This window comes from Rutidosis leptorrhynchoides, chromosome 1 (genome assembly GCF_046630445.1).
Source record: "Rutidosis leptorrhynchoides isolate AG116_Rl617_1_P2 chromosome 1, CSIRO_AGI_Rlap_v1, whole genome shotgun sequence".
NCBI classification, from domain to species: Eukaryota; Viridiplantae; Streptophyta; class Magnoliopsida; order Asterales; family Asteraceae; genus Rutidosis; species Rutidosis leptorrhynchoides.
In genome coordinates this window covers 376,796,979-376,869,067 of record NC_092333.1, presented here as the reverse complement: position 1 = coordinate 376,869,067, position 72,089 = coordinate 376,796,979, and the positions used below count along the sequence as shown (strand labels likewise).

The following is a 72,089-nucleotide window of genomic DNA, read 5'->3' as shown; positions in this document are numbered from 1 at the left end:
GAATACAACTAATAGAATCCAAAATTTGTTTCATATCACTATCCCACTGTTGTTGATTTTTGGTTCTGACTATAGAATTCGTTACCCATCCATTTCAGAAGTACCAATCTAATTAAAAGCTGTTTTATTTTTTTTATATATTTTAATTGATTAATTGTCGACATCCATTGTGTATTAAACGATCCAACTGGTTGTTAAACAACTAAATTGATTTCCTTTCTTCTGTACTAATAACAAAATTGAGTTTCTTTTCTACTTCTTCTTTCTCAAATACAACGACAAACACACATCACCTTCGAACCACCACTAACCATCATCCATCGTGAATCACCCAAGATGATCATTGTAAGTGTGCCCCTTCTCATTTATATGTATGTCATCCGAATATATACATCAACTCAATCACCTATCCAAGATAACAATATAACTTCTCTTACGATGATTATCATCAACAAACATAATCAAAACCCATTGTGATCCATAATGGTTACTACTGCCATTTAAAATCTGTTTGTATGCAAACCAACACCGAACCCAACTCACACTCCTCTTTCCTTCACTGTTTTTGCAGCCACCACTGCCGTCTCCTTTCCGTTTATGCAAACCACCGAAGCAACCCATAAAAACTACTGTCATCTATTTTCTCTGTTCGTTCAGACCCAAACCCAACACCAACAACCATTAAACCCCTCGAAACTGCAACTGCAGCTGCAGTTGTTTCTGTTTCAATTTGCGAGAAAAACCACCATACTAGACCAATACTTCTGCAGCTATATATACGCAAGGAAAGATGCTAATTATGATACATGATGCATAATTTTATGTGTTGATTGAAGTGGCCAAGAAAAGAGAAAATGATGGTGATTGATTCAATAATGGCACGTTACTTTCTTTTCCTTTTGGTCAACACCCATTAACCAATACCCCACTTATTATTTTATATCGCTGGTGGGTTTCAAAGAGAATAATAATGCAATAAAGGAAGGTGACACTTTTGATCATACTTATATTTTTTTTATCTAATTATACAAGGTATTATAAATGATTTCGGGTAAACTGTCGTTATGATTATGATATTGGAAAAATCGATTGTTCCACAAATTCTTGATATTGACGATATGATTTTATGTTGGTTAGAGTGATTTAAGAATGATACGTACGAAGATGATTATGAAAATGATAATGATGATGAAGGGAATACATGAAATATCGATTAGGATTATGATTGTATGATAAATAAATTATGATGATGGGTGATGCTACATGGCATGATAAAGATGATAATAATTATGAGATTAAGGATGTTGATCATGCTAGATTAAAACCGATGCTGTTATAAAGATGATGATATAAAGATAACTTTGGGTTTAAGGAAGAAGATGAATACAAAATTAATGTTAAATAGATTTAAGGTGATGGGGAACGAGAGGTTGTAGGTTTGGAGGGTTTGGTCTAAGCGAGAGGTGATGGGGAACGAGAGGTTGTAGGTTCGAAACCATGCCATGGCAATTTTATTTTTAATTAAACAAAACGGGCTTGTATCTTGGACTTGTCAATGATTGGGCTACGGTTTTCCTTGTGGGCCGAGATTAGAGTGTCTGTTGGGATGTAAATATAGTTGGGCTGCAAAATATAGCCGGGCCGAAAAGAAAAGGTTATACATTAAATTTCGGGGTATTGAAAACAGAAAATAGATACAGAGAGATGGTTAGGAGAATGTTTGGGTATTCGAGGGGTCGTGGGTTCGAGTCCCGTCTCGGACAGTTTAATTCTTTTTAAGGCTACAAAGGTATAACTTAATATTGTTATTATTCCTATTATTATTATTATTATTATTATTATTATTATTATTATTATTATTATTATTATTATTATTATTATTATTATTATTATTATTATTATTATTATTATTATTATTATTATTATTATTATTATTATTGTTGTTGTTATTGTTATTGTTATTGTTATTGTTATTATTATTATTATTATTAGTATTAAGTATCATAACTATTATTATTATTTATACAAGTATTAAGTATTATTTATTATTATTATTATGATTAGGGTTACAATTACTAATATTATTATTATTTATATTAATATTAATGTTATTATTAAGTATTATTATGAATATTATCATTATTAGTATTAAAATGATTATCATATTCATTATTACAAATATTAATTGAGTATTATTATAATAATTATCTTAATAAACAAATGATATATATATATATATATATATATATATATATATATATATATATATATATATATATATATATGTATATATATATATATGTATGTATATATATATATATGTATATATATATATATATATAAGGATATGTATATATATATAAAGATATATTTAATACTTATAACATAATAAAAATTAATATTTTTATATACAAAATGAATATATGAGACGTATATATATTATTAATATAAAAATGATATAATTAGTAAATTATATATATATACAAACTTATTCGATTACGATATGAATATTAATAAATATACAAATGATATAGGTTCGTGAATCCAAGGCCAACCCTGCATTTATTCAATATCGTCATATGTATTTTTACTACAAAATACATTAGGTGAGTTTCATTATTCCCTTTTTATATACATTTTGGGGCTGAGAATACATGCAAAATGCTTTATCAATTGTTTTACAATACTTATATGCGTGAGTTTCATCACTCCCTTTTTAAATGATTTTGCAATATATATTTTTGGGACTGAGAATACATGCGCTACTTTTATAACTGTTTTACGAAATAGACACAAGTAATCGAAACTACGTTATATGGTTGATTTATCGAAATCGAATATGCCCCTTTTTATTAAGTCTGGTAATCTAAGAATTAGAGAACAGACACCCTAATTGACGCGAATCCTAAAGATAGATCTATCGGGCCCAACAAGCCCCATCCAAAGTACCGGATGCTTTAGTACTTCGAAATTTATATCATGTCCGAAGGAGGATCCCAGAATGATGGGGATATTCTTATATACATATTGTGAATGTCAGTTACCAGGTGTTCAATCCATATGAATGATATTTTTGTCTCTATGCATGGGACGTTTATTTATGAGAATTGGAAATATGAAATCTTGTGGTCTATTAAAATTATGAAATGATTGTTTATGATAAACTAATGAACTCACCAACCCTTTTGGTTGACACTTTAAAGAATGTTCATTCTCAGGTATGAAAGAAATCTTCCGCTGTGCATTTGCTCATCTTAGAGATATTATTTGGAGTCATTCATGACATATTTCAAAAGACGTTGCATTCGAGTCTTTGAGTTCTTCAAGATTATTATTAAGTCAAAAATAGTTGGATGTATTATGAAATGGTATGCATAATGTCAACTTTCGATGAAAAGAAAGTTTGTCTTTTAAAAACGAATGCAATGTTTGTAAAATGTATCATATAGAGGTCAAATACCTCGCGATGAAATCAACTATGGTGAATCGTTTATAATCGATATGGACTTCGTCCGGATAGATTAGGACGGGTCGCTTCAGTTGGTATCAGAGCGGTGGTCTTAGCGAACCAGGTCTTGCATTAGAGTGTCTAACTAGTAGTTGTTTAGATGCATTAGTGAGTCTAGATTTCGACCGTGTCTGCATGTCAAAAGTTTTGCTTATCATTCCTAGTCTAGACACATCTTACTGCATTGATTGCATGAATAGTGTATAGACAAAATCCATATCTTAGTGTATCTGATAATTCATATCTAAGCGTATCTGTTATTGTTACCTTTGCCTGACAGATTCCGTAGATTCCTCCGTAACTTATGGGATTTTAGTATTATATATGCATCTGTAAATCATGTATTGCAGGGTACTAATCTACATCCTATATTCTATTTCATATCGAAAATCTTTCATCTGATTGTACGAGATTGAAAGGACCCGTTCATATACATTATAAACGATTCACAATAGTTGATTACATCGCGAGGTATTTGACCTCTATATGATACGTTTTACAAACATTGCATTAGTTTTTAAAAGACAAACTTTCTTTACATCAAAAATTGACGGCATGCATACCATTTCATATTACATCCAACTATAATTGACTTAATATTAATCTTGATGAACTCAACGACTCGAATGCAACGTCTTTCAAAGTATGTCTTGAATGACTCCAAGTAATATCCTTAAAATGAGCTAATGCACAGCGGAAGAATTCTTTAATACCTGAGAATAAACATGCTTTAAAGTGTCAACCAAAAGGTTGGTGAGTTCATTAGTTTATCATAATCCATCATTTCCGTAATAGTAATAGACCACAAGATTTCAGTTTCTATAAATATCCGTACACTCGCAAGTGTATAAAAGTATTCTATAAGTTGTAGGTACCCGGTAACAAGCCTTAACGTTCATGTTTTACCCTCTGAAGTACACCAGATCAGGTGTGTTTAAAATAACCTCGAAGTACTAAAGCATCCCATAGTCAGGATGGGGTTTGTCAGACCCAATAGATCTATCTTTAGGATTCGCGCCTACCGTACATAGACAAGTAGTTTAATGTTACCAAGCTAAGGGTATATTTCTGGTTTAAACCCACATAGAATTAGTTTTAGTACTTGTGCCTATTTCGTAAAACATTTAAAAAAAACAGCGCATGTATTCTCAGCCCAAAAATATATATAAAAAGGGAGTAATGAAACTCACAATACTGTATTTCGTAGCAATTATGTATATGACGGCACTGACCAAGTGCAGTGTTTGTCTCGGATTCACGAACCTATATTAAGTATATATATTTATATGTTGGTCAATATCTGTCTAACAATTTAGGTCAAGTCGTAGTGTATCACAATCCTAATGCTCGAGACCGACATGCAAAAGTCAACAAAAGTCAACTTGACCCAAAATGACTTCCAAAATCTATACATGTTTATTATATAACTTATATATAGTAGTTTTATATATTTAAATATATTTATCAGATCTTATTATACTAAATAATACAAGTCATTTATTAATAAATAAAAATTTATATTAAAATTCATATATGATAAAAATATACTTTTATATATTTCAAATAATAAAATTTATAAAATTCACTTAATATTATAAAAATATAGTGGTATGTATTATTAATGTAATTACATTACGTGTGGTAAAAATATCTTTGTACGCATATTTATTTGATAAAATAATATTGATAATAATAATAATGATAAAAATAATAAAATGATAGTTTCAATAAAAATATTAATTTTTAGTAATAAAGATAATTTTAGTAATAACATCAACTGATAACAGTTATAATAATCGTTTTAATAATAATATTAAAATTAATGATAATTCAGTTGACCATATCTTTTAATCCGTTCATCGAAACCACACGATTTCTAAATGAAAAGTTATTAATTTTTTATTCAAATTTTCAACGACATGCATATCATATAACTTATCTCAGTAGCATATATATCAAATTCGTGATTTATCATAAACTATTTAACGACGAAACTAAGCATACAAACATGCATAATCATATATACTCGAGCACTAGTCAGGGATACACTATTAATATATAAAAGATAAGATATGAATGCTCACGTATCAATATTGTGATTCAATATTGTAGGAAAGTACGTAGACGCAACGAAAATGATAAACGTTAGGTTGACCTCACGAGCAATACCCTCGATCAATACCCATAACCTTCATAGCTAAAACCCATAATTTCCTTAGCTCTATCCCATTTGAAAACTTATTTTGAAATCGTCTGAATATAACTCCGTCGTAGTATTTTATGTATACTAATAATATCTTGTAATAATACTAAGTAAATATATATATATATGTAATTCGATTGAGAGCGTTTAGAGAAATATATTTTCAAGTTTCTATGAAATAATGAAACCTATTGAATTCTATTTATAATAGATTTTTGAATTATTAAAGTGAATTATTAAAGTATGAATTATTAAAGTATGAATTATTAAAGTGAATTATTAAAGTATGAATTATTAAAGTTAAAGTAAAGTAAAAGTAAAGTAAATGTAAAGTTAAAGTATGGTAAAAGTATAAAACTATGTACGTATAATACGCGTATAAAAATATATATAATATTAATTTAAATTGTTATATATATATATATATATATTTAATAAAATAAAATATAAATATCGTTATCTTTATCATACTGGTTAAGTAATGAGTTGTCAAAAAAAATAGATTTCTTAAATCACAGTGGACCTCATAACATAGGCCCGTAATCATATCATAATGTATCTGATAATTCAATCATTTGATATTATCTCTTAATTCTGTCGATAAATATATCGAAACAAATATGTTTATGTAAAGTATCATATATCTAATACTTTGTTAATGTTTTCAGTTAATATTATATATTATATATACATATCTATATACACATAATTGTTCGTGAATCGTTGAACACGGTCAAAGGGTAATTGATTACATGAATGTAGTTCCAAACTTTTTGAGATTCAACATTACAAATTCTGCTTATCGTGTCAGAAACATATAAAGGTTAAGTTTAAATTTGGTCGGAAATTTCTGGGTCGTCACAGAGATGGATCCCTCAACCAGTTTGAATTCCTTGAATTCCGACATGGAGTCCCACTCCAGCTCCAAAAGCAGCGGCACCAAAATGAATCAATCAATCAGCCATCCACAATTCATCCGATGGGTTCGTAGCCTCCTCAAACATTGGAGACAAGAAGAAGGTGATCCCTTCCATCCACCACATTGCCCTCTTGGCGATGAACCTGAAGCACTTACCGGCGAACCTGTTCAAGACACCATTTTCAGCCTCATTTCCAGAATAGCTCGACACGATTATATTCTATCCACAATTCTAAACCTTATTCATCCACTCGTTCTGACCAACAATCATCCCAGAGTAATAAAAGTCAACGAGTTTCGCACCCGAGTTGTAGCCTTGTAAAATATGGTGCAAAACGTACCAGCTTCAGCAACATCAACAGCATCAACAGTACCACCAGCAACAACATAAACCACAACAACACACACCTCAACATCGCAATCTATACCTCAAGCATAATCATCGTTCTACGAATCGTTCTACATAAACTATCTTCGTCCTTCATGGCGATTGGGTAATCTCTAATGTTTTAGATATTATGTACTCTAGTTCTAGCCGTAAACCTAATGAGTTTAATATCGCATTGACTCATTAAATCCATGATTACGTCTGAAGAAAATATATATGTATATATATTGTTTCATAAAGATTGTAATTAAAAATTCTTTCGTACAAACTGTTAATGGTGAAAATATTTTAACGGGTAGGTAATACCCGACGAATATTTAGATTTCACATTAATAAGTTATACTGTACATTCTTCGAATCTGATTCAACAGTCAGTTACTATCTTACTTACAACCACCGATATACGTATCCGTTCACCGTAGAATAACCATTTTTATTCAATTTCATATTCGGATTTTGACCTATCAGAATCCAACAAGTGGCATAATGAAGAAAACAAACATATGACAAAATAAAATTTGTTAGAAACAGATTAATTAACTATGAGAAATTATGTTAAGAATCCACGCTTACTGTTCCTAGCTAATTGTTCCTAGATAACTGATTACATTTTAATTATCGCAATTTATTTATCGCAATTTAATTATCGCAATTTATTTTGTTGCAATTTTAATTCTCGCAATTTTATTTATCGTCATTTAATTTCTGTATTTATTTTACGCACTTTAAATATCGGGACACATATACAAGGTTTTGACATATCATATCGACGCATATATATATATATATATATATATATATATATATATATATATATATATATATATATATATATATATATATATATATATATATATTATTTGAAATAACCATAGACACTCTATATGCAGTAATGATCGAGTTCTCTATACAGGGTTGAGGTTGATTCTATAATAATATATATACTTTGAGTTGTGATCGAGTCTGAGATGAATACGGGTCACGATACGTATTAATTAATTCGAATATTATATATTAAATTATATATGAATTATTGGACTGTCAACTGTGGACTATCGACTTTGGACTAATAACATTGGACAATTAAAATGAATTAAAATATTAATTATAATATATGAAACTAAATAATTCTTCAAGTTTGCCACTTGATTTCATCTTAAACTTCATTTGTATCTTGACGATTACAATCCGCGTTCAAAATATTTCATAATTCTTGAAAACACCTCAATCGAAAGGATGAACCAACTGTACTTCATCCACCGAAGAAAAGATTTATGCATATAGTTATGCACCTGAGAAATACTCGGAACCTGAGTAAACGCTTAAAACGTATCTGTGCTAGCTCTTTTGGCGTTGTTATTACCGAAAATAACTTTGCTATTCATTTTCAAAGTAGCAAATTTTGTCACAGCTCCAGCAAGTCAACATCGACTTTTCGTTCGAAACAACCTTATTATAACCTTGATATATATGCGTGCTCTTTTATTGTTACCAGTTAATCTTTTATATTCTACCATATTACCAGCAGACATACCAGTAATCTCGTTGCTCCTTGGTTTAAATCCCTCCGACAAATCACTACATTTATCTATTGAAGTCTCATCATATTCTCATCCGCATCTGGTAACGAGAATTGTCATACCAATTACCAGGAATCAACAAATCTGTATTGTGAGCCTCGTAACATTTCCACATCAATAGTTATATGTAAACATATAACATTTATCTCTTAGAATTATGATCTTTCATCTGAAATTCTGAAAAGCCCTCAGTCTACTAATCAAATACTCTGAATGTTGAAAAAAAAAACTGAATGAAGCAATAGAAACCGTAGACAACCGTAAATGACCTTAATCGTCGGAAGTTGATAATAAAGAATTATAGGTTGGCAAAGCTCAGAAAAAGTTTGAAACTGAAAAACTGATTGAGCAAACTATGAAGGAAGCCGTGGACAAATCACAAAGAATAAGTTTGACTTCAAAGAATCTAAATGATTCAGTACCTGCTGAAGTCATTAACGAATACCTTGCTTTTGACTCCAAACTCTTGCGAACAAATTTTCTTCACCATCCTTTGATATTAGAAATTCCAAGATATCATCGTATCTTTCATTATAAATATCCTCCATATTTCTGAAGATATTTTCATAACTATTCTTATCTGAAATCATTAATCTATTCGTACTATCAGTGTTACATTGTAGTGACCCGAACTTTTCCATGTTTATATATATTAATTGAGATTGATATTTACATGATTAAATGTTTCCAACATGTTAAGCAATCAAACTTGTTAAGACTTGATTAATTGAAATATGTTTCATATAGACAATTGACCACCCAAGTTGACCGCGATTCACGAACGTTAAAACTTGTAAAAATGACATGACGATATATATATGGATATACATATGGTTAACATGAGATTATGATAAGTAAGTATCTCCATAATTATATTAACAATGAGTTATATACATATAAACAAGACTACTAACTTAAGGATTTCGAAACGAGACATATATGTAACGATTATCATTGTAACGACATTTAAATGTATATATATCATATTAAGATATATTAATATATCATAATATCATGATAATATAATAATTTAACATCTCATTAGATATAATAAACAATGGGTTAACAACATTAATTGAGATCGTTAACTTAAAGGTTTCAAAACAACACTTACATGTAACGACTAACGATGACTTAACGACTCAGTTAAAATGTATATACATGTAGTGTATTTAGATGTATTAAAATACTTTTGGAAGACTTCAAGACATATATCAAAACACTCATACTTAACGAAAATGGTTACAGTTACTTTTCCATTCTTTTCTTTCATCAAGAATTCTAGTGGTATTCTTACCCGTATTATACACAGCTTCAAAACGTACTTACTATGAGTATATACCAATAGGAACTAGCATGGGATTCCACTCTTGATTATGTCATGTATGACTAATCAATTTTAACTTCTACCATGAGCTATTCAACTAACTAGAACTTTTTTTAACCCCACTCACCACTCACCAATTACCACTCATCATTCACTCCATTTCACTTCCAATTCTCTTTCTAATTCTCTCTCAACATACACACACTATTATGAACGTATTTTTCCAGTAGTTAATCATCATCTTCATCAAAAATCACTTCAAGAATCAAGCTATAATCATCATAGGAAGAACACTTCAAGAACACTTCAAAAATCCCTTTAAGTTTACTAATTTACTTCCAAGCTTTCTAATCCATTCCAAGTAATCATCTAAGATCAAGAAACCTTTGTTATATATAGTAGGTTATCTTTCTTATTCAAGGTAATATTCATATTCGAACTTTGATTCAATTTCTATAACTATAAACTATCTTAATTCGAGTAAAAATCTTACTTGAACTTGTTTTTGTGTCATGATCCTACTTCAAGAACTTTCAAGCCATCCAAGATCCTTTGAAGCTAGATCATTTCTTTTCACTTCCAGTAGGTTTACCTACTAAACTTGAGGTAGTAATGATGTTCATAACATTATTCGATTCATATATATAAAACTATCTTATTCGAAGGTTTAAACTCGTAATCACTAGAACATAGTTTAGTTAATTCTAAACTTGTTCGCAAACAAAAGTTAATCCTTCTAACTTGACTTTTAAAATAAACTACACACATGTTCTATATCTATATGATATGCTAACTTAATGATTTAAAACCTGGAAACACGAAAAACACCGTAAAACCGGATTTACGCCGTCGTAGTAACACCGCGGGCTGTTTTGGGTTAGTTAATTAAAAACTATGATAAACTTTGATTTAAAAGTTGTTATTCTGAGAAAATGATTTTTACTATGAACATGAAACTATATCCAAAAATTATGGTTAAACTCAAAGTGGAAGTATGTTTTCTAAAATGGTCATCTAGACGTCGTTCTTTCGACTGAAATGACTACCTTTACAAAAATGACTTGTAACTTATTTTTCCGACTATAAACCTATACTTTTTCTGTTTAGATTCATAAAATAGAGTTCAATATGAAACCATAGCAATTTTATTCACTCAAAACGGATTTAAAATGAAGAAGTTATGGGTAAAACAAGATTGGATAATTTTTCTCATTTTAGCTACGTGAAAATTGGTAACAAATCAATTCCAACCATAACTTAATCAACTTGTATTGTATATTATGTAATCTTGAGATACCATAGACACGTATACAATGTTTCGACCTATCATGTCAACACATCTATATATATTTCGGAACAACCATAGACACTCTATATGTGAATATTGGAGTTAGCTATACAGGGTTGAGGTTGATTCCAAAATATATATAGTTTGAGTTGTGATCAATACTGAGATACGTATACACTGGGTCGTGGATTGATTCAAGATAATATTTATCAATTTATTTCTGTACATCTAACTGTGGACAACTAGTTGTAGGTTACTAACGAGGACAGCTGACTTAATAAACTTAAAACATCAAAATATATTAAAAGTGTTGTAAATATATTTTGAACATACTTTGATATATATGTATATATTGTTATAGGTTCGTGAATCAACCAGTGGCCAAGTCTTACTTCCCGACGAAGTAAAAATCTGTGAAAGTGAGTTATAGTCCCACTTTTAAAATCTAATATTTTTGGGATGAGAATACATGCAGGTTTTATAAATGATTTACAAAATAGACACAAGTACGTAAAACTACATTCTATGGTTGAATTATCAAAATCGAATATGCCCCTTTTTATTAAGTCTGGTAATCTAAGAATTAGGAAACAGACACCCTAATTGACGCGAATCCTAAAGATAGATCTATTGGGCCTAACAAACCCCATCCAAAGTACCGGATGCTTTAGTACTTCGAAATTTATATCATATCCGAAGGGTGTCCCGGAATGATGGGGATATTCTTATATATGCATCTTGTTAATGTCGGTTACCAGGTGTTCACCATATGAATGATTTTTATCTCTATGTATGGGATGTGTATTGAAATATGAAATCTTGTGGTCTATTATTATGATTTGATATATATAGGTTAAACCTATAACTCACCAACATTTTTGTTGACGTTTTAAGCATGTTTATTCTTAGGTGATTATTAAGAGCTTCCGCTGTCGCATACTTAAATAAGGACGAGATTTGGAGTCCATGCTTGTATGATATTGTGTAAAAACTGCATTCAAGAAACTGATTTCGTTGTAACATATTTGTATTGTAAACCATTATGTAATGGTCGTGTGTAAACAGGATATTTTAGATTATCATTATTTGATAATCTACGTAAAGCTTTTAAACCTTTATTTATGAAATAATGGTTATGGTTTGTTTTAAAAATGAATGCAGTCTTTGAAAAACGTCTCATATAGAGGTCAAAACCTCGCAACGAAATCAATTAATATGGAACGTTTTTAATCAATAAGAACGGGACATTTCAGTTGGTATCAGAGCGTTGGTCTTAGAGAACCAGAAATTTTCATTAGTGTGTCTTATCGAGTTTGTTAGGATGCATTAGTGAGTCTGGACTTCGACTGTATTTTCTTTAAAAATGATTGCTTAACATTTTTGTTGGAAACTATATATTTTTAACATATGAATATTATGTGATATATTAATCTCTTAACGTGTTTGATATTATGTGATAGATGTCTACCTCTAGAACAAGTCCCATTGACTCACCTAATAATAATGAAGAGTCAAATGTAAATTGGAATGATTCGTGGACTGATTCACAAGTTCCCGAAGAGGAACCGGAAGAAGAGTCGGAACCGGAAGAAGAATCGGAACCGGAAGAAGAATCGGAACCGGAAGAAGAAATAGAACCGGTGGGGGAAATAATAAAACGGTTAAGTAAAAGAGAATTCTCAACCAACCGACCAAGGTTAATTATGGTAAATGGTGTTTCCGCCAAGGAAGCAAAATATTGGGAGGATTACCAATTCTCCGATGAATCGGATTCCGACGAGAATTCCGATGATGTTATAGAAATTACCCCAACTGAATTTAAAAAGGGAAAAGAAAATAATAAGGGAAAGGGCATAAAAATAGAGAAATCTAATTCCAACCCTGATGAACTTTATACGTATCGTCAACCCCCGAAGTTCTTAAGTTGTAACAATGACCCGGGAACCTCTAAACCACCAGGTTTTTCTAAACCAATGTGGACAACGACGGCTCGTATTAGGGGAACATCATATATCCCTAGAAACTTGGCAAAACGAACCAAAACCGAACAAGAAGAAACGAGCGAGTCGGAATAAGATAGTTGTATTCGTGTGGTGTAATATATGTAATATAGTGTGCTTATGCTTTATGATATATGTAAAAATTGCTTGTATTAATAAGTATTTTTTTATGAATCTAACTCTTGTCTATTTTACAGTATAAAAACACAAAATGGATAGACAACCCAATATTTTAAGACACCTACCCGGAGACATGATTGATGAAATATTGTCTAGAGTCGGTCAGAATTCCTCGGCACAACTATTTAAGGCGAGATCAGTTTGTAAGACATTCGAAGAACGTTCCAAGAATACCTTGGTTTATAAAAGGCTTTCGTTCGAAAGATGGGGGATATCACATTGGGAAATCCATAAGTTACGATGTGTTTACTTTGACGCATATATTGCGGGGAACCCAAATGCTATTTTACGCAACGGGTTAAGAAATTATTTTGACTCAGTATATCCGAATATAGGACTTCGTGATTTAGAAAAAGCGGCTAACATGCAACATAAAGAGGCATGTTATGCTTACGGGTTATTAATGTTCGCTTCTCACCAAAGTGAGAACAAGAACATCGGGCTACAACTATTAAACAAAACGTTCCCACAAGTGACGGAGTCGGTAATTGGGGTAAGAAATGAGGTTTTTAGGTTATTACGAGACTGTTGGTCATTACATAACCCTCGTCCCTTTGACGATGTTACAACACACTGTCTTATCAATGGTCATAACGGTTATGTTCCACAAGACCAAGGATGGGAAGTAGTCCTAGTAAAACCAGAATGCATGACTTGTTTCTGGACGTATGAATTACGTGTCTTTATTGTCCTTGCTGAATGACTTGTGTACTAGCTAGAATTATCTTCACAACTATCTTGTATCAAAGTTATTGTGTGCTATATTTCATGCTTTATGTAAAATAAGCGGTATTGTAAGTTTGTAAAATATTGTATAAAAGTTTGAACGCGAAATATTATTACAATCAGTTTTTCATATAGAATTGTAGTAGTTGAATTGTATATTAGCTACTAAGTATGAACTTAACGGGTATGTACTACCCGAATTTAAACTTATAAAACGCTAATATGAAGAAAAAGCTTTTATAAATGAGTTCATATTATGCTACGAAATACTATTAACTACTCTTAATATTCTGTATGATTAACTTGTTCCATTTGACTATTTTGAAGGAAATGGCACCGACTACTCGACACACCGTGAATATGAATGAAGAGGAATTCCGTACTTTTCTAGCTTCAAACATAGCCGCAGTACAGGCTGCGCTACATACCAACAATAACCTTGGATCTGGCAGTACAGGAAATCGTGTAGGATGCACCTACAAAGAATTCACTGCCTGCAAACCTTTGGAATTTGATGGAACCGAAGGACCGATCGGATTGAAACGGTGGACCGAGAAGGTCGAATCAGTGTTTGCCATAAGTAAGTGTACTGAAGAGGACAAAGTGAAGTACGCTACGCATACCTTCACAGGTTCTGTGTTAACATGGTGGAATACCTATCTAGAGCAAGTGGGACAAGATGATGCGTACACACTACCGTGGTCAGCATTCAAGCACTTGATGAACGAGAAGTACCGTCCCAGAACCGAGGTCAATAAGCTCAAGACAGAACTTAGAGGGTTACGAACCCAAGGATTTGATATTACCACGTACGAAAGACGATTCACAGAATTGTGCCTATTGTGTCCGGGAGCATTCGAAGATGAGGAAGAGAAGATCGACGCATTTGTGAAAGGATTACCGGAAAGAATCCAAGAAGATATAAGTTCACACGAGCCCGCCTCCATACAACAGGCATGTAGAATGGCTCACAAACTAGTGAACCGGATTGAAGAAAGAATTAAAGAACAGACTGCTGAAGAGGCCAATGTGAAGCAAGTCAAAAGAAAGTGGGAGGAAAACGGTGATAAGAATCACCAATACAACAACAACAGCAATTACAACAATAATCGCAACAATTATCCCAACAATCGCAACATCAATCGCAACTACAACAAACGGCCCAACAACAACAACAACAACAATAACAGCAACTACAATAATCATCCCAACAACAATAATAACCGCAACAACAACAACAACAATCAGAAGCAGCTATGCCAAAGGTGTGAAAAGTATCACTCGGGGTTCTGCACCAAATTTTGCAACAAGTGTAAAAGAAATGGTCATAGCGCGGCGAAGTGTGAGGTCTACGGACCAGGGGTTAATAGAACGAAAGGAACAAATGGTGTCGGAACGAGTAATGGCGGAGCAAGTAGTGTCGGAGCAAGTTATGCCAATGTAGTTTGTTATAAATGTGAAAAACCGGGCCACATTATTAGAAATTGCCCGAACCAGGAGAACACGAATGGACAAGGCTGCGGAAGAGTTTTCAATATTAATGCGGCAGAGGCACAGGAAGACCCGGAGCTTGTTACGGGTACATTTCTTATTGACAATAAATCTGCTTACGTTTTATTTGATTCGGGTGCGGATAGAAGCTATATGAGTAGAGATTTTTGTGCTAAATTAAGTTGTCCATTGACGCCTTTGGATAGTAAATTTTTACTCGAATTAGCAAATGGTAAATTAATTTCTACCAGATAATATATGTCGGAATCGAGAAATTAAACTGGTTAGCGAAACATTTAAGATTGATTTGATACCAGTAGAGTTAGGTAGTTTTGATGTGATAATCGGTATGGACTGGTTGAAAGAAGTGAAAGCAGAGATAATTTGTTACAAAAATGCAATTCGCATTATACGAGAAAAAGGAAAACCCTTAATGGTGTACGGAGAAAAGGGTAACACGAAGCTACATCTTATTAGTAATTTGAAGGCACAAAAACTAATAAGAAAAGGTTGCTATGCTGTTCTAGCACACGTCGAGAAAGTACAAACTGAAGAAAAGTGCATCAATGATGTTCCCATTGCAAAAGAATTTCCCGATGTATTTCTGAAAGAATTACCGGGATTACCCCCACATCGATCCGTTGAATTTCAAATAGATCTTGTGCCAGGAGCTGCACCAATAGCTCGTGCTCCTTACAGACTCGCACCCAGCGAGATGAAAGAACTGCAAAGCCAATTACAAGAACTTTTAGAGCGTGGTTTCATTCGACCAAGCACATCACCGTGGGGAGCTCCTGTTTTGTTTGTCAAGAAGAAAGATGGTACATTCAGGTTGTGTATCGACTACCGAGAGTTGAACAAACTTACCATCAAGAACCGCTACCCACTACTGAGAATCGACGACTTATTTGATCAACTACAAGGCTCGTCTGTTTATTCAAAGATTGACTTACGTTCCGGGTATCATCAAATGCGGGTGAAAGAAGATGATATTCCAAAGACTGCTTTCAGAACACGTTACGGTCATTACGAGTTTATGGTTATGCCGTTTGGTTTAACTAATGCACCAGCTGTGTTCATGGACCTTATGAACCGAGTGTGTGGACCATACCTTGACAAGTTTGTCATTGTTTTCATTGATGACATACTTATTTACTTAAAGAATGACCAAGAACACGGTGAACATTTGAGAAAGATGTTAGAAGTATTGAGGAAGGAAGAATTGTACGCTAAGTTTTCAAAGTGTGCATTTTGGTTGGAAGAAGTTCAATTCCTCGGTCACATAGTGAACAAAGAAGGTATTAAGGTGGATCCGGCAAAGATAGAGACTGTTGAAAAGTGGGAAACCCCGAAAACTTCGAAACACATACGCCAGTTTTTAGGACTAGCTGGTTACTACAGAAGGTTCATCCAAGACTTTTCCAGAATAGCAAAACCCTTGACTGCATTAACGCATAAAGGGAAGAAATTTGAATGGAATGATGAACAAGAGAAAGCGTTTCAGTTATTGAAGAAAAAGCTAACTACGGCACCTATATTGTCATTGCCTGAAGGGAATGATGATTTTGTGATTTATTGTGACGCATCAAAGCAAGGTCTCGGTTGTGTATTAATGCAACGAATGAAGGTGATTGCTTATGCGTCTAGACAATTGAAGATTCACGAACAAAATTATACGACGCATGATTTGGAATTAGGCGCGGTTGTTTTTGCATTAAAGACTTGGAGGCACTACTTATATGGGGTCAAAAGTATTATATATACCGACCACAAAAGTCTTCAACACATATTTAATCAGAAACAACTGAATATGAGGCAGCGTAGGTGGATTGAATTATTGAATGATTACGACTTTGACATTCGTTACCACCCGGGGAAGGCAAATGTGGTAGCCGATGCCTTGAGCAGGAAGGACAGAGAACCCATTCGAGTAAAATCTATGAACATAATGATTCATAATAACCTTACTACTCAAATAAAGGAGGCGCAACAAGGAGTTTTAAAAGAGGGAAATTTAAAGGATGAAATACCCAAAGGATCAGAGAAACATCTTAATATTTGGGAAGACGGAACCCGGTATAGGGCTGAAAGGATTTGGGTACCAAAATTTAGAGATATGAGAGAAATGGTACTTAGAGAAGCTCATAAAACCAGATACTCAATACATCCTGGAACGGGGAAGATGTACAAGGATCTCAAGAAACATTTTTGGTGGCCGGGTATGAAAGCCGATGTTGCTAAATACGTAGGAGAATGTTTGACGTGTTCTAAGGTCAAAGCTGAGCATCAGAAACCATCAGGTCTACTTCAACAACCCGAAATCCCGGAATGGAAATGGGAAAACATTACCATGGATTTCATCACTAAGTTGCCAAGGACTGCAAGTGGTTTTGATACTATTTGGGTAATAGTTGATCGTCTCACCAAATCAGCACATTTCCTGCCAATAAGAGAAGATGACAAGATGGAGAAGTTAGCACGACTGTATTTGAAGGAAGTCGTCTCCAAACATGGAATACCAATCTCTATTATCTCTGATAGGGATGGAAGATTTATTTCAAGATTCTGGCAGACATTACAGCAAGCATTAGGAACTCGTCTAGACCTGAGTACTGCCTATCATCCACAAACTGATGGGCAGAGCGAAAGGACAATACAAACGCTTGAAGACATGCTACGAGCATGTGTTATTGATTTCGGAAACAGTTGGGATCGACATCTACCATTAGTAGAATTTTCCTACAACAACAGCTACCATTCAAGCATTGAGATGGCGCCGTTTGAAACACTTTATGGTAGAAAGTGCAGGTCTCCAATTTATTGGAGTGAAGTGGGGGATAGACAGATTACGGGTCCGGAGATTATACAAGAAACTACCGAGAAGATCATCCAAATTCAACAACGGTTGAAAACCGCCCAAAGTCGACAAAAGAGCTACGCTGACATTAAAAGAAAAGATATAGAATTTGAAATTGGAGAGATGGTCATGCTTAAAGTTGCACCTTGGAAAGGCGTTGTTCGATTTGGTAAACGAGGGAAATTAAATCCAAGGTATATTGGACCATTCAAGATTATTGATCATGTCGGACCAGTAGCTTACCGACTTGAGTTACCTCAACAACTCGCGGCTGTACATAACACTTTCCACGTCTCAAATTTGAAGAAATGTTTTGCTAAAGAAGATCTCACTATTCCGTTAGATGAAATCCAAATCAACGAAAAACTTCAATTCATCGAAGAACCCGTCGAAATAATGGATCGTGAGGTTAAAAGACTTAAGCAAAACAAGATACAAATTGTTAAGGTTCGATGGAATGCTCGTAGAGGACCCGAGTTCACCTGGGAACGTGAAGATCAGATGAAGAAGAAATACCCGCATCTATTTCCAGAAGATTCGACAACACCTTCAACAGCTTAAAATTTCGGGATGAAATTTCTTTAACGGGTAGGTACTGTAGTGACCCGAACTTTTCCATGTTTATATATATTAATTGAGATTGATATTTACATGATTAAATGTTTCCAACATGTTAAGCAATCAAACTTGTTAAGACTTGATTAATTGAAATATGTTTCATATAGACAATTGACCACCCAAGTTGACCGGCGATTCACGAACGTTAAAACTTGTAAGTATCTCCATAAGTATATTAACAATGAGTTATATACATATAAACAAGACTACTAACTTAAGGATTTCGAAACGAGACATATATGTAACGATTATCGTTGTAACGACATTTAAATGTATATATATCATATTAAGATATATTAATATATCATAATATCATGATAATATAATAATTTAACATCTCATTAGATATAATAAACAATGGGTTAACAACATTAATTGAGATCGTTAACTTAAAGGTTTCAAAACAACACTTACATGTAACGACTAACGATGACTTAACGACTCAGTTAAAATGTATATACATGTAGTGTATTTAGATGTATTAAAATACTTTTGGAAGACTTCAAGACATATATCAAAACACTCATACTTAATGAAAATGGTTACAGTTACTTTTCCATTCTTTTCTTTCATCAAGAATTCTAGTCGTATTCTTACCCGTATTATACACAGCTTCAAAATGTACTTACTATGAGTATATACCAATAGGAACTAGCATGGGATTCCACTCTTGATTATGTCATGTATGACTAATCAATTTTAACTTCTACCATGAGCTAGTCAACTAACTAGAACTTCTTTTAACCCCACTCACCACTCACCAATTACCACTCATCATTCACTCCATTTCACTTCCAATTCTCTTTCTAATTCTCTCTCAACATACACACACTATTATGAACGTATTTTTCCAGTAGTTAATCATCATCTTCATCAAAAATCACTTCAAGAATCAAGCTATAATCATCATAGGAAGAACACTTCAAGAACACTTCAAAAATCCGTTCAAGTTTACTAATTTACTTCCAAGCTTTCTAATCCATTCCAAGTAATCATCTAAGATCAAGAAACCTTTGTTATATACAGTAGGTTATCTTTCTTATTCAAGGTAATATTCATATTCAAACTTTGATTCAATTTCTATAACTATAAACTATCTTAATTCGAGTAAAAATCTTACTTGAACTTGTTTTTGTGTCATGATCCTACTTCAAGAACTTTCAAGCCATCCAAGATCCTTTGAAGCTAGATCATTTCTTGTCACTTCCAGTAGGTTTACCTACTAAACTTGAGGTAGTAATGATGTTCATAACATTATTCGATTCATATATATAAAACTATCTTATTCGAAGGTTTAAACTCGTAATCACTAGAACATAGTTTAGTTAATTCTAAACTTGTTCGCAAACAAAAGTTAATCCTTCTAACTTGACTTTTAAAATTAACTACACACATGTTCTATATCTATATGATATGCTAACTTAATGATTTAAAACCTGGAAACACGAAAAACACCGTAAAACCGGATTTACGCCGTCGTAGTAACACCGCGGGCTGTTTTGGGTTAGTTAATTAAAAACTATGATAAACTTTGATTTAAAAGTTGTTATTCTGAGAAAATGATTTTTATTATGAACATGAAACTATATCCAAAAATTATGGTTAAACTCAAAGTGGAAGTATGTTTTCTAAAATGGTCATCTAGACGTCGTTCTTTCGACTGAAATGAATACCTTTACAAAAACGACTTGTAACTTATTTTTCCGACTATAAACCTATACTTTTTCTGTTTAGATTCATAAAATAGAGTTCAATATGAAACCATAGCAATTTGATTCACTCAAAACGGATTTAAAATGAAGAAGTTATGGGTAAAACAAGATTGGATAATTTTTCTCATTTTAGCTACGTGAAAATTGGTAACAAATCTATTCCAACCATAACTTAATCAACTTGTATTGTATATTATGTAATCTTGAGATACCATAGACACGTATACAATGTTTCGACCTATCATGTCGACACATCTATATATATTTCGGAACAACCATAGACACTCTATATGTGAATGTTGGAGTTAGCTATACAGGGTTGAGGTTGATTCCAAAATATATATAGTTTGAGTTGTGATCAATACTGAGATACGTATACACTGGGTCGTGGATTGATTCAAGATAATATTTATCAATTTATTTCTGTACATCTAACTGTGGACAACTAGTTGTAGGTTACTAACGAGGACAGCTGACTTAATAAACTTAAAACATCAAAATATATTAAAAGTGTTGTAAATATATTTTGAACATACTTTGATATATATGTATATATTGTTATAGGTTCGTGAATCAACCAGTGGCCAAGTCTTACTTCCCGACGAAGTAAAAATCTGTGAAAGTGAGTTATAGTCCCACTTTTAAAATCTAATATTTTTGGGATGAGAATACATGCAGGTTTTATAAATGATTTACAAAATAGACACAAGTACGTAAAACTACATTCTATGGTTGAATTATCAAAATCGAATATGCCCCTTTTTATTAAGTCTGGTAATCTAAGAATTAGGGAACAGACACCCTAATTGACGCGAATCCTAAAGATAGATCTATTGGGCCTAACAAACCCCATCCAAAGTACCGGATGCTTTAGTACTTTGAAATTTATATCATATCCGAAGGGTGTCCCAGAATGATGGGGATATTCTTATATATGCATCTTGTTAATGTCGGTTACCAGGTGTTCACCATATGAATGATTTTTATCTCTATGTATGGGATGTGTATTGAAATATGAAATCTTGTGGTCTATTATTATGATTTGATATATATAGGTTAAACCTATAACTCACCAACATTTTTGTTGACGTTTTAAGCATGTTTATTCTCAGGTGATTATTAAGAGCTTCCGCTATCGCATACTTAAATAAGGACGAGATTTGGAGTCCATGCTTTTATGATATTGTGTAAAAACTGCATTCAAGAAACTGATTTCGATGTAACATATTTGTATTGTAAACCATTTTGTAACGGTCGTGTGTAAACAGGATATTTTAGATTATCATTATTTGATAATCTACGTAAAGCTTTTAAACCTTTATTTATGAAATAAAGGTTATGGTTTGTTTTAAAAATGAATGCAGTCTTTGAAAAACGTCTCATATAGAGGTCAAAACCTCGCAACGAAATCAATTAATATGGAACGTTTTTAATCAATAAGAACGGGACATTTCATACATCATATAGAAACTGTTAGTTTCTATATTCTGTAAACTTTCGAGCTTAAAATATGAATGTTATTGAAGTAATGTTGGGAATTGATGCATGAGTTAGTATAATATAATGACACTTGATCAACGTGATTATATTACAGTAAGTCATGCTGAGTTTCTAATGGGACGTGATGATTCACAGATTATAACGTCATCATGTGCCATGTTACATAACTCTTTCATTCTGCTTAACTTCTGAACATATCAAGAAAATATATTCTTGATAGTTCTATACTCAGTGATTCAGGTAATTTGACAAAACAAATCGTGCTACTACCTTTCCTTTCTACATTGTATATTATGATAATTTGAAACTCCATACCTATGAATTCTGGACCGTTACTTGCGAAAAGTAAACAAAAGCATGAAGCTCCAAAATAGAAAGGGGGTATAAATCGCAGCAAATAAGAGAGCGCATTAACTGTGGATGACAATAATTATAGGAGACAGAAGTAGGGACATTGAAATATAAGGGAAGACATAAAATCCAACAGCAACGCATAAATTACAAACCATGGATATTAATACGAATAGCAATATAAAGACGCGGCATAATTAAGAATAGTATCACCCCAAGGTTATATTAAAAGTAAGCAAAATTTCTCTGGTGGAAGATTGAAAGGAAGAATGACAGAAATAATAATTAGGGAAATATCAAGAATTAGAACTGGATTAAGTATTTTTACAATCTTTTGGATGTATGGACTAAGAAAGAAAGTATAGGAATGGTAAGAATAATGGAACGAAAGAGTTTGATTTATAATGGAAATATCAGACAGAGTAATCGAGACAGATCACCATATTTAATTATAGAGATCTTAATTTTCTTATTCGCCGAAGAATCAAATCTTATAGATTTTAAAGATTTTCTTTAATCCCTTGAATTCCGAAATTCAACCAAGACAACGTCAAAAGCTAAGACGCACCTTATTTTCTAAATTCAACCCTAACTCTGCCAAAAGTGAAGACGAATCTTTACTTTTCCTATTTCAATCTTTTGTGATAGCTTCATTCATACTCTTCGAATAATCAAATTGTTTTATCCACATTACTCAATGATGATAAAAATCTATTTATCAACTCATATTCGTCATGAAAACATTTTTATTGTTAGCCATGACGACCTCACTCAAATTTCGGGACGAAATTTCTTTAACGGGTAGGTACTGTGATGACCCGGGAATTTCCGACTAAATTTAAACTTAATCTTTATATGATTTCGACACGATAAGCAAAGTCTGTTAGGTTGAGTCTCAAAAAGTTTGAACTATTTCATATATTCAATTGATCTTCGACCATTCTCGACGATTCACGAACAATTGTGTGTAAATAAATATGTAAATATATATAGATATAATTATAAAAAAATAAATGTATATATAATTTGATTTAATAAAATATAATATAATCATTAGAATTATAAACATTACAACAACAACAACATGTAATATTAATATATTAAAAATTAACAAGTTAAAATATAATTGTTATAGTAATATTATTACTTCATTGTTATTAATAATAATATTAATGTTAATAACTAATATCAATATCAGTTATATTATTGTAGATAAAATATAAATATGAGATTTTACGCATTTAATTTGTTATCTTTACTAATATTAATATTATTAATTTTATTATTAATATTAATATCAGTATTATTAATATTCTTAAAATATCAATACATAGATATAAAATCTAATACATGAAACTTGTTACATTATTTTTATTATTATCATCCTTATATAGCTATTATTATCAGTATTATTATTTATTCATTATTATTATTACTATTATTATTATTAATACTAATAGTATTGTTATTATTAATGTAATTATAATAATTATTATTATTATTAATAAATAGAATATAAATGTAATGGGATTGAGTTAATATTACAAGCGCATATTTTCCTGTCTTCTTGTTTCCAGTTGAATACAACTAATAGAATCCAAAATTTGTTTCATATCACTATCCCACTGTTGTTGATTTTTGATTCTGACTATAGAATTCGTTACCCATCAATTTCAGTAGTACCAATCTAATTAAAAGCTGTTTTATTTTTTTATATATTTTAATTGATTAATTGTCGACTTCCATTGCGTATTAAACGATCCAACTAGTTGTTAAACAACTAAATTGATTTCCTTTCTTCTGTACTAATAACACAATTGAGTTTCTTTTCTACTTCTTCTTTCTCAAATACAACGACAAACACACATCACCTTCGAACCACCACTAACCATCATCCATCGTGAATCACCCAAGATGATCGTTGTAAGTGTGCCCCTTCTCATTTATATGCATGTCATCCGAATATATACATCAACTCAATCACCTATCCAAGATAACAATATAACTTCTCTTACGATGATTATCATCAACAAACATAATCAAAACCCATTGTGATCCATAATGGTTACTACTGCCATTTAAAATCTGTTTGGATGCAAACCAACACCGAACCCAACTCACTCTCCTCTTTCCTTCACTGTTTTTGCAGCCACCACTGCTGTCTCCTTTCTGTTTATGCAAACCACCGAAGCAACCCATAAAAACTGCTATCATCTGTTTTCTCTATTCGTTCAGACCCAAACCCAACACCAATAACCATTAAACCCCTCGAAACTGCAACTGCAGCTGCAGTTGTTTCTGTTTCCTATTTGCGAGAAAAACCATCATACTAGACCAATACTTCTGCAGCTATATATACGCAAGGAAAGATGCTAATTATGATACATGATGCATAATTTTATGTGTTGATTGAAGTGGCCAAGAAAAGAGAAAATGATTGTGATTGATTCAATAATGGCACGTTAATTTCTTTTCCTTTTGGTCGACACCCATTAACCAATGCCCCACTTATTATTTTATATTGCTAGTGGGTTTCAAAGAGAATAATAATGCAATAAAGGAAGGTGACACTTTTGATCATACTTATATTTTTTTTATCTAATTATACAAGGTATTATAAATGATTTCGGGTAAACTGTCGTTATGATTATGATATTGGAAAAATTGATTGTTGCACAAATTCATGATATTGACGATATGATTTTATGTTGGTTAGAGTTATTTAAGAATGATACGTACGAAGATGATTATGAAAATGATAATGATGATGAAGGGAATACATGAAATATCAATTAGGATTAGGATTGTATGATAAATAAATTATGATGATGGGTAATGCTACATGGCATGATAAAGATGATAATAATTATGAGATTAAGGATGTTGATAATGCTAGATTAAAACCGATGCTGTTATAAAGATGATGATATAAAGATAACTTTGGGTTTAAGGAAGAAGATGAATACAAAATTAATGTTAAATAGCTTTAAGGTACAGAATACAAACATAAAGAATTCGATAGAGATATGGTTTGGAGGGTTTGGTCTAAGCGAGAGGTGATGGGGAACGAGAGGTTGTAGGTTCGAAACCATGCCATAGCACTTTTATTTTTAATTAAACAGAGCGGGCTTGTATCTTGGACCTGTCAATGATTGGGCTACGGTTTTCCTTGTGGGCCGAGATTAGAGTGTCTGTTGGGATGTAAATATAGTTGGGCTGTAAAATATAGCCGGGCCGAAAAGAAAAGGTTATACATTAAATTTTGGGGTATTGAAAACAGAAAAGAGATACAGAGAGACGGTTATGAGAATGTTTGGGTATTCGAGGGGTCGTGGGTTCGAGTCCCGTCTCGGACAGTTTAATTCTTTTTAAGGCTACAAAGGTATAACTTAATATTGTTATTATTCCTATTATTATTATTATTATTATTATTATTATTATTATTATTATTATTATTATTATTATTATTATTATTATTATTATTATTATTATTATTATTATTATTATTATTATTTTTATTATTATTATTGTTATGGTTATTGTTATTGTTATTGTTATTATTATTATTATTAGTATTAAGTATCATAACTATTATTATTATTATTATTATTTATACAAGTATTATGTATTATTTATTATTATTATTATGATTAGGGTTACAATTACTAATATTATTATTATTTATATTAATATTAATGTTATTATTAAGTATTATTATGAATATTATCATTATTAGTATTAAAATGATTATCATATTCATTATTACAAATATTAATTGAGTATTATTATAATAATTATCTTAATAAACAAATGATATATATATATATATATATATATATATATATATATATATATATATATATATATATATATATATATATATATATATATATATATATATATATATATATATATTTAATACTTATAACATAACAAAAATTAATATTTTTATATACAAAATGAATATATGAGACGTATATATATTATTAATATAAAAATGATATAATTAGTAAATTATATATATATACAAACTTATTCGATTACGATATGAATATTAATAAATATACAAATGATATAGGTTCGTGAATCCAAGGCCAACTCTGCATTTATTCAATATCGTCATATGTATTTTTACTATAAAATACATTAGGTGAGTTTCATTATTCCCTTTTTATATACATTTTGGGGCTGAGAATACATGTAAAATGCTTTATCAATTATTTTACAATATTTATATGCGTGAGTTTCATTACTCCTTTTTTAAATGCTTTTGCAATATATATTTTTGGGACTGAGAATACATGCGCTACTTTTATAACTGTTTTACGAAATAGACACAAGTAATCGAAACTATGTTATATGGTTGAATTATCGAAATCGAATATGCCCCTTTTTATTAAGTCTTGTAATCTAAGAATTAGGGAACAGACACCCTAATTGACGCGAATCCTAAAGATAGATCTATCGGGCCCAACAAGCCCCATCCAAAGTACCGGATGCTTTAGTACTTTGAAATTTATATCATGTCCGAAGGAGGATCCCGGAATGATGGGGATATTCTTATATACATATTGTGAATGTCGCTTACCAGGTGTTCAATCCATATGAATGATATTTTTGTCTCTATGCATGGGACGTTTATTTATGAGAATTGGAAATATGAAATCTTGTGGTCTATTAAAATTATGAAATGATTGTTTATGATAAACTAATGAACTCACCAACCCTTTTGGTTGACACTTTAAAGAATGTTCATTCTCAGGTATGAAAGAAATCTTCCGCTGTGCATTTGCTCATCTTAGAGATATTACTTGGAGTCATTCATGACATATTTCAAAAGACGTTGCATTCGAGTCGTTGAGTTCTTCAAGATTATTATTAAGTCAAAAATAGTTGGATGTATTATGAAATGGTATGCATAATGTCAACTTTCGATGAAAAGAAAGTTTGTCTTTTAAAAACGAATGCAATGTTTGTAAAATGTATCATATAGAGGTCAAATACCTCGCAATGAAAACAACTATGGTGAATCATTTATAATCGATATGGACTTCGTTCGGATAAATTAGGACGGGTCACTTCACTATGATCTCACCTCGAGTGCACGAGTATAAATGTACTTCACAAAGTAAATGTGTGCATGATAGTTTCTTAGCCTTGACCTAAACAAGTAAGTTGTATTAATTAACCGATTATGACACAAGGTCAGGCGAAATGTGTTCAATTAGTCCTATATTACTACTCGATTAGTATAGCATGTGAATCACGTTGTCAAGTTTCATGCAAGAATCAAGTATAAAATACGATTAAAACGATTGCATAAGTGTTTGGTTAAGTTTGACTAAAAGTCAAACTTGGTCAAATTCAAAGTCAAAGTTAACGGGGTCGGGTCGGGTATCCGACAATTTTCCCATGATGAGAAAGTATATATAAACATGTTTGCCAAGTTTCATGTTAATCGGAGTTACTAGTAAGCGGGGGTGAAAGTGTGAAAAACAAAAAGAAATTGGGTCAGGCCCAAATGGCGCGCCGCTCCAATTTTGCTGATCTGCAAGTCTGGCAGTTTTCACACTCAAGCACGAATCCAACTTCAAATACACATAAATCATAAACCGTAAACATCCAAAACAAGTATCTTATATCGTTGGAAAGGTATTTTGATAAGGAATACAACTAACCACTTTTCATCAAGCAAAAACATCATTTACAATAGCCGAAAATCTCGTCAAGTGATCATTAAATGTTCAAAATCATCGTTTCAAGTTTACAAAATGTATTTTAAGATTTGGGAATCCAATTCACACATGTGATATGCCGTTTTGAAGGTAATGAAACATACATTACAACTAAACACTTATCAATAACATTAACAAGCATTCGATGCATCAAAAGTTCATTTTAAAGCTTTCAAACCCTAACTAAACTTCACAAACTCATTAATCATGTTCTTGAAGTTTTATTACTCAACCTACGCATCAAAACGAAGCTAGTGATACTAGTAACACAATTAAAACATGAACTTTAACAATTTAACAACATTAACTCATCCAAAATCAAAGATTAAGCACACCCATTTCAAATGTTCAAACTAGTTACTCAAAATAACAAATCGAGCAAACAAAACATATATTCATGTTATACACGAGCCATAGACACTAACTAACATCATTTCAAGTCAAAAACATGAATTTAGAGAAATCTAGAGTTTTTAGGAAGTTACCCAAACGAGATGAAATTGGTACCAAAATGTAGAGGATGAAGAGAGGATCACGAATATGTAATTTGTTTTGATGTTTGCCTCTTGATTCGGATTTAGATGATGATTTTTGTGAGTTGGGTGTTTAAGTTCAAAAATGGAAGATGAGAAAGGAGAGAAAAGAGATGAGGAGGTGAGTGGAAGTGAATGGGTGGATGAGGTGGGTTGACTAGTTGACCTAGTCAACTAGTTTGCCCACTTGGCAACCTCGGTCCCTCAAGTTTCAAAGCGGGTGCGGAAATTATCCAAAGTAATATTTTAAAAACGCTCGAGTAAACGAGTGATGTTATAATTAAATAACGAGAATATTATGAACGTTTGTCAACGGAATCTACGAATTTAAATAACGAAATATATTATTTAAAAAAAAAGATAGTGTTAAAAATAAATTTAACGGTAAAACGTGGGATGTTACAAGTAGAGTTAGGGAGTTTCGATGTGATAATTGGCATGGATTGATTGAAAAAGGAGAGAGCAGAGGTTGTATGTTACAAAAATGCGATTCGCATTGTAAGTGAAAAAGGAAAACCCTTAATGGTGTACGGAGAAAAGAGCAACGCGAAGTTAAATCTTATTAGTAGTTTGACGGCGCAAAAACTAATAAGAAAAGGTTTCTATGTCATTCTAGCACACATCGAGGAAGTCAAACCCGAAGAAAAGACTATCAGTGATGTTCCCTTCACAAAAGAATTTCCCGATGTATTTCCGAAAGAATTACAGAGACTACCTCCACATCGATCTGTTGAATTTCAAATAGATCTTGTACCCGGAGCTGCACCGATAGCTCGTGGCCCATACAGACTCGCACCCAGCGAAATGAAAGAGTTACAAAGTCAATTACAAGAACTTTTAGAGCGTGGTTTCATTCGACCAAGCACATCACCGTGGGGAGCTCCTGTTTTGTTTGTCAAAAAGAAGGATGGTACATTCAGGCTGTGTATCGACTATTGAACAAACTTACCATCAAGAACCGTTATCCACTATCGAGAATCGACGACTTATTCGATCAACTACAAGGTTTGTCGGTTTATTCAAAGATCGATTTACGTTCCGGTTATCATCAAATGCCAGTGAAGGAGGCTGATATTCCGAAGACTGCTTTCAGAACGCGTTACGGTCATTATGAGTTTATGGTTATGCCGTTTGGCTTAACTAACGCACCAACCGCATTCATGGACCTCATGAACCGAGTGTGTGGACCATATCTTGACAAGTTTGTCATTGTCTTTGACATACTTATTTACTCTAAAAATGATCAAGAGCACGAAGAACATTTGAGAAAAGTGCTAGAATTGTTAAGAAAAGAAAAACTGTATGCCAAGTTTTCAAAGTGTGCATTTTGGTTGAAAGAAGTTCAATTCCTCGGTCACATAGTGAGCAAAGAAGGTATTCAGGTTGATTCGGCAAAGATTGAAACCGTTGAGAAATGGGAAACCCCGAAAACTCCGACGCAGATACGCCAATTTTTAGGACTGGCTGGTTACTACAGAAGGTTCATCCAAGATATTTCAAAAATAGCAAAACCCTTGACTGCATTAACACATAAAGGGAAGAAATTTGATTGGAAGGATGAGCAGGAGAAAGTGTTTCAATTGTTGAAGAAAAAGTTAACTACGACACCTATATTGTCATTGCCTGAAGAGAATGATGATTTTGTGATATATTGTGACGCCTCAAAGCAAGCCCTCGGTTGTGTCTTAATGCAACGAACAAAGGTAATTTCCTATGCGTCCAGATAATTGAAGATTCACGAGCAAAATTATACAACTCACGATTTGGAATTGGGCGCTGTTGTTTTTGCATTAAAAACTTGGAGGCACTACTTATATGGGGTCAAAAGTATCATATATACCGACCACAAAAGTCTCTAACATATATTTGATCAGAAACAACTGAACATGAGGCAGCGTAGGTGGATTGAATTGTTAAATAATTACGATTTTGAGATTCGTTACCACCAGGGGAAGGCGAATGTGGTAGCCGACGCTTTGAGTAGAAAGGACAGAGAACCTATACGGGTAAAAGCTATGAATATAATTATTCGTACTAACCTTACTACTCAAATAAAGGAGGCGCAACAAGGAGTTTTAAAAGAAGGAAATTTGAAGAAGGAAATACCCAAAGGATCGGAGAAACATCTTAATATTCGGGAAGACGGAACTCCATATAGGGCTGAAAGAATTTGGGTACCAAAGTTTGGAGATGTGAGAGAAATGGTACTTAAGGAAGCACATAAAACCAGATACTCAGTACATCCCGGAGCGGGAAAGATGTATAAAGATCTCAAGAAACACTTTTGGTGGCCGGGTATGAAAGCCGATATTGCTAAATACGTAGGAGAATGTTTGACGTGTTCTAAGGTCAAAGCTGAACATCAGAAACCATCAGGTCTACTTCAACAACCTGAAATCCCAGAATGGAAATGGGAAAACATTACCATGGATTTCATTACTAAATTGTCAAGGACTGCAAGTGATTATGATACTATATGGGTAATAGTCGATCGTCTCACCAAATCAGCACACTTTCTACCAATGCGAGAAGATGATAAAATGGAAAAGTTAGCACGAATATACTTGAAGGAACTCATCTCCAGACACGGAATACCAATCTCTATTATCTCTGATAGGGATGGTAGATTTGTTTCAAGATTTTGGCAGACGTTACAACAAGCATTGGGAACTCGTCTAGACATGAGTACTACCTATCATCTACAAACTGATGGGCAGAGTGAAAGGACGATACAGACCCTTGAAGACATGCTACGAGCATGTGTTATTGATTTTGGAAACAGTTGGGATCGACATCTACCATTAGCAGAATTTTCATACAACAACAGTTACCACTCGAGTATTGAGATGACACCGTTTGAGGCACTTTATGGCAGAAAGTGCATGTCTCCGATTTGTTGGAGAGAAGTGTGGGATAGACAAATTACGGGTCCAGAGATAATCCAAGAAACGACCGATAAAATTATTCAAATTCAACAACGGTTGAAAACCGCACAGAGTCGACAAAAGAGCTACGCGGACATTAAGAGAAAAGATATAGAATTTGAGATTGGAGAGATGGTCATGCTTAAGGTTTCACCTTGGAAAGGCGTTGTTCGATTTGGTAAACGGGGGAAACTAAATCCAAGGTACATTGGGCCATTCAAGATTATAGATCGTGTCGGACCAGTAGCTTACCGACTTGACTTACCTCAACAACTCGCCAGGGTACATAATACTTTTCATGTCTCGCAACTGAAGAAATGTTTTGCTAAAGAAGATCTCACTATTCCATTAGACGAAATCCAAATCAATGAAAAACTTCAATTCATCGAAGAACCCGTCGAAATAATGGATCGTGAGGTTAAAAGACTTAAGCAAAATAAAATACCAATTGTTAAGGTTCGATGGAACGCTCGTAGAGGACCCGAGTTCACCTGGAAACGTGGAGATCAGATGAAGAAGAAATACCCGCACCTATTTCCAGAAGATACGTCAACACATCCAACAGTTTAAAATTTCGGGACGAAATTTATTTAACGGGTAGGTACTGTAGCGACCCGAACTTTTCCATGATTATATATTAAATGAAAACTATATTTGCATGATTAAATGTTTTCAATATGTTAAGCAATCAAACTTGTTAAGACTTGATTAACTGAAACGGATATAGTGTTAGCATTTGATCACCCAGTTTGCCTGATGATTCACGAACGTCATAACTTGTGATAATTATATAATCGTTTTATTTATTTTATGATATAAGTTTTTATTATATATATATATATATATATATATATATATATATATATATATATATATATATATATATATATATATATATATATATATATATATATATATATATATATATAAGAAATACAATTAAATCAAAGATGTACAGTAAAACACTATTTGCTACAGTAAAATACTATTTACTACAGTAAATTTTCGCTTTACTATAGTAAAACACTATTTGCTACAGTAAAATGCTATTTGCTACAGTAACACTATTTACTATAGTAACACACTATTTACTCGTATTTAATTCGTATTCGTACTCGTACATTACCTAGTTTATAGAAGTATATACTATTGGTATATACACTCAATGATCAGCTCCTTAGCAGCCTTAATGAGTCAACAAACATGTGGAAACCATTATTTGGCAACTAGCATGAATGATTACACTAAAAATCAAACTAATGGAGCCTATATACACATGCATACATTCACGTGAATGATGAACACACACACATTTTCAATCAACTTCCATACATCAAACTCATCTCTCTCAAGTTCTCTCTTGATGTTCTAATTGTTCTTCATCATCTTCATCAAAATCTACATCAATCTAGCTCAAAAATCCATACATAAATCAACTTACAAAATAACTACTTAAGAAAACTTCAAGAACACTTTCAAGTTTGCAAGTCTACTTCCAAGCTTTCTAATCTATTCCAATCAATCATCTAAGATCAAGAAACCTTTGTTATTTACAGTAGGTTATCTTTCTTATTCAAGGTAATATTCATATTCAAACTTTGATTCGATTTCTATAACTATAACTATCTGAATTCGAGTAGTAATCTTACTTGAAATTATTTTCGTGTCATGGTTCTACTTCAAGAACTTCCAAGCAATCAAAGATCCATTCAAGCTCAAGATTATTTGTTTTCATTTCTAGTAGGTTTACCTACTATACTTGTGGTAGTGACGATGTTCATAACATTATTCGATTAATATATATAACTATCTTATTCGAAGATTATAACTTGTAATCACTAGAACATAGTTTAGTGAATTCTAAACTTGTTCGCAAACAAAGTTAATCCTTCTAACTTAACTTATAAAATCAATTAAACACATATTCTATATCTATATTATATGCTAACTTAATGATTTAAAACCTGAAAACACGAAGAACACCGTAAAACCGGACATACGCCGTCATAGTGAAACCGGGGGCTATTTTGGGTTAGATAATTAAAAACTATGATAACCTTTGATTTAAAAGTTGTTCTTCTAGAGAAATGATTTTTCTTATGAACATGAAACTATATCCAAAAAATCATGGTTCAACTCAAAGTGGAAGTATATTTTTCAAAATGGTCATCAAGACGTCGTTCTTTCGACTGAAATGACTACCTCTTAAAAAATGACTTGTAACTTGTATTTTTGACTATAAACTTATACTTTTTCTGTTTAGTTTCATAAATTTCAGTTCATTATGAAACCATAGCAACTTGATTCACTCAAAACCGATTTAAAACGAAGAAGTTATGGGTAAAACAAAATTGGTTAAAATGATTAATTTGAATACGGGATGAATTTACAAAAACCCATACTAACCATAAATTAACTAACTTGTATTGTATTATACATGTAGTCTAACATATATTATGTAACCTTGATAGACCATAGACACGTATACAATGTTTTGACATATCATATCGACGTCATCTATATATATTATTTGGAACAACCATAGACACTCTATATGCGGTAATGTTCGAGTTAGCTATACAGGGTTGAGGTTGATTCCAAAATAATATATATACTTTGAGTTGTGATCGAGTCTGATGTAGTGACACAAAATTTTCCATGTTTATATATATTAAATGAAATTGATATTTACATGATTAAGTATTTCCAACATGTTAAGCAATCAAACTTGTTAAGACTTGATCAATTGAAATAGGTTTCATATAGACAATTGACCACCTAAGTTGACCAGCGATTCACGAACGTTAAAACTTGTAAAAACTATATGATGACATATATATGGATATATATATATAGTTAACATGATATTATGATAAGTAAGTATCTCATTAGGTATTTTAACAATGAGTTATATACATAAAAATGAGACTATTGAATTAAGAAACTCGAAAATGATATATATAACGATTATCGTTATAACAACGTCTTACTAAATACATATGAACCATATTAAGATATTGATACACTATATTTAAACATGATAAATGATAAGTAAACATATCATTAAGTGTATTAATAATGAACTACATATGTAACTACAAGACTACTAACTTAATGATTTCGAAACGAGACATATATGTAACGATTATCATTGTAATGACATTTAAGTGTATATATATCATATTAAGATATATTAATACATCATAATATCATGATAATGTAATAATTTAACATCTCATTAGATATAATAAACAATATGTTAACAACATTTAACAAGATCGTTAACTTAAAGGTTTCAAAACAACACTTACATGTAACGACTAACGATGACTTAACGACTCAGTTAAAATGTATATACATGTAGTGTTTTAATATGTATTCATACACTTATGAAAGAATTCAAGACACTTATCAAAGTACTTCTACTTAACAAAAATGCTTACAATTATATCCTCATTCATTTTCATCAACAATTCTACTCGTATGCACTCGTATTTGTACTCATACAATACCCAGCTTCTAAATGTATTTACTATTGGTATATACACTCCAATGATCAGCTCTTAGCAGCCCTTGTGAGTCACCTAACACATGTGGGAACCATCATTTAACATCTAGCAAGAAGTATCTAACAAAATAAAAAACTAATGGAGCCTATATGGGATGCTTAAGTTCACGTGAATATGAGAGCTCACAAACACATTCACTTTGCAATTTTATTGAATCAAATTACTCTCTTTCAAGTGTTCTTCCATTGTTCTAAGTGTTCTTCATCATCTTCATCAAAAACTAGCTCAATCTAGTTCATAAATCCATACATAAACCAAGTTACAAAACAACTACTCAAGAACACACCAACAACACTTCCAAGTTTGCTAGCTTACTTTCAATCTTGCAAATCCATTTCAAGTGATCATCCAATCTCAAGAAATCTTTCTTATTTATAGTAAGATATCTTTCTAATACAAGGTAGTACTCATATTCAAACTTTGATTCAATTTCTATATCTATAACAATCTTATTTTGAGTAGAAATCTTACTTGAACTTGTTTTCGTGTCATGATTCTACTTCAAGAACTTTCAAGCCATCCAAGGATACTTTGAAGCTAGATCTATTTTTCTCATTTCCAGTAGGTTTATCCACAAAACTTGAGGTAGTAATGATGTTCATAACATCATTCGAATCATATATATAAAACTATCTTATTCGAAGGTTTAAACTTGTAATCACTAGAACATAGTTTAGTTAATTCTAAACTTGTTCGCAAACAAAGTTAATCCTTATAACTTGACTTTTAAAATCAACTAGACACATGTTATATATCTATATGATATGCTAACTTAATGATTTAAAATCGGAAAACACGAAAAACACTGTAAAATCGGATATACGTCGTCGTAGTAACACCGCGGGCTGTTTTGGGTTAGTTAATTAAAAACTATGATAAAGTTTGATTTAAAAGTTGTTCTTCTGGGAAAATGATTTTTCTTATGAACATGAAACTATATTCAAAAATCATGGTTAAACTCAAAGTGGAAGTATGTTTTTCAAAATGGTCATCAAGACGTCGTTCTTTCGACTGAAATGACTACCTCTTATAATATTGACTTGTAACCTGTATTTTCGACTATAAACTTATACTTTTTTTGTTTAGATTCATAAACTTAAGTTCAATATGAAACCATAGCAACTTGAATCACTCAAAACGGATTTAAAACGAAGAAGTTATGGATAAAACAAGATTGGATAATTTTGTTTGTTGTAGCTACGTAAAAATTGGTAACAAATCTATATTAATCATATCCTAGCTACGTAAAAATTGGTAACAAATCTATATTAATTTTGCTTGTTGTAGTCACGTATACAAATGTTTTGACATATCATATCGACCCATGTATATATATTATTTGGAACAACCATAGACACTCTATATGCAGTAATGTTTGAGTTAGCTATACAGGGTTGAGGTTGATTCCAAAAATATATATACTTTGAGTTGTGATCTAGCCCGAGATGTGTATACACTGGGTCGTGGATTGATTCAAGATAATACATATCGATTTATTTTCGTACATCTAACTGTGGACAACTAGTTGTAGGTTACTAACGAGGACAGCTAACTTAATAAACTTAAAACAGTAAAACGTATTAAAAATGTTGTAAATATATTTTGAACATATTTTGATATATATGTAAATATTTGTTATAGGTTCATGAATCGACCAGTGGCCAAGTATTACTTCCCGATGAAGTAAAAATCTGTGAGAGTGAGTTATAGTCCCACTTTTAAAATCTAATATTTTTTGGATGAGAATACATGCAGTTTTATAAATGTTTTATGAAATAGACACAAGTAAATGAAACTACATTATATGGGTGAATGATCGAAGCCGAATATGCCCCTTTTTGCTTGGTAGCCTAAGAATTAGTAAACTGGTCTACTAATTGACGCGAATCCTAAAGATAGATCTATTGGGCCTAACAAACCCCATCCAAAGTACTTCGAATTCGTTTTTATCATGTCCGATGGATTTCCCAGAATGATAGGGGATATTCTTATATGCATCTTGTTAACGTTGTGATGACCCGGAAATTTTCGACCAAATTTAAACTTAATCTTATATGATTTCGACACGATAAGCAAAGTTTATTTAATTGAATCTCAAAATTTTTGAACTATTTTTCATGAATTCGTTGACCTTCGACCGCTCTCGATGATTCACGAACCACTATTTGTAAATAGATACATATATATTTAAATATATGAATTTGAAATATAAATTGAAATATTGTATGACGTAATTGTTAGAACTAATAATGTAAAATAAAATAATATATAATAACTATTATTTAAAAGGTATCTATATATGTAAATGAAGTATATTTAGTATATATATATATTTTTGAATTTATTTTGTAATCGACAGTAACGCTCAATTGTAATTCGATCAATATTAAACGAACTAAAAATGAATATATGTGATTTTAAAATAAACGGTTATCCGAAAATGAGTTCTATAAATTTTAGGCTTATTAAAAGTGTATTTAGGAACTATTGGTTAAGTTTTGACACTTTTTATATTTTACCCATAAATGAGAGGGACAGTTGATGTAATTTTTATTTATTAAATTAATGACTGAATTTTATACCATAATGACAAAAATAAATAAATATAGCTAATATAAAAATTTGGAATTTTTCTGAAGGACCTTTTATCCGCCACTGACTAACAACGGAGTACGATATAGCCATTCGACTGTCGGCACATATATACAAGAATTAAGGCTGCTACATTATTCACTTTACTGTATTTGCACGTTTGAAATTGTAATCTTTACTATATTACTTTCTTTCATGTTAAAAACTTATATGCACATATATATGCTCCTTAATACAGATATACATATAGACATATGGGAGGATAGAGCACACATCATCTTTCACCCTTGAACATCCGGCAACCATCATAACCATCTACGCCACCACCCATGACCACCGTAAACCACCATGAAACCCTCATATATAAATATATACATATTCAAATCTGAAGGTATTTCGTATGCCCGAGAGACATATTAAATTAATGTGGCGAACATGTTATGATCCAAGTCAGGTCATACCCAATAACAAGCTTACCGACACCTTATATGTATTTAATCTTTAACGAATGGATCGTTAAATGAATACGCGACACTTGGATTTTAGAATATGGGTTTTCTAAAATATAATCACTTGAGATAAATTATTTGGATAATTTATATATGATATGGATATAATTATTTATAGGTTTAAATAATTATGTTGTGTTATATTTTATAAAATGGTTTATAAAATGTAAATAAATTAACTAGTGCATGGTATTTAATAACAAGTTCATGCATTTATAAACTTGTTTATAAGTTGCAAATCTTGTTATTAAATAAACTAATGTGTGCAGATTTTGGGACTCCAAGAAGGCACACCCATGCTTATTCTTGTTACTTTTAAGACTACACAAGTTCATATATGCATGTGCAACTCTTGGACCAAAGTAAGACTAATTCTCTCAAGTGTAACTAGAGATTCCAAGCTTAAAAAAAAAAAAACTGCATTTCCAGCTCCTGCTGCTGTCCAAAAACCGTGGGGTATTGGCACTTCAAAGGAGGTTCTAAGTTTTTTTTTAAGCTCACATCAAGTGTTAAATAAAATCCTAACTATAAGGAAAGGTGTTGGGGTTAATTGCTTGGGGTATTACTTGCTTGAGGCTTCAAGTTAGAAGCTTTCTTGCCATCATCTTCATCCTCATATCCTGCTATCCAAATTCAGCTCATTACTCATCATTGAGGAGGTATAATCTTCTTCTCTACTTGTTTTATATGTAAGCATGTATCCAAGACTTGATAGTATCATGGAATTTAACTTAATAGCTTAACATGTTAACATGGACTTTACATAATGCTTCCGCTTGTTTAACTACATTTAATTGGTTTTATGATCAAGTTAACTATATGAACATGTTGTTTTGAAACTTGTTAAATTCCATCAATGGTATCTAGAGCCGAGGTCTATGGATTATGCTTCTTATATTGTCTTTAAATCCACTAATTTTGCATTCCATGTACATGCATGAAAATGGAATACAAAAATTGTTGGGTTTGGGAGGGTTGTTTGATTTGGCCAAAATTTTAGGGGTTCCAAAATGGGTTTTGGTTCTTCCATTTTGGTCATATTTGGTTGCATGTTCATGTTCACAATCATAGCCTTGACCTTGTGTTTGGTTGGATGTTTGAATGATTTATATTTATTCATTTGGTATGTAATATTAATTCATTCATTTGGTTTGTAATAATATTCATTTGATTATGTAATTTATTTTATATTTGGTATGTAAAATAGATTAGGTTGTATTTCATTTTCTAGACAAAATGTATTAGGATATATTTTGTAAAAATAAAGATACAAGAAGATGACAATGAAGAACACAAGGAAGGATGCAAGATTAAGTGGGAGATTTTGAAATCTTCTACTTTGTGTTATAACCCTTAACCGGTGGCATTTGTTTTCGGCTAAACAAATGCCTACCAAAATGGCTTGATTGTGAACATATTTGTTTTGCATGTGTGGTTGTTTATTTTATGATTGTGGATTGTATGTTTATATGCTACAAGTTAATCACACAAGTTACCAACAAGTAAAATGGCAATTTAATTGGTTAAATTAAACATTATCAACGACATGCAAAACGTCAATTTAAATGGTTAAATTAAAAATGGCTAAAAGGACATTAATAAACGGTTATTAAGAACATGATAAGGATCATATATATAAAATGGTTTATATCAAGTAATTGGCTAAAATTACAAGACTTGAAATTGGATTTCAAATGAACCATACACTAAATGCATGTTGGTGTATGGCATAAAAGTTTTCTCAAACTAGAAATAATGAAAACTTAAAATCCCTTTTAAACAAGGTAAACAAGTTAAACGCCATCCTTTTGTGCAAAACTTAAAAATATTAGGGATCTCATATTGGGATAAAGGTCACCTAACCGTTATGAGCAAACTAATATGATTAAGGCGAATTTCGCACACTTGTGGGATAAAGGTCACCTAACCACTTGTATGTTAAATTTACACGTTTACACAAGTAGGACGACTTGATTTGGGAATCATGAACTTAGGGTCACCGACGCGTGAGGAACAAATAGGCGTTGATGGGATAAATATGCCATGCAAAAGGATTGCATGATCCCATAACTTAGAAGTTGCAAAAGGATTGCAATTGTCATACAATGACTACCTAGCTAAATCAAATGACGGGATAAAGGTCACCTAACCGAAATTTGGTTTACCGTTGGATTTTAAAATTTAATAAATATCAATTGAATTTAAAGGGTATTGATTGTTAAATTAAAATTAATACTTAAACAACTTTGTTAAAATTTTGTAGATGGCCGCCAATAACAACAACAACATTCCAAACGCACCTATCAACTTTAACAACCTATCGTTGAGGTCAATCCTCGAAAAGGAAAAACTCAACCATACGAACTTCATGGATTGGTTCCGCAATCTAAGAATTGTCCTCAAACTAGAGGATAGGGCGTATGTGTTGGAAGACCCCATTCCCGATCAACCCGATGAGGATGATACGGAAGGCATGGCTTATTGGGAGAAATATTGCACCGATTCGGTGCAAGTTTCTTGCCTCATGCTTGGGACTATGATACCAGAACTCCAAAAGGATTTCGAGCATCATAGTGTATATGACATGATCACACAGTTGAAGGAGATGTTCCTTCAACAAGCTCGTGTCGAGCGCTTTGAAACGGTCTGAGCGCTTCATGCATGTCGGATGGACGACTCCCAATCCGTTTCATCTTATGTCCTTAAGATGAAAAGCCTAATTGATCGAGCGAACCGTCTAAACTACAATGTGTCTAATGAATTAGCCACGGACCTTATCCTTAACTCCTTGCCAAAGAGGTTTGACACATTTGTAATGAATTACAACATGAATGGATGGGATAAGAGCATTGGCGAATTACATGCCATGCTAAAGACGGCCGAAGCGAGCATGGGTAAAAGGGCTTCACCCATGTTTATGATCAATGAAGGCGGGTCCAAAAAAAATAACACTTCTAAGCTGAAGGCAGCTAAGAGGAAAGGACCCGCCTACCAAGGCAAGGGCAAGGGAAAGGGGAAGATGGTCACCCCAACCAACAACAACAAGAAGCAAAAGGTTGCCGGTAAAGCTTACCCCAAGGAAGATCCGTGTTTTGGTTGCGATGAAATGGGTCACTAGAAACGCAACTGCCCGGTCTACCTAAATGAGTTGATTGAAAAGAGGGATGCAGGGCAAACCTCAGGTAATGTAAATATGGTATACATTGAGCTTAGTATTACTTCTTCTAATACATGGGTATTAGACACAGGATGTGGAACTCATATTTGCAATTCTTTGCAGGGGTTCAAAAGAAGTGATCAAGATGCGGGAACAACAAGTCTCTTCATGGGAAATGGAGCAAGGGTGCAAGTGAAAGCTCAAGGAGACTTTGTTTTAAAGCTACCAAGTGGTTTGGAGCTTATTTTGAAAAATGTTTTGTATGCACCCGATTTATCTCGAAACATTATTTCTGTATCTCGTTTGAAACAATATGGTTTTAATCTTAATTTCATTAATGATGATATCCATGTTTCTTTAGATAATGTGTTCTATTTTAAGGCTTCGCCTTCGAATGGTATTTACGAATTGGTTCATGATGACACATCATACAATAGCTCAATGTTCCATGCAAACACCAAGAAACTCAAAAGGGATTTGAGTGATTCCTACTTATGGCATTGTTGCCTTGGTTACATAAACAAGAATCGAATGCATACACTTCAAAAGAATGGACTTTTGAAATCAAATGAACTAGACTCGTTTGATGTATAAGAATCTTGTTTACAAGGCAAAATGACTAAAGCACCTTTCAAAGGGACCTATGAAAGGGCTAAAGACTTATTAGGATTAATACATTCGGATGTATGTGGACCTTTTAAGCCCATGACTAGGAAAGGTGAAAGATACTTCGTCACTTTCATTGATGACTTCAGTCATTTCGGATATGTCTATTTATTAAGGCACAAGGACGAAACTTTTGAAGCATTCAAAGAATATCAAAACGAAGTACAAAATCAACTCAACAAGACAATCAAGGTACTTCGTACCGATAGAGGAGGTGAATACCTAAGCGATGCTTTCCAAGATCATCTTAGAAGTTGTGGGATTATCTCGCAACTTACTCCACCCGGGACAACACAGCTTAATGGTGTATCTGAAAGGAGGAACCGAACCCTAATGGATATGGTTCGATCTATGATGGCTAGAAGCTCGTTTCCTCTATCATTTTAGGGTTATTGTCTATGCTCCACGGCTCGTATTCTAAATATGGCCCCAACCAAGAAAGTGGAACGAACTCCTCATGAGATGTGGTTTGGAAAACCTCCATCTCTATCATACTTAATGGTATGGGGATGTGAAGCTTATCCTAAGTGTTACGTCCCTAATAAGTTGAATGCTCGATCCACGAAGTGTATCTTCATAGGATATCCCAAGGATGATATGGGATACTATTTCTATGATCCAACCGAGCAAAATGTATTTGTTGCTTGAAAGGCTGAATTCCTTGAAACTAAGTTCCTAATGGAAGGAAATAGTGAAAGGAAGATAGATCTTGAAGAGGTTCAAGATCAAGTAGATGATACACAATTGGTTGACACTAGCACTCAACATGAAAATGTTGAGAGTGATCAAATGGATGATCAAAATACACAAGACGTTCGCAGATCTGGTAGGATTAGTAATCCTCCTGAGAGATATGGGTTTCTCATGGATGGTTGCTATGTGGTTGATTTGGATAAAACAACAAACTACCAAGATGCTTTATTAAGGATTGATAAGGATAAATGGAAGGAAGCCATGAACGCTGAGATGCAATCCATGTATGACAACCAAGTTTGGGAACTTGTTGAACAACCTACTGGCTCAAGGCTAGTTGATTGTAAATGGCTTTTCAAAATGAAAACTGACATACATGGAAACTTGGATACATATAAAGCTAGACTTGTAGTAAAAGGTTTCACTCAAACTCAAGGGGTTGACTATGATGAAACTTTTTAGCCTGTGGCAATGCTAAAGTCTATTAGGATATTACTTGCCATTGCTGCTCATTATGATTATGAAATATGGCAAATGGATGTCAAGACCGCTTTCCTAAATGGACATCTTGAGAAAGATATCTATATGGTTCAGCCTGAAGGTTTTGTTGATCCTAAATATCCTAAAAAGGTATGCAAGTTAAAAAAGTCAATCTACGGATTGAAACAAGCATCTAGAATGTGGAATCATCGTTTTAATGAGGAAGCCAAGAAATTTGGCTTCATTAAAAATGGTGATGAAGCTTGTGTATACAAGAAAGCTAGTGGGAGCACTATCATGTTCCTTGTACTATATGTGGATGACATATTGTTATTTGAAAATGATATTCCGAAAATGGAAGGTGTTAAAACATGGCTAAGTAAATGCTTCTCCATTAAGGATCTTGGAGAAGCACAGTACGTTTTGGGGATTGGGATCTACAGGGATAGACCCAATAAACTGATAGGTTTGAATCAAAGTGCATACATTGAAAAGATCTTGAAAAGGTTCAAGATGGAGAACTCTAAGAAAGGGTTGGTACCTATTTAAAAGGGAACACTTCTTAGTTCATCTCAGTGCCCCACCACGAAAGATGAACAAGAGAGAATGAAGAAAGTCCCGTACGCATCTGCTATTGGGTCAATCATGTATGCAATGATACGCACTAGACCGGATGTGTCATGCGCTCTTAGCCTGACAAGTAGATACCAAAATAACCCAGGTAACAGTCATTGGATTGCTATCAAAAGTATATTGAAATACCTTAGGAGAACTAAGGATATGTTTCTAATATATGGGTCTGGTGAGGAGGAACTCGCTGTAAAAGGTTACATGGATGCGAGTTTCCAAACTGATCGAGATGATTCTCGATCACAATCCGGTTATGTCTTCACGTTAAATGGAGGTGCAGTCGCTTGGAAGAGTTTAAAACAGGATGTTATTGCATTATCCACTACAGAGTCGAAGTACATTGCCGCCTCATTGGCAGCTCAAGAAGCTGCATAGATGAAGAAATTCATCGACGACTTAGGAGTAGTCCCTTCCATTCAGGACCCTCTTGAGATCTTTTGTGACAACGAGGGTACGATTGCTCAAATCAAGGAACCTCGTGCTTACCAAAAGACCCGTCACATTGTGTGGAGATTCAACTACATAAGGGATGAAGTTGAAAAGGGAAAGATATGTATTCGCAAAGTTCACACAGATCTTAATATAGCGGATCCACTCACGAAGCTCTTACATGGTGCAAAACATCAAGGACATGTTAGTGCATTAAGGCTTTGATATTCTAGTGATTGGTTGTGATCTGTTTTAAGTATTGTAACGGAACGAAATTGTTCAAACTCATTAATATAATTATGGTATTAATTTATTTTGATTCAAGTTCCTATTTTGCATATTTTATCCATGAATAAGTAATTATTCTAAATTCTGTAGTCGATCACATTTGTGGGAACAAGTGTGAGGTTTAGAATATTATGAACTTGGATTGGTATACATTCGCGGGATGAATGTGGGGCAAGGTTGCAACCAAGGTTCATAGATATTTGTGGGATACAAATATTGGAAGACCCGCCCTCAAGATTTACTAAATGGAGCCTTTGTGGTTAATCACATGTAATCTTGAGTAAAGGCGAATATCATTGTATCCTCTAACCTGAGATACATATTGTGTTCGGATATTCACCAAGTATCGTGCCTTGATTCTTTCCTTCGCTATTCTGAAATATGGTAGTTCACAAGGAAGAGCTCAGGCATAATGCAAGGTACATATTTAGGACGTATGTAGTCAATATGGAATTTGTCCCTCCTATTCGTTGAGAGTCAGATGTCTAAGGCCTGATAAAGTTAAATCTAAAAGAGAGTGATCATTCTATGTCTCTTGGATTTAACATGACATCTAAGACGAAAGGATATAATGAAAAGATTCACCTATTCATATTCAAGATGGGAACTCGAAAGGGATGATGTTATTGAATGGCACAAAGTCATAACATATTGGGGGTGATGGACGGTAGTTAGGTGGTATCCATCACTTGCATTAATTTCTTATGTTTCTCGTGCAAGTGGGAGATTGAAGGTATTTCGTATGCCCGAGAGACATATTAAATTAATGTGGCTAACATGTTATGATCCAAATCGGGTCATACCCAATAACAAGCTTACCAACACCTTATATGTATTTAATCGTTAACGAATGGATCGTTAAATGAATACGCGACACTTGGATTTTAGAAAATGGGTTTTCTAAAATATAATCACTTGAGATAAATTATTTGGATAATTTATATATGATATGAATATAATTATTTATAGATTTAAATAATTATGTTGCGTTATATTTTATAAAATGGTTTATAAAATGTAAATAAATTAACAAGTGCATGGTATTTAATAACAAGTTCATGCATTTATAAACTTGTTTATAAGTTGCAAATCTTGTTATTAAATAAACTAATGTGTGCAGATTTTGGGACTCCGAGAAGGCACACCCATGCTTATTCTTGTTACTTTTAAGACTACACAAGTCCATATATGCATGTGCAACTCTTGGACCAAAGTAAGACTAATTCTCTCAGGTGTAACTAGAGTTTCCAAGCTTAAAAAAAAAACTGCATTTCCAGCTCCTGCTGCTGTCCAAAAACCGTGGGGTATTGGCACTTCAAAGAAGATTATAAGTTTTTTTTAAGCTCACATCAAGTGTTAAATAAATCCTAACTATAAGGAAAGGTGTTGGGGTTAATTGCTTGGGGTATTACTTGCTTGAGGCTTCAAGTTAGAAGCTTTCTTGCCATCATCTTCATCCTCATATCCTGCTGTCCAAATTTAGCTCATTACTCATCATTGAGGAGGTATAATCTTCTTCTCTACTTGTTTTATATGTAAGCATGTATCCAAGACTTGATAGTATCATGGAATTTAACTTAATAGCTTAACATGTTAACATGGACTTTACATAATGCTTCCGCTTGTTTAACTACATTTAATTAGTTTTATGATCAAGTTAACTATATGAACATGTTGTTTTGAAACTTGTTAAATTCCATCAAAATCGATATATACAAACACCATAACTGATACATGATACTCACACACCATCTCCTTTTCGATTAATCATCACCTCACGTCCACTATCACCGGAACAACCTCCAACCACCATCCTCCACTCACCAAGTCAAAAACCCACCACCACGAACCCTTTTAATATGATACTTATATTCGTTTTCTTTCTGATTCGGATCGAAGAGATAACTAACACAACCATCATTAAACCAAAACCAACTGATACATGATAAAGCAAAAAGTTGTGCTACTGTTCGCATCTAATGCCCACCGATACCTTCACCATATTTTTCTTCTTTTCTTTCTTTTCCTTCATTTCTACTATTCTCGTTGCTCCTAGTTGAGCTCCTTAAACCATCAATCTTAACTGCTACGGTTATGCTCCTGCTACTGGTTATCGAACGAGATGGAAAAGGTTAATGACGATGAACAGTGACAATGGAGGCCATCAACAAACTAAATTATTCATGTTACTATTACTAACTATTGCTTGCTCTATTATGTTAAACAACAAAGAAGATGGAGGATAACTAACGGAGAGATAATCACGATTGGTTATGGGGTAATTAAAATGATAATTTTGAGAATATGGTAACAGTTTCATACGGGTTATATAGTTAATTGTGGGTATTAAAAACAGAAAGATCAAAGTGGATGAGTGGTTATGGGAGGTGTTGAGTGAGCGGGTGGTCGCGGGTTCGAGTCCCGTTTTGGACATTTATTTTTACAAGCTAGTTTTAAGGTAGTTTTTCATTTTTAAATTCATTATTATTATTATTATTATTATTTTTATCATTATTATTAATATTATTATTATTATTAGTATTATTATTATTGTTATTATCATTAATATCAATATCAATATCAAAGTTAATATTACTACCGTTATTATTATTGAAATTATTATATAAAGTATTGTTATTATAATTACTAAGCATATTATTATATTTATCATCATTAGCATGTTATTATCAAAATTATCATTTTTATTAAGAATTAGTATTATTATTAAAAAGTACCATTATTATTATAATTATTGTTATCATAGTTATTATAATTCAACTAAGTATTATTATCATTATTAATATCATTATCCTTATTAACAATATTATTATTACTACTCTTATCGTTATTATTATATATATCATTATTATTAATATTAGTATTATCAAAGTTATTAACTTCACAAACAAATGATTTTCATATAAAAAGATAATTAATATATATAACTTAACTATATTAATATTTATATATATATATATATATATAAAATGGAGTTATTTAGTTAAATAATAAAATATCTAAGTTATTGATATAAAAATCATATCTAATATAATAATATATAAAAGCTTGTTCGATTACAAGTATATGTTTTAATATATATACGAATAATATAGGTTCGTGAATCCGAGGCCAACCCTGCATTCTGCAATATAGACTTATGTATTTTTACTACAAAATACAGTATGGTGAGTTCATTTGATTCCCTTTTACTCTTTACATTTTTGGGACTGAGAATACATGCGTTACTTTTACAACTGCTTTATTAAATGCTTTTGAAATACATTTTGAACTGCGAATACATGAAATGCTTTTATAAATGTTTGACGAGATAGACACAAGCAAAACATTCCTCGAATGAATTATGTGGATGTGATAATTGCCACCTTTGAATTATGTGGATGTGATAATTGCCACAATTGATATGAATATTTTTCCCCTGATTATTATTGCTTGATAACCTAAGAATTATGGAACATCACTAATTTTGAGAATTAGTGCACGCCTAATTGACGCGAATCCTAAAGGTAGCTACCGGGTTTAACACCCCCACCCAGAATGTTCACTAGATGGAAGGGCTAGTGGGCGTGGTGTTTAGTACTTCGAAGTTTATATGATTATTATACAGACGAGATGTTCTATTTTGGGGATATTATTATGCGCATTATATGTTAAGGTCGGTTACAAGCCAAGTTATGAAAGAAATGAAAAGTGAATGTTATGTATCGAGAGAATGATTTTATACACAGGTTATGTGTATGTTATTTTGTGCACGAGATATGTGTACGGTTACTAAGATTTATGAAAATGGTTTCGTACACGAGAAATGTGTATTGTATTTAAAAGATATCGCATGTACATTACAGGTGGGTATAGGATTAGGGCCCATTTGTACCATGCAGCATTTAAATCTTGTGGTCTATCAAAATGATGAATTTTATTGTTTTATGATAAACTTATGAACTCACCAACCTTTTGGTTGACACTTGAAAGCATGTTTATTCTCAGGTATGAAAGAAACCTTTCGCTGTTCATTTACTCATTTTAAAGACATTATTTGGAGTCGATCATCGCAATGGGACCAGATGTTGGTGACCTTGTCCAGATGGATTAGGACGGGGTATGACATGTGTTATCAGAGCGGCGGTCTTAGCGAACCAGGTCTTGCATTAGTGTGTCTAACTGATAGTCGTTAGGATGCATTAGTGAGTCTGGACTTCGACCATGTCTGCATGTCAAAAGTTTTGCTTATCATTTTTGTCGGAAATCATCTGCTTATCATCCTTAGGAAATTACCTGCTCATTATTCTTAGTCTAAACACGTTTTACTGCGTTGACTGCATGAATAGTCTACAGACAAAAATTCATATCTTAGCGTATCTGTTACTGTAGACCTTGCCTGATATCTCTCGTAAACCTCTTCGTAATTTAAGGGATCCTGGTACTATATATATCTATGCATACTATGCATTGAGAATACATCCAACTATCAATTACTGTCACTAAACTCTTCATAACAAAAATATTTTCTGTGATCGCGTAAGATGGCCTCTACGAATCGACCACGTTCCTCTGACTCCGAAGACAGCGTGACAGGAGCACACCAACCAATCAACTATCGTGATTACTGGATAAAATGGGGGTGGGTTCACGACATACTCACTCTATGGAGAAGGGAAGAAGGTACTCCATATCATGAACCGAATCTACCACCTAACCTTGGAGTACTCGACCCGCTCACCGGCGAACCTGTTCGCAACACCGTTTATACCCTTTTTGCCAGAATTTTTTGTCTTGAGACTACCATTAACGGAAATAGAGAAGATATCCGACCTCCACCTCACACTGATAACCAACCAGGGTTAGTAGAAGAAGTTAAAGAACTCCGAGCTCGATTGTTAACTTTAGAGAGCACGGTACACAATTTGCAAGCACCAGCAGTATCACCAACACCAGTAACATCACCAACCTCAGCACCAACATCACTAGTACCACCAACAACAACATTTGCATCACCAGCTTCGACATCTCATTCTGTACCTCGAGTATAATCATCGTTCTACATGACGTTCTACATCATTTATCTTCGTTCGACATGGCGATTATGTAATATCTAATGTTTTAGAGATTATATATTCTTATTCTAACGGTAAATCAAATGAGTCTAATATCATATTGACTCATTAAAATCCATGATTACATCTGAAGAAAATATATATGTAAGTATATTTTCATAAAGATTGTAATTAAAAATTCTTTCGTACAAACTGTTAATAATGAAAATATTATAACGGGTAGGTAATACCCGAGGAATATTTAGATTTCACATTAATAAGTTATACTGTACATTCTTCGAACTTGATTCAACAGTCATTTACTATCCTACTTACATCCACAAATATATGTATCCGTTCACCGCAGAATAACCATTTTTATTCAAATTCATATTTGGATTTTGATTTATCAGAATCCAACAAGTGGCATAATGAAGAAAACATTTGACAAAATAAAATTTGTTAGAAACAAACAAATTAACTAAGAGAAATTTTGTTAAGAATCCATGCTAACTGTTCCTAGCTAACTGTTCCTAGCTAACTGTTAATTCCGTATTACATTTTATTTATCGCAATTTATTTACTGCATTTTATTTATCGCAATTTTAATTCTCGCAATTTTATTTATCATCATTTAATTTCTGTTATTTATTTTACGCACTTTAAATATCGGGACACATATACAAGGTTTTGACATATCATGTCGACGCATCTATATATAATATTTGGAATAACCATAGACACTCTATATGCAGTAATGCTGGAGTTAGCTATACATGGTTAAGGTTGATTCTACAATAAAATATAAAGTTTGAGTTGTGATCGAGTCTGAGACATGTACACGGGTCACGATATGTATTAATTAATTCGAATATTATATAATAAACTATATATGAATTATTGGACTATTAACTGTGGACTATTGACTGTGGACTAATAACATTGGACAATTAAAATGAATTAAAATATTGATTATAACATATGAAACTAAACATTTCTTCAAGTTTGCCACTTGATTTCATTTTAAACCTCATTTGTATCTTGACGATTACAATCCGCGTTCAAACCTTTTGTGATTCTTGAAAACACCTCAATCGAGAGGATGAACTAACTGTACTTCATCTATGGAAGAAAAGATTGATGCATATAGTTATGCACATGAAAACACTCGGAACCGAATAAACGCTTAACACGTATCTGTGCTAGCTCTTTTGGCATTTATTACCAAAAACAACTTTTTAATTCCTTTTTCAAAGTAGCAAATTTGGTCACAGCGCCAACAAGTCAACTTGACTTTTCATATGGATTAGCCTTATTATAACCGTGATATATAAGTTACCCTTTTCGTCATCGTTGCCGGAGAACCATTTACATCCCACCACGTTAGCAGTAAACTTACCAGCAACTTCATAAACCTTTGACTTTCTGAGAAATCATTATATTCATTGAAACCCTGTCATATACTCATCCACACCTTATAATGAGAATTGCTACACTAATTACCGAGAATTAGCACTCAATATTTTGAAATCTCGCAGCATGTCTACATCAACAGTTATATGTATACATATAACCTTTATCTCTTGGAACTACAATCTTCAACTCTAAAAATTTGAAAAGCACCCAGTCTGCGAATTAATACTTTGAATTTTGAAAAGTTGATTGCAACAACAAAAACTGTAAACGACCTCAACAGCCAAAAGTTGGTGATAAAGAATTGTATGTTGGCAAAGCTCAGAAAAAGTTTGAAACTAAAAAAAAACTGATTGAGCAAACTATGAAGGAGTCTCTGAACAAATCACAAGGACTAAACTTGTACATTAACAATCCTGATGATTCTGTTTCTGATGAAATCTTTAGCAAATACCTTGCTTCTGACTCCAAACTCTTGCGGACAAATTTTCTTCACTATCCTTCGATATTAGAAATTCCAAGATATCATAGTATCTTTCATTATAAATATCTTCCATATTTCTAAAGATATTTTCATAATTATTCTTATCCGAAATCATTAATCTCTTCGTGCTATCAGTGTTACATCATATAGAAACTGTTAGTTTCTATATTCTGTAAACTTTCGAGCTTAAAATATGAATGTTATTGAAGTAATGTTGAGAACTGATGCATGAGTTAGTATAATATAATGACACTTGATCAACGTGATTATATTACAGTAAGTCATGCAGAGTTTCTAAATAGAACATGATGATTCACAGACTATAACGTCATCATGTGTCATGTTACACGAATCTTACATTCTACCTAATCTCTAAACATATCAAGAACATATCTCCTTGATAGTTCTATCTTTTTTCTTGAATTCTGATAATTTAACTAATCAAATCGTGCTATTACAATTCTTCTGCTTAGTATATTATGATCATTCAAAAATTTCATACATATGAATTCTGGACCATTAATCGCTTAACTTGGAGTCGGGAAGAGAAAACAAGAGCATGGAGCTTCGAAATATAAAGGAAAATATAAAGTCGATCACAAACACAGAAATCACAAACCGTGTATATCAATGTGTATAGCAATATAAAGACCCGGAAGAATGATAAAAACAATAATCCCTAGAGCATAGTAGAAGTAAATAGATTCCTTTGGTGGTAGTTGAAAAAGAAGAGCGATTGATACGATAATCAAGAAAATATCGAGGATCAGAACTGAATTAAGCATTTTTACAATCTTTTGGATATATGAACCGGGAAAGAAAGTATAGAAGTGGTGGGAAGTACTGGAAGAGAAGAAGTTCATTTATAGTGGAAATACCGGACCGAGCAATCGAGGCAAATCATCGCATTTAATTAAAAAAATCTTAATTTCCTTTTTCACTAAAAAATTAAATTTTATATAGATTTTAAAGATTATCTCTAAATTCCTTGAATCCCAGAAATCCACCGTGACTATGTCAAAAGTTAAATCTCTATCTCAAACTTTTGTGACAGCTTCACTCGTACGCTTCGCATAATTGAACCGTTTTATCTAAATTAATCAATGATGATAAAAACTTATTTATCAACTCATATTCGTCATGAAAACATTCTTATTGTTGTCCATGACCACCTTACTCAAATTTCGGGACGAAATTTTTTTAACGGGTAAGTACTGTGATGACCCGCAAATTTTCGACCAAATTTAAACTTAATCTTATATGATTTCGACACGATAAGCAAAGTCTATTTAATTGAATCTCAAAATTTTTGAACTATTTTTCATGAATTCGTTGACCTTCGACTGCTCTCGACGATTCACGAACCACTATTTGTAAATAGATACATATATATTTAAATATATGAATTTGAAATATAAATTGAAATATTGTATGACGTAATTGTTAGAACTAATAATGTAAAATAAAATAATATATAATAACTATTATTTAAAAGGTATCTTTATATGTAAATGAAGTATATTGAATATATATATATATATATATATATATATATATATATATATATATATATATATATATATATATATATATATATATATATATATATATATATATATATATATATATATATATATTTTCGAATTTATTTTGTAATCGACAGTAACGCTCAATTGTAATTCGATCAATATTAAACGAACTAAAAATGAATATATGTGATTTTAAAATAAACGGTGATCCGAAAATGAGTTCTATAAATTTTAGGCTTATTAAAAGTGTATTTTGGAACTATTGGTTAAGTTTTGACACTTTTTATATTTTACCCATAAATGAGAGGGACAGTTGATGTAATTTTTATTTATTAAATTAATGACTGAATTTTATACCATAATGACAAAAATAAATAAATATAGCTAATATAAAAATTTGGAATTTTTCTGAAGGACCTTTTATCCGCCACTGACTAACAACGGAGTACGATATAGCCATCCGACTGTCGGCACATATATACAAGAATTAAGGCTGCTACCCTATTCATTTTACTGTATATGCACGTTTGAAATTGTAATCTTTACTATATTACTTTCTTTCATATTGAAAACTTATATGTTACATATATATGCTCCTTAATACAGATATACATATAGACATATGGGAGGATAGAGCACACATCATCTTTCACCCTTGAACATCCGGAAACCATCATAACCATCTACGCCACCACCCATGACCACCGTAAACCACCATGAAACCCTCATCTATAAATATATACATATTCAAATCGATATATACATACACCATAACTGATACATGATACTCACACACCATCTCCTTTTCGATTGATCATCACCTCACATCCACTATCACCGGAACAACCTCCAACCACCATCCTCCACTCACCAAGTCAAAAACCCACCACCACGAACCCTTTTAATATGATACTTATATTCGTTTTCTTTCTAATTCTGATCGAAGAGATAACCAACACAACCATCATTAAACCAAAACCAACCGATACATGATAAAGCAAAAAGTTGTGCTACTGTTCGCATCTAATGCCCACCGACACCTTCACCATATTTTTCTTCTTTTCTTTCTTTTCCTTCATTTCTACTATTCTCGTTGCTCCTGGTTGAGCTCCTTAAACCATCAAGCTTAACTGCTACGATTATGCTCCTGCTACTGGTTATCGAACGAGATGGAAAATGTTAATGGTGATGAACAGTGACAATGGAGGACATCAACAAACTAAATTATTCTTGTTACTGTTACTAACTGTTGGTTGCTCTATTCTGTTAAACAACAAAGAAGAAGGAGGATAACTAACGGAGAGATAATCACAATTGGTTATGGGGTAATTAAGATGATAATTTTGAGAATATGGTAACAGTTTCATACGGGTTATATAGTTAATTGAGGGAATTAAAAACAAAAAGATCAAAGTGGATGAGTGGTTATGGGAGGTGTTGAGTGAGCGGGTGGTCGCGGGTTCGAGTCCCGTTTTGGACATTTATTTTTACAAGCTAGTTTTAAGGTAGTTTTTCATTTTTAAATTCATTATTATTATTATTATTATTATTATTATTTTTATCATTATTATTAATATTATTATTATCAGTATTATTATTATTGTTATTATCATTAATATCTATATCAAAGTTAATATTACTATCGTTATTATTATTGAAATTATTATATAAAGTATTGTTATTATAATTACTAAGCATATTGTTATATTTATCATCATTAACATGTTATTATCAAAAATTATCATTTTTATTAAGAATTAGTATTATTATTAAAAAGTACCATTATTATTATAATTATTGTTATCATAGTTATTATAATTCAACTAAGTATTATTATCATTATTAATATCATTATCCTTATTAACAATATTATTATTACTACTCTTATCATTATTATTATAAAATATCATTATTATTAATATTAGTATTATCAAAGTTATTAACTTCACAAACAAATGATTTTCTTATAAAAAGATATTAAATATATATAACTTAACTATATTAATATTTTTGTATATATAAAATGGAGTTATTTAGTTAAATAATAAAATATCTAAGTTATTGATATAAAAATCATATCTAATATAATAATATATAAAAGCTTGTTCGATTACGAGTATATGTTTTAATATATATGCGAATAATATAGGTTCGTAAATCCGAGGCCAACCCTGCATTCTGCAATATAGACCTATGTATTTTTACTACAAAATACAGTATGGTGAGTTCATTTGATCCCCTTTTACTCTTTACATTTTTGGTACTGAGAATACATGCGCTACTTTTACAACTGCTTTATTAAATACTTTTGAAATAAATTTTGAAATGTCAATACATGAAATGCTTTTATAAATGTTTGACGAGATAGACACAAGCAAAACATTCATCGAATGAATTATGTGGACGTGATAATTGCCACCATTGAATTATGTGAATGTGATAATTGCCACAATTGATATGAATATTTTTCCCCTGATTATTATTGCTTGGTAACCTAAGAATTAGGGAACATCACTAATTTTGAGAATTAGTGCACGCCTAATTGACGCGAATCCTAAAGGTAGCTATCGGGTTTAACACCCCCACCCAGAATGTTCACTAGACGGAAGGGCTAGTGGGCATGGTGTTTAGTACTTCGAAGTTTATATGATTATTATACAGACGAGATGTTCTATTTTGGGGATATTATTATGCGCATTATATGTTAAGGTCGGTTACCAAGCCAAGTTATGAAAGAAATGAAAAGTGAATGTTATGTATCGAGAGAATGATTTTATACACAGGTTATGTGTATGTTATTTTGTGCACGAGATATGTGTACGGTTACTAAGATTTATGAAAATGGTTTCGTACACGAGAAAGGTGTACTGTATTTAAAAGATATCGCATGTACATTACAGGTGGGTATAGGATTCGGGCCCATTTGTACCATGCAGCATTTAAATCTTGTGGTCTATCAAAATGATGAATTTTATTGTTTTATGATAAACTTATGAACTCACCAACCTTTTGGTTGACACTTGAAAGCATGTTTATTCTCAGGTATGAAAGAAACCTTTCGCTGTGCATTTGCTCATTTTAAAGACATTATTTGGAGTCGATCATCGCAATGGGACCAGATGTTGGTGACTTCATCCAGATGGATTAGGACGGGGTATGACAAATGTCGGTTACAAGGTGTTCACCATATGAATGATTTTTATCTCTATGTATGGGATGTATATTGAAATATGAAATCTTGTGGTCTATTATTACGATTTGATAAATATATAGGTTAAACCTATAACTCACCAACATTTTTGTTGACGTTCAAAGCATGTTTATTCTCAGGTGATTATTAAGAGCTTCCGATGTTGCATGCTAAAATATGGACAAGATTTGGTGTCAGCATGCTTGTATAATATTGTTTAAAACTGTATTCGAGATTTACTTTGTTGTAACATATTAATATTGTAAACCAATATGTGTTGGTAGTGTGTAAGTGTGATATTTTTAGATTATCATTTCTTGATAATCTAGGTGGTGTCCTTTTAACCTTGTCGATAAAATAAAGGTTATGGTTTGTTTTAAAAACGAATGCAGTCTTTGAAAAACGTCTCATATAGAGGTCAAAACCTCGCAAAGAGATCAATTAATATGAAACATTTATAATCAATATGAATGGGACATTTCATCTGAGACTTGTATACACTGGTCGTGGATTGATTCGAGATAATATATATTGATTTATTTCTGTACTACTAACTATGGACAACTAATTGTGGACTACTAACGTTGGACTATTAACTTAACAAACTTAAATTATTAAAACATAATAAAAAATGTTTTGAATATATTTCGATCATACTTTGATATATATATATATATATATATATATATATATATATATATATATATATATATATATATATTGATCATTTTGATCTGTTTAATGTTGTATAATTGGAACTTCGATATATGTATATATATATTTGTTATAGGTTCGTGAATCGACCCATGGCCACGTCTTATTTCCGACGATTTGAAAATCTGTGAAAGTGAGTTATAGTACCATTTTTACTATCTAATATTTTTGGGATGAGAATACATGCAGTTTTATAAATGTTTTACAAAATAGATACAAGTACTTTAAACTACATTCTATGTTGGATTATCGGAATCGTATATCGCCCTTTTTAGCTTGGTAACCTAAGAATTAGGGAACCGTACCCATAATTGACGCGAATCCTAAAGATAGATCTATGGGCCTAACAAACCCCATCCGAGGTACGGATGCTTTAGTACTTCGATTTTTATACAGACGAGAGGATTCTGTTATACAGACGAGAGGATTTTGTTTTGGGGATATTCTATATGCATCTTGTTAATGTCGGTTACCAGGTGTTCATCATATGAATGATTTTTATCTCTATGCAGTTTGCGAAATGCCTGATATGAGATGGATGTTTATGGAAAATGAAATCTTGTGGTCTATTATTATAATTTGATATATATAGATTAAACCTATAACTCACCAACATTTTTGTTGACGTTTAAAGCATGTTTATTCTCAGGTGATTAAAAAGAGCTTCCGCTGTTGCATGCTAATTAAAGACAAGAATTGGAGTCAGCATGCTTGTATGATATTGTTTAAAAACTGCATTCGAAAAATAAATTGTTGTAAAATATTATTGTAAACTATTATGAAATGGTCGTGTGTAAAAGCTGAATTTTAGATTATCATTACTTGATAATCTATGTTATGTCTATTAAACCTTTATCGATAGAATAAAGTTTTTGGTTTGTTTAAAAAAAACGAATGCAGTCTTTGAAAAACGTCTCATATAGAGGTCAAAATCTCGCAACGAAATCAATTAATATGAAACGTTTATAATCAATATGAACGGGACATTTCACCTAATGCTCGAGACTACTATGCAAAAGTTTAACAAAAGTCAACTTGACTCAAAAATGATTTCCAAAATTTATACCTGATTATTATATAGTTTAAATATAGTCATTTTATATTTTTAAATATTTTTAACGAATTTATTAGAGTAAATAATATAATTCATTTATTAATACATAAAGTTTTATATTAAAATTTATATAATAAAATATACTTTTATATATCTTAAGTAATAGAATTTATAAAGTTCATTTAATATCATAAAAATAATATGATAGGTATTATTAATGTAACTGTATTACACGTAGTAAAATATCTTAGTATCACATATTTATGTGATAAAATAATATCGATAATAACAATAATAAGTAAAAGTTGTATTATTTTATAATAATAATTATTATTATTCTACTAATAATAACAATATTTATTTTCACTAAAAATGACATTTTAATAAAATGATAATTTTTATTAAAAAGATAATAATAATGATATTTTATATTACAATGATATTCCTATAAATAATAATTTTTGTAAAAATGATAATTTGTATATTAATAATACTTTTAATAATAATATGATAAAAATAATGAAAACGATATTTTTATCTAAATCAATACCTTTCAATATTTTAATTTCATCATGATACATATATTCATTATTTCCTAATCAATTTGTTAATAGTTGTTAGTCGTTTTTTATATCGCGTTCATAATGATGATAACAAGATTGAAGGTACGCGCTACGCGGCTATGAATTATTGATTGCTATTGTTTAAAGATAACGATTGTGAAAGTATATAGAATCAACTCTAATTTAAATAACAGTGAACATGAAACCAATTGATTATTTCAAGACTAAATATTAAAAGTTAAAATTTGGAAACTGAAAACAATTTCAACAACTATCACATTTTATTAACAGTCAAATACTCAAATCTCCTCTTCATAAAACACTATGCACTTTGAGAAAAATTTATTTTAGTTTAGTCGATAAATGGGTCTATATTACCACATTCACATGAACCATGTCATTTAACTTATGAATTCAACAACTGAAGATCATATGAAAAACTTTATAAGCGAAAAGAAAGGTCGCAATAGATTAGAACATCAAAATGGTTTCTTACAAATGTTAACTTCTACGAATGCATACATCAATCAGATAGAATATATCAGGAGCAGCCAAATATGTAACCAAAACATAGCATGATTCGTTTCCTGATCACGACCCAAAAACAGAAACCATAATTTACAAATCGCACTCGCTGTCATCATCAAAAAAGTTGATCCCGCTGACCAACTAACAAAACTAACCAAAAAGGATCAACGATCTAACTACCCTGCAGATAAATCGGCCTATAGCAACCAAAACACTCTTACGGAATTAACAAAGTTTAGACTAGTAAATAAAAGACGCTAAAAAAAGTACTTACATGTTCGTTGTCTGTTTCGATCTCGTTCTTACAAAATCCCAACTACGTTCCTGTATCATTGAAAGTCATTTACACTTATTATCCCAAGACATTAATAAAATATTATAACATTACAGAGTAACATTAATACAACAACAATAAAGGAACCTAATTAATATAAGATGCATTTTATATTTACTCATAAGAGCTGCAGCACCATAACCCAAAGCATAGCAGTAGTTTGAGTTAAAATTTGAAGGCAACCCACATCTACCTTCATAACTGCATAAAAAAGTAAACAATTATAATAAATTATTATTTTTTTTGAAAAGCAAATAAAGAATATTACTTACCCAAAAAAGTGTGGCTACCCTTTGAAATCCTTGTTATATGTACCCGCCTTTTTCCTACTTTCTAGTTCAGCTTCCACCATTTGAATGAGCATCTTTTCAGTTTCTTTTTTTGCAACCTGTACAAGTACAGTTCAAAACAGGTAAAAAGTGAATCAGGCATGATTATCAAATAACCAAACTATTCAGCAACATTCAAGCACAATACTACCTGCATTTCCATGAGGATCTCTTTCAAGAAGCAGTTGTTCCTGAATTGCTTTCGGTAGTATCTCGAAGAGCTCGTGAGATTGGCTTCTAAGTTTCTTTTTCCACGCACCTTCTTGATCAACAACATCATGAGCCAAAAATTCATTGAGCTCAGCAATAAGTTGTTGCACCTGCAGATCATAATGCAAAATAACACCAGTAAGTGATAAATGACAGTCAATATTCGATTAGTTCCACATGTTATCTCAAGTTTTTAAATTTAAATACCTCTGGAATGAAATCAATCAGGCCTTCTGGAATGAGGATAATAACATAATTATAACCAGTGTTTGCACGGTTGCAAATTATATTTGTTATATAATCTGTAACACTTTTCAGTGTCTGCTTTTGTTCAGCAACCTGCAACAAAAGAGATCAAACATGCAAATAACATATACATAAACGTAATTAAGCCATCTGTCACATGATGTAAGCCAAAACAAAAAATAGCATATCTCTTCTCCAATGATTGTTATGTTTGGATGAGTCTGCAAAGAACATTCTAGAGTAATATGTGATCCAGCACGGCCCATTAACCTTACAACTGCAGATATTAAGAGAATGCAAGTGTAATTTATAGTTTGAAACAGGATAACACATGAGCAAGCAACAACAATGTATCAAAGCTTTAGTAAACTGAAAAATGCAACAAAAAATATAATATCAGCATACATACAGAGATAATGTTACCAAGTATGCCACCATAACGATAAGCATAAGCAGTAAGTTGTTCGTCATGATATTCACAAGTCACTCATGATTCTATCTAATCGATGATTCTTCAAAAGTAGTTTCATTAATATCATCAATCAACAAATGATTTCAATTTTTGATAACTCATGTGCCAACTTTTTTATAGCTCATATCTCTTAGAATGCCTAACTGCTTTAAAGTTATACCAACAATTTGGGGTTATAGGAGCCCATAACCAACAGAATACGAACATTCGTAATCATGACAAAAATCAAACCCAAAAACTCAGCGACAAAGGTTAAACAGCAAAAGAGGATTAAAAACACTTACTAAACGTCGGAGACGATGAACCCCAAGAATCGTTCAAGGATTTCCATCAACAGAGTCGATGGTGATGGTATTAAAAGAAAAAAAAAACAGAAAATAAACCCTAACCTATTACCATCATCAATGGCTGCAAATTAAACCCTAACCTTTTGTGACAACCCGAAAATTTCCAACCAAATTTAAACTTTATCTTTATATTATTTCGACACGATAAGCAAAGTTTGTTAAGTTAAATCTCAAGAATTTTAAATTGTGTTCATACATTCCTTATAACCTCGACCAAATTCCGACAATTCACGAACCATTATATATAAATAAATATGTATATATATGTATATATATATTATAACTTGAGAATATTAATAAAGTATTAAACGTATAATACTTTACATGAACGTATTTGTTTCAATATGTTTATCGATGGAATTAGAAGATAATATCAAATAATTGATTTATCAGATACATTATGATATGATTACGGGTCTATGTTATGAGGTCCACTGTGATTTAAGAAATCTATTCTTTTTGACAACATTCGGAAAATAGTAAAGTGATTTATAAGTAAGAACGTGAAGTGTAAATAACTTAGATGTTGGATATCGACAAGTTAAGTAACTCGACATTTTTCATTAAGATGATTTCATACGTTTATTTAACCTTTGAACTTTATCTCATGCTTCACCAACAAACTGTAATTTAAAAACTTGAAACCTATTATGAATATATATGATTATACTTTTCTAAAACATTTTATGATATAACGATTTCCATTATTTAACCTTTAAACAAAATAATTCTTAAAAATATATTTGGTTTTGGAAAACAAAATTATTATATTTATTTGATTTAGTTTCAAACGTACAAAAACGTTTTCAGTTTAAAAAGAACATTATTATTAAAACGTATATAACTTTTATAAATATCTAGAACCACTTTTGACAACTCATTACGTAACCAGTATGATAAAGATAACGATATTTATATTTTATTTTATTAAATATATATAACGATTTAAATTAATATTATATATATTTATACGCGTATTATACGTACATAGTTTTATACTTTTACTATACTTAAACTTTACCTTTACTTTATTTTTACTTTACTTTAACTTTAATAATTCACTTTAATAATTCACTTTAATAATTCATACTTTAATAATTCACTTTAATAATTCATACTTTAATAATTCACTTTAATAATTCATACTTTAATAATTCACTTTAATAATTCATACTTTAATAATTCACTTTAATAATTCAAAAATCTATTATAAATAGAATTCAATAGGTTTCATTATTTCATAGAAACTTGAAAATATTTTTCTCTAAACTCTCTCAATCGATTTACATATATATATTTACTCCGTATTATTTCAAGATATTATTAGTATACATAAAATATTACGTCAGAGTGCTGTCCGAGTGATTTCGAAATTGTTTTTTAAATGGGATTGGATTAAGGAAATTATGGGTTATAGCTATGGAGGTGATTGGGTATGGTTCATGGGTATGCTCGTGAGGTCAATATAGTGTTTATCATCTCCGTTGCGTCTACGTACCTTTCCTGCAATATTGAATCTCAATATTGATACGTGAGTACTCATAATTTAACTTTTACATACTAATAGTGTATCCCTGACTAGTGCTCAAGTATATAGGATTATGCGTGTTTGTACTTTTGATATTGCCTTTAGTTAGGTTATGTTGAATCCTGAATTAGTTATATATGCGACTGAGATAAGGTATAAGATATGCATGTCGTTAGAAAGCTAGCGAAAAATTAAGAACTTTTCATTTAGATATCGAATGATTTCGATGAACGGATTTGAAGTTATAGTCCATCGAATTTTTGTATTATTATTAAAAATGATTATTATTATCGTCGTTATTATTATCGTTTTAGTTTTATCTTATTATTATTATTATCTTTATCAATAAAAGGATTTATCATTAAAAAAAATTGTTATTTTTTTTATTATTACTATCGTTATTATCGTTAAAGTTATAATTAGTATTATTATTATTATTATCCAATTATTATTATTATTATTATTATTATTATTATTGGTATTATTATTATTAATATCATTATTAATATATATATCATTATTTAAAAATAGTTATTGTTATTATTAATATTATTATTACTATATTATCATTAAGATAATTATTAGTATTATCGTTAATAATGTTATAGTAACTATCATTATTAATATTAGTGTAATTAAAACAAATATTTGTAACACCTAATTATTTTGATTACTATTATTATCATTATTACGAACACGATATAAAAGACGATTAAAAGCAATTAAACGAAACGATTAGGAAATAATGGGTAAGAGTATCATGATGAAATTAAAATATTATAAGATATTGATTTAGATAAAATTATCGTTCTTATTATTTTTATCATTACTATTATTATTAAAATTATCGTTAGTATTAAAACTATCATTTTAAGAAAAATTATCATTTTAATAAGAATGTCATTGTTACTATAAAATATCATTATTATTATTATTATTATTTTAAATAGAATTATTATTTTAAAGATAATATTAAAAATTATCGTAAATATTAAAGTTATCATAATTAGAATTATCGTTTTATCATAATGTCATCTTAGTAATAATAAATATTGATATTTTTATAATAATTATTATTATTACAAAAATAATACAACTTTTACTTACTATCATTATAGATATTATTTTATCAAATAAATATTTGATACAAACATATTTTACTACGTGTAATAACTTACTTTAATAATACCTATCATATTATCTTTATAATATTAAATGAACCCTATAAATTTTATTACTTAATATATATAAAAGTATATTTTATTATATAAATATAATATAAAATTTTATTTATTAATAAATAAATTATATTATTTACTCTAATAAATCTTTTAAAAATATTTAAAAATATAAAACGACGATATTTAAACTATATATTAATCATGTATAGATTTTTGGAAATTATTTAGAGTCAAATTTACTTTTGTTGACTTTTGCATATTAGTCTCGAGCATTAGGATTGTGGTACACTATGACTTGACCTAATTTGTTAGACAAATATTGACCAACACATAAATATATATAATTAATTTAGGTTCGTGAATCCGAGGCCAACCTTGCACTTGTTCAATGACGTTATATGTATTTTTACTACGAAATACAGTATGGTGAGTTTCATTTGCCTTTTTACCCTTTATATTTTTGGGACTGAGAATACATGCACTTTTATAAATGTTTGATGAAATAGACACAAGTAATTGAAACTACATTCTATGGTTGAATTATCGAAATCGAATATGCCCCCTTTTTATTAAGTCTGGTAATCTAAGAATTAGGGAACAGACACCCTAATTGACGCGAATCCTAAAGATAGATCTATTGGGCCTAACAAACCCCATCCAAAGTACCGGATGCTTTAGTACTTCGAAATTTATATCATGTTCGAAGGAGGATCCCGGAATGATAGGGGATATTCTTATATGTATCTAGTTAATGTCGGTTACCAGGTGTTCACCATATGAATGATTATTTTTTGTCTCTATGCATGGGACGTATATTTATGAGAACTGGAAATGAAATTCTTGTGGTCTATTAAAATGATGGAAATAAATGATTATGATAAACTAATGAACTCACCAACCTTTTGGTTGACACTTTAAAGCATGTTTATTCTCAGGTGTTAAAGAAATCTTCCGCTGTGCATTTGCTCATTTTAAAGATATTACTTGGAGTCTTTCATAGCATATTTCGAAGAACGTTGCATTCGAGTCATTGAGTTCATCAAAGATTATTATTAAATCAATTTATAGTTGCATAGTGGATATTATGAAATGGTATGCATGCCTGTCAATTTTTGATGTAAAGAAAGATTGTCTTTTAAAAACGAATGCAATGTTTGTAAAATGTATCATATAGAGGTCAAATACCTCGCAATGTAATCAACTATTGTGAATCGTTTATAATGTATATGAACGGGTCCTTTCACCTTTGACCATCATCGGTCGCTTCAACGGATCGTTTGTCGATTACATCGTAGGTAACACTATTTTCCGACAACGATTACGAAATCGAATCAAAAGAACTGGTAATCGAAAGAAATAGGGAAACACTGATAAGTGAGTAACCAAAAAGTATGAACAATCAAAAACATATCAGTGTGAACAACGCACCGTTGTATAAGAAAAATTACTCAAATCAATACTTACATAAAGTAAACGGCCATTGAATGCCTTGAAACCTTATTGTTTTTTTCCACCGATTAATGAACATTTACAAAGTTTTAAAATTATCACATATGTACAATAATAACCTATATGATGTGTATATTTAGCATCAACAATCAACAATATATATTATCTATAAAAAATTACAAAACAAAAATAAAAACAAAAAAATTGTAGAAACCATACCTTGATGAGAGCTTTGAAGCAATTGAATCGTACCACTTGCTAGCAGATGGATACAGATCTGCACGAGGTTTCTTTGACACAGCTGCGCATACCTTCATAGCATCTTTCGTGATTTGATTCCTATAACATTAAAGGATAGAAATGAAAAAAAAATTTACATTAAACCCCAGCTTAAAGCATTCTAGATTAATACAGAGTAATTAATGGTAATCACCTAAACATGATTACATGAACACACCAACCAAAAATTTGGACGTAATAGAGATCACGAATCTAAGACCTGTAACAATATATCACAGTATTTATTTCTATGATGTAACAAATTGGGCAAAAAAACAATAGAAAAAAGGTCACCCTGAAACACAAAATACGTCCCAAAAGGCGCAGATATTAGGTAACAACCTGCAAGAAATTGCATAAAGTGAAAAAATTAGGAGAAATAATAAACAAACACAAATGAATCAAACGGTTGGTAACTGTCCCCATATCTATTAACAACAAAGCATTCAATCTCTCAATGACATAATAGCAAGTCTGCAACAACACCACAAAGGCACGTAAACCAGTTTTCCGATTAATTAAAACAACTAAGAATGACAACTCAAGGTCGTATTGTAAAATACAACAACTACCAACTATATTTGAGGGCTTTTTATCGAACTCGGCAGTTATCAAACACCCTAATAACCCATCACTAATTATCATTTATTAACATAAATTGAAAGAAGTACACTACAATAATTCATAGTTGATTACTAAAAGGTAAAACAAATAATTCATTTATTTACTACTTACCTATTAGTTATAGAAATAACAATTCACGTTATTACCTTCAAATCCCTGCATCACCATCAATGTAGCAAATTGATGATCGACAGGAACATTGTTGAGATACCCATGATCATAAAGATTCAAACTCTTATCATTATCACTGATAAACACTGAACATCAAAAACTTCATTATCTGATATGAAACAAATCAAAGGACTAAGAAGAAAAACTATTTGTTAGTATAAGAGATTAATTCACCCCATCAAAACAAATTTATGATTTTAGAATATCAACTACACAAATACACCTAAAAATAATCAATCAAGAAATACTGATATTAAAATTATCGATAAACATAAATCAAGTCAGTGAGGGTTAACTCAATTGATACGTAAACCAACAACTATGATTCGTTCTATCAACTTCAACCCAACAGCCTATTAAATTAACTATGTGATGATAACAACAGTTAAAACTTCTTACCAAATTTAGCAGACTACTGCATATCAAAAGCGTCCAAACACTTTCTAATTAATTTGGAAATTGAACAACAAATTAGTCAAAACATATCTTAAATGTTGTGAAATGAAACAACTATTCGAAACTTATATCATAAATACTATCGTTACCACCGGAAGATCGTTTATAAGGAAAAAAACCGAATTGATGTCATAGATGGCTTTTTACATAGCCTATACGATCAACGAAAACCTAAATACGAATAGATATTAAAATATAAATTACCTGCAAAGTTCAATTATGGTATGCGAATTCTTGTGCTATTACCGTATGTGAATTTGATGTAGGTGAAGGAAAAATTCATCCTCGAATTTGATGGTTGTCGTGTATTTTTTATAGAGGAAATTAGGTTTTTTCCTTCTTGTTTGATCGTGAATGGAAGAGTAGGTATGGCTGTCATCATGAATGGAATGAAGAATAGAAGGGTATGGGTTGAAGAAGATGAGAGGTATGGAGATGCCTGACATCGTAACGTGAAACACAAAAATAAAAAAAAAATTACTCCAACAGCGTGAACAGTAATTTCATGTGGGGGGAACTGCCACGCGGACTAATCAGATTGCAACGTTTACTTTCCCTAATAGAAGATGGGTAATAATAGTAATCATAATAATTAGATGTTACTAATATTATCTTTAATTACAATAATACTACTAATAATAATAAATATTATGATAATACTAATGATAATGCTAATAACTATTTTTAATGATAATGATAATAATAATAATAATTATTATAACCTTAACAATAATAACGATAGTAATATTAATAAAAAATAACAATTTTTAATTCCTTTTATTAATAACGATGATGATAATAATAATAATACTAATAATAATTAGGCAATTACAACGACGATAATAACGACGATAATAATAATCATTTTTAATAATAATACAAAAATTCAATTTATTATAACTTCTAATCCGTTCATCGAAACCATTCGATATCTAAATGAAAAGTTCTTAATTTTTCGCTAGCTTTCCAACGACATGCATATCTTATATCTTATCCTAGTGGCATATATATTAAATTCAGGATTCAACATAACCTATCTAACGACAATATAAAACGTACAAGCATGCATAATCATATATACTCGAGCACTAGTCAGGGATACACTAATAATATATAAAAGTTAAGTTATGAGTGCTCACGTATCAATATTGAGATTCAATATTGCAGGAAAGGTACGTAGATGCAATAGAGATGATAAACACTAGATTGACCTCATGAGCATACCCTCGAACATTACCCATAATTTCCATAGCTATAACTCATAATTTCCTTAGCCCTATCCTACTCGAAAACCAGTTTTAAATAATATTAATACTAATAATAATAATAATAATAATATTAATCTTAATAACAATAATAATAATAATAATAATAATAACAATATAAATAATAAAAATATTGAGAGCAGAGGGAGTAATATATATCGGATGTATATGTGTGTGCACAAATGAAATGAATTCGTTCAATTTAAGGACTTAGCCACACATACCTTGCCATGCGATCGCATGGTTGTTGTGTGGAGAGCCCATGTGACTGCATGGAGCTCGATTCCAGCTGGTATCCATCATTTAATCTTGCTGACACTCGATTAATAATAAATATAATTTAATAATAAATATTTATATAATTAATTATATATTATATAATATTTACATATATAGTAGACTTGTAATTTTTGTTCCAAAGTCTCGTATGTTGGCACTCGACTAATGTCTCAGTTTCGGTTTCTCGAATACACGTTCGTACATTTAGAAAACTAACACTTCACGTTACGCGATGAGTACCTTTAACAATAATAAGATTTAAACATCGATGAATCATAATATAAGAAATGTAACTTATAGATTTGAGGGTTGTGATCATTTGCTTCTATAAATCAGTGGCTCGTTGTATATCAAAATATATTATTTTAAATTAATCGTTTTACGACTAAATAATATTATAGTTTATCACTTTGTAAAATGTATAAATATATTCATTTGAGATATAAATTTATATATATTAGAAATATCTACATAATATTTAGTTTTTCAAAACTAACTATATTTCAAAATTGGTTTAGAAAATATTATAACACGTAACATTTATACTTTAAACTCGTTTTAATAATAGAAGTTATTATATCAAATAATATTCTTAATATTATTAAGACTAAATAATTAAGTTGCCAAGGGACACGAGTTAATCACTGAAAAGCATGCTTTTGAAATTTAAATAAGAATATCCACTAACCTTTTGACTACTCTCGTTAATGGACATATTGTCCTTTCTTGAAAATCACTTTATCATTATTTTTTGAATATCGTTAAAATGGAAAGGTTTCCTAAATTAAAGTGGACCTCTCAATAGGGACTCGTAATCATCATTCAATGTATCTGATAATTTAATCATTTGATATTATCTTCTAGTTTCACTGATAAATATATTTTGAAACAAATACGTTCATATAAAGTATTATACGTTTAATACTTTGTTAATATTCTCAAGTTATAATATATACATATATATAAATATTCACATTCAAAAATGGTTCGTGAATCGTCGGGATTTGGTAGAGGTCAAATGAATGTATATACGAAAACAGTTCAAAATTTTGAGATTCAATTAAATAGACTTTGCTTATCATGTCGAAACCATATAAAGAATAAGTTTAAATTTGGTCAAAAATTTCCGGGTCATCACAAAACTGACAGAAGGACTCGAATTGCTAAATTTTACAATTTAAAGGACTCGAAAATCTAAAAAAAAAAAAAACTTGAGGTACTCGGATTTCAATGTGTATAAATGAAGGACCAACGGAGCAAAAAAATCAATTTCAACTATCACTAATACATACATGCAAATGGGTCATCAACCCATGACCCAGATCCAAGATCTACCCATGACTCAAATTTCAAAACGGATCTGATCCGACCCAGCTCCATATGATGTTAATATACATATGATGTTCTAACACAGTTTTGAAGTCAAAGTATAGCTTTGAAAGATGTAGGAATCTAAGAGTGATGATACTGGTTATATCTTGAATTGAATTCTGCGATTTCAAAATCAGAATATGTAATTGAATTTGAATGAGTATGGTTTTTTTGATTTCTATGAATGTATATTGGAGTGATTATAGCTAGTGATTGATGAATCAGATTCGAAGATTGAAACATATTAATTGTGAATTTATCTATCTCTCAGGCATTACCTACCCGTTAAAAAAGAAATTTTCACAAGTAATATTTTGTACAAAAGAATTTTATTACAGTCTTTATGAAAATATATATGTGTATATTTTCTTTAGATGTAACATAGATTTAATGAGTTAATATTAAATTAAACTCATTAGATTTACGGTTGAAATTAGAATTGAATAGCCCATAAAACTTTAGAAATTTCATAAGTATTTCTTCAATGATATTGAAATTATAAATCAATACTTTGTTATTTGTTGATGCATGATGTTGGTTTTCGTGAAATTCTTGTGAATTTCGCAAGGTACGAATGATGTTATTTGAAAAGTTTCGAGTACATCGATGATGAAAGTGTAAAATCAAATATATATTTAAATAATACACTTGTTTTATTATGAATTGAAATTTATTGAATTGAGACAGAGATTATAGTTAACAATGGTTATGTTGCGAACGAAGGACGTACATTATTGCATATTAGTAATATGAATTAACCGAGTAGTTAAGATTCACACATAATAGCTTAGTACAAAAAGATTTATTATGGTTTAAAAATTTATATATATAAGATATACATATAAATCCTTCAGTGGAAATGAGTTAATACTTTATAACTCGTTGAGATGACATACTTGTTGTTGATTTATAATGATATCCACGGTGAGTCTTGAACTGGCGGGGCTTGTGATGTTAGAGGTGCTGCTGATTTCTGACGATGTTGACGGTACTGTTGATGTTGATGATGATGGTACTGGTTATGCTAGTGGTGCTGCTGCTGGTGTTTGTAACCTTTGCACCATATTCTCCAAAGCCACTACCCGAGCACGAAGCTCGTTGACTTCTTCTATTACACCGGGGTGATTATCGGTTCGAACGAGCGGATAAATAAAATCTAGAATTTGATGTAGTAAATAATCGTGACGAGATACTCTGGAAATGAGAGAGAAAATGGTGTTACGGACAGGTTCGCTGGTAAGTGCTTCAGGTTCTTCACCAAGAGGGTAATGTGGTGGATGGAAGAGATCACCTTCTTCTGGTCTCCAATGATTGAGGTGGCTACGAACCCATCCCTAATTCATCCAGAATAGATGATGGCTGATTGGTTGATCCATTCTAGTCACACTGCTTTCGGAGCTTGAGTGGGATTCCATTTCGAAATCCGAGGGACTTGAACTAATGACGAATTCCATTTCGTACGGTTGAATAAAGAAACTTTCGTTATGAAATGATTTTCCAGCTATCGGGTGGTATTCTAATTACATAGAATATCTATATATATAGAGTAAAAGATTTCGTAGATTACGGATAAATTTACGGAATATGTCAGGCAAAGTTTACAGTAACAGATATACTAAGATATGAATTAGCAGATATGCTAAGATATGAATTTTGTCTACATACTATTCTTGCAATCAATGCTTTAAGATGTATCTGGACTAAAAATGATAAGCAGGCAATTTTCCGACAAAAATGATAAGCAAAACTTTTGACATGCAGACACGGTCGAAGTCCAAACTCACTAATACATCCTAACGACTATCAGTTAGACACACTAATGTAGACCTGGTTCGCTAAGACCACCACTCTGATACCACATGTAATGACCCGTCCTAATCTAAAAGGATGAATACAATAACATATGATTACATTGCGAGGTATTTGACCTCTAAATGATACATTTTACAAATATTGCATTCGTTTTCAATAGACAACATTTCATTACATCGAAAGTTAACAGGCATGAATACCATTTCATAATATCCAACCTATAAATGACCTAATCTGTCATAATAATCTTTATTGTACTCAACGACTTGAATGCAATGTCTTTTGAAATATATCATGAATGACTCCAAGTAATATCTCTAAAATGAGCAATTGCACAGCGGAATATTTCCTTAATAC

At 31.4% G+C, this 72,089-nt stretch overlaps 1 pseudogene; it reads right to left on the bottom strand.

Moving 5' to 3' along the window:
* Positions 1-24,821: 24,821 nt before the first annotated feature.
* LOC139900573 (pyrophosphate--fructose 6-phosphate 1-phosphotransferase subunit beta-like) lies at positions 24,822-68,570 on the bottom strand (annotated as a pseudogene).
* Positions 68,571-72,089: the final 3,519 nt, after the last annotated feature.